The sequence below is a fragment of the Eleutherodactylus coqui genome, chromosome 10 (genome assembly GCF_035609145.1).
Source record: "Eleutherodactylus coqui strain aEleCoq1 chromosome 10, aEleCoq1.hap1, whole genome shotgun sequence".
Lineage (NCBI taxonomy): Eukaryota > Metazoa > Chordata > Amphibia > Anura > Eleutherodactylidae > Eleutherodactylus > Eleutherodactylus coqui.
The window spans coordinates 143,053,186-143,125,274 of record NC_089846.1 but is presented as its reverse complement, the minus strand read 5'-3'; the positions used below and the strand labels follow the sequence as shown (position 1 = coordinate 143,125,274).

General features: G+C 46.1%; 1 protein-coding gene across 2 annotated transcripts; it reads left to right on the top strand.

The window, feature by feature from the left end:
• Positions 1 to 33,564: 33,564 nt before the first annotated feature.
• Positions 33,565 to 63,922, top strand: LOC136581026 (olfactomedin-4-like). Of its 2 annotated transcripts, XM_066582013.1 has the most exons (6): positions 33,565 to 33,637; positions 38,525 to 38,727; positions 40,402 to 40,551; positions 53,899 to 54,111; positions 55,807 to 55,960; positions 60,993 to 63,921. In XM_066582013.1, exons 2-6 carry the CDS (start codon positions 38,671 to 38,673, stop codon positions 61,814 to 61,816), a joined length of 1,398 nt encoding a protein of 465 aa, XP_066438110.1. In that variant the 5' UTR covers positions 33,565 to 33,637; positions 38,525 to 38,670; the 3' UTR covers positions 61,817 to 63,921. The 2 variants fall into 2 exon arrangements, with proteins under 2 accessions (XP_066438110.1, XP_066438109.1); XM_066582012.1 differs by lacking the exon at positions 33,565 to 33,637 and having other exon boundaries at positions 38,476 to 38,727; positions 60,993 to 63,922.
• The last annotated feature ends 8,167 nt before the right edge of the window (positions 63,923 to 72,089 follow it).

Genomic DNA, 72,089 nt, shown 5'->3' with positions numbered 1-72,089 from the left:
TCCCATTTGTCCTCCGTACTGATATTTTTGAGGATGTTGTCCCAATAAATGTTCCCAAAAGTAATTCTGAGCTGATCAAATGTTGCTTTACTGAAGTTTAGTTTTTTGTCGCTCCCTGATGAGGCTTCTTATTGAATGACAGCTGGAAGTTGATTATATTGTGGTCACTGTTCCCCAAGTGTCCCTCAACCTGATTCTGTCTGGTTTGTTGGTTAATACTAAGTCCAGAGTGGCCCTCCCTCTAGTTGGCTCCCGTACAAGTTGGGGAAAGATAGTTATCTTTAATTATTCTTAAAAACTTAACGTCCTTATGAGATTTACAGGTTTCATGTTTTCACGTCCTGGGTGTCTGAACTTTAATCTACAGGGCCGTAAAAACACGTTGGCCCTGTAGACTAAAGCCCCGGGGTCTGTGTGTGATAGCTCCCTGCTATTGGCTGCTGGAGGTGAATAACGGCGAAGTTAAAAAAAAGTCGGATCGAATGCATGACGGGAGCTGAAAGTACAACCTAAGGCCGGTCTCACACAGATGGGTGCGATTCCACATGCAGAAGCCCACAGAGGAATTCCGCCCAGTCCCTGGCTGGCGACCACGTACATCTAGCATATCCTGTATCGCGGATGGACACAGCAAGCCGCCATCAGACATGCGCGGTACAGATTATTTTCTTAAATATTTATTTTCCCCGCGTCAATTGCAGATGGGCCATGGGTCGGTCATCTTCTATTTATTTCCCTGGGCCGGGATCCGGAGCTTATGCGCAGGGACGAAGATACGTAAACTACGTAAGTTTTTAGCGTAGCTACGCAGATTGTGTAGCCACACCATTCCTTCAACCGTCATATTAAACTTCCCCGTCGCACCATCTACACGTCAGCGCGGGAGATACCGGCGTCCCACGCTGCAAGCCTCGGACTCTGTCCCCGTGGAAGGTAAGTAACACTATAAAAAGAGATCATTGTTATGTATAGTTATGCTTGAAAAAGGCGCTTATATTAGTGCCGAAACGCGTTGCAAACATATACGGATTTTATATGTACCATTTGTACGAATAAATATATTTTGCTATACATTGTGGAGACTTGATAGTTTCCCTATCTGGACTTCAAGACCCCTAAAAGAGCACAGAAGGAGCTTTTTTGTTTTCTTTGTATTGTATTCTCCCCATTGTTTGGTTCGTTACCTCCTGGGGTCCCTTCCTACTGCTGCATCTCCTTGGACCAGGGATTTTCGGGGACCCTGCATATAACATCTATAGTTCTACAGGCTAACTGGGATCATCGGTGCAAGTGGGTTTTCCCCTACCTGTGGGGATCCCGCTTTGCACCAGGTGAGTAAAACCCCTAATCTGATACTTTTGGATCTGTGTGTGGTGGCGCGGATCTGTACCTGTTGACTATTTATTTCAATGGAAGCCGTCCTTGCGGAATCCGCACTAAAGTAAAACATGCTGCGATTTATTTTCGCGAGCATAAATTACAATCGCTGTCTGCTCACATGAGCGGACATGCGAATGTTGTATTGTTTGAATGTGTGTGGAATACCGCCGATCGTCCGTGTGGGTGATGATCGTGGATTCAGCAATTCAAACCCGGTAGTTTGGGACCGGCCTATAGTCCCCGGATTTGTCCCCGGGCGCGATCCTTATTCACTGACATTTCCCCAGCTTCTGCACATGCACCCGCCAGCAAAATGATGGACACATGCACAGGAGTACGGGAGGGTCCGGGAAATGTAAAATCTCCTTGCTCCTGGCTACCAAAGGTAGCCAAGAGCCTTGAGTAGTGACTGAAGGCCCCGTTGAGCTGTCCCTGGTCATGTGATAAAAAGGTAGCGATCTACCTTAGGCAGATGTCACATAACTGGATAGGAATTACGGATTCCACATGCGTTTGATCCACAGTAATACGCAAAACAGAAGGTAGCAGCAGCACTCACCAAATAGTGGAAATACCGTGGATGCAAGTTGAAACGAAGAGCTGGATCCTAGATCTCCAAAGGATACGGAAATGAAGGAAGGTGTCGAGCAGCATCCAAAGAGACGAGCTCAATCCATATGAGAACTGTCTTTATTGATCCCGAGACATCGGTGTACAAATAGAAAGTACAGCAGCAACGTTTCATCCCTGCTGGGATCTTTGTCAAGCTAAGTGCACACTATAGTGAACCTCATTAAGTCATCAACTCAATAAAACCGCACCTTCCTCAGTAGCCAATCCTGTATGGAGCCGCATTAAATATCACCTGTCAGAAAGGTGGGGTACTCGATCACTCACCTGGCACACTACTCGGACTCTTCAGACGTCATGATCGGGAGTCAGCCACATCCTATTGCGCATGTCTGTAAATCCGATCATGTGATGTCATGGTCACATGACTGGCGTTATGCCTCCATGCCACATTGCGTATGTACGTAAGACACGTCAGGTTATATGGTGCAACACGTCATACTGGGAGTAATACGCGGATCAGTCAAATGCATTGGATGACACGATTCCTCTCACATTAGCGGAATAGAGCCCATTGTTCTTTATGGTCGCGGATATACCCACAGCCCATATACAATTGCATTGCGTATGGACTGCCGGTACCCACGTTGTGGCTAAGAGATGGCGTGGGAAATATAAACAAAACAAGGTGTACTGCGCGTGACCGCCTGTGTGAGTACACGTGATGCACAGCACATTATGCGGCTGAATGCAGGGCCACGGCCAGGCTCATAGCTAGGAACCACAGGGCCACACCTGGCTCACAGCTGGGATCCGCAGGGCCACACCTGGCTCACAGCTGGGATCCGCAGGGCCACACCTGGCTCACAGCTGGGATCCGCAGGGCCACACCTGGCTCACAGCTGGGATCCGCAGGGCCACACCTGGCTCATAGCTGGGATCCGCTGCGGGCCTCCGCAAGCGGATTCCATATACGGAGGTGTGAGCCTGGCATTACTCAGATCGCTGCCTATAATGCCCACATAATTTACAAGAAGTCCCCAGGAACGCTCGCCTTCCTGCAGTTCCAGCAGCAGATTGTTGAACGCCTTCTGTTTGAGGCTGCCGCACCTCAGAAAGCTTAGAAAAAGCCTCTCAGAGCGCCACTTTCTACACCCCATCCCTGCCACCGAGGTCTACAAATATCTCCCAAAAAAGTGTTGGGTTTGCAGCAAGCATGGGGGGAGGAGGGGTACGGGTTTTATTTTAGGGAGTCAATTTTTTTCTGCACAAGTGTTCAATGGGGCCTGGAATTTATTCTGTTGTACCTTGAGATCCATGGCCTAGCCATGTGTCCTGTAAGTAGATTGTGCGGACTGTGTTGTCCGCAGTCATCCCTCCCCCAATGTTGGGTTGAGTTGAGCGGCTGCACATTAGTCTGCACTGAACATTAAGCTCCCTTAGGGCGAGCACCCACTAGCGTTTTTTTACCTGCGTTTTGCGTTTTGCGTTTTTCCTGCACAGGCATAGAGATAACATGTGTTCCTGTCCACTGGCGTTTTTTTTGCGTTGCGTTTGCGTTTTTAACATAGGAACTGTCAGTTGCATATGTGTCCTTATTTTTCTCCATGGAAATTAATGGAAAAGCCGCGAAAACGCCGTGAAAAACGCCTCGAAAAACGCGGGAAACGCTGCGAAAACGCTGCGTTTTTTTCCCGCGGAAAACGCAAACGCCAGTGGGTGCTCGCCCTTATATTGCAATCTGGCTTTCTGCATGCTACTAGGGCATATGGTGACTGGGGCTGCCCTGCAGTATCAGGGGATGTATATTTGGCTTCTTTGTCTATGAGTAGATTGGAGCTACAATTGGGGTATTGCTGAACACAGAACTAGTGCTATAGAATTAGGGGTGCATCTCCCCATTTTTTCCAGCCTGTAAGGCCGGCTGCACACGGCCGTGACGGGCTCCCCCTACTTACCTGCGGATCCGGCGTCTTCGTCCCGCATGGCGCTTCGGCGCGCCTGCGCGTGATATGGCACGCCCACAGCGTCACATGATGCGCCGGCCGCGTCATATGACGCAACTGGCAGTGGGCGGGGAAGCGGTTTCACGCTATCTTCCGCTGTGCTACAGCGGAAGATAGCGTGACGGACGGCTTCCATTGACTGCAATGGAAGCAGTCAGCGCATACACCCGCGGCAAATAGAGCATGCCGCGGGGGAGGACGGGTGATTTCACGGTGCGGAATTCCGCACCATGAGCATTGAGCTATTAGGTTCAATAGAACCTAATAGCTGCGGGCAGCACGGCGGATTTTCGCCGTGTATTATGCAGCGGAAATCCGCTTGTGGGAAGGAGGCCTAACAAAGGAAACTGTCATTAAAGCGACATTTCTGGAAAAAATGAAATTTTATTTATATTTCACCTCCTTTATAATAATTTTGCAAACAACTGTGGGGTCAGAATGCTCAGTACACACCTAGATAAATAGGCTAAGGGGTCTAGATTTCCAAATAGGGTCATTTCTGGGAAGCGTTCTATTGTTTTGCCAGCTTGAGGGCTCTACAAGTGAGCAATGGGGCCTGAAATTTAATCAGTTGTGCCCTGAAAGCCAAAGAGTGTTCCCTCCATTCCAGGCCGAGCCATGGGTCCAGTAAGCAGATTGGGGCTACAATGGGTAAATTTCTGAACACGGGACAAATGGGGGGATCCATTTTGGGGTGCAAATCCTCATTCATATCTGTGCTGTAAAAAATAAACTGTTTTTAAAATGACATAATTGCCAAAAAAATGAAAATCGTAATTTTTAACCTTCTGCTTCGCTTAGATTCATTCAAAAACTGTTGGTCAAAATACGCAGTACACCCCTAGACAAATTAGTTAAGGGGTCTAGTTTTCAAAATGGGGTCATTTGTGGGGTTCTCTATTGTTTTGGCCGCTCAAGGGCTCTACAAGTGGGCAATAGGGCCTAAAACACCTTCAAGCAAAATGTCTGCTCTGAAAGCCTCCGGCTGCTCCTTTTGGTTTGGGCCCCGTTGTGCATACGGACATTAGGGCCACAATGGGTATGTTTCTGAACACAGAACAAAGAGGGGGATCCATTTTGGGGTGAAAGTCCTCATTCATATGTGTGCTGAACATAAAACCCCTATTTTTAAAATGACCAATTGCTAAATAAATAAAAATCGTAAATTTTTTGCTTCTGCTTTGCTGAAATTCATTCAAAAGCTTTGGGATCAAAATCCGCAGTACACCCGTATATGAATTCATTAAGGGGTCTAGTTTTCAAAATGGGGTCATTTGTGGGGGTTCTCCATCGTTTTGGCTGCTCAAGGGCTCTACAAGTGGGCAATGGGGCCTAAATACCTTCAAGCTAAATTTCTGTTCCATTTCAATTTGGGCCCCGTTGTGCATACAAACCTAAGATAAGGGCCACAACAGGTATGTTTCTAAACACGGGACAAACAGGGGTTTCCATTTTGGGGTGAAAATCCAATTTTAATGTGCACTATAGAAGGCAAAACTGTCTTTAAAATGACATATTTGCAAAAATATGACATTTTATTTTTTCGCCTCTAAAGTGCATTAACTCCTGAAAAAAAAACGTGGGGTCAAAATACCCATGACCCCGCTCAGTAAATATACTAAGGGGTGTCATTTAAAATGGTGTCATTTGTGGGGGTAGCTATCATTCTGACACCTATGAGCCTTTGCTATCTTGGCTTTGTGCAGGAAGACAAAGTGTTCCTCAAAATGTTAATACATCATTTTACATTTGTACGTCTCCTAAATGGTTTTTAAAAACTAAAGTTTTTCAAATGTGCTTCCAGAATAAAGTAAACAGATGGACATATATATCTTATCAAAAATGTGTACAGTAGGTTTGCACATATTTGACATTTGATGGGCGTGGCCTAACCCCCGAAGAGTGAGGTCGCACGAGAAAGAGCTCTGCGGCTGCTGACACAAATAAGTGTTATTAAGGCAGCTCAGGATACTTAGAAGAGCTCACCAGACTCTGGAGTGTCATCTCCAGCTGACAAAAAGGAGTAGAGGGCCATCGCAGCTCCGTTTGGGACTCCGTGTTAGACACCGTAGCCTGAGGCCTGGTAGGTCGCCGAGTCGGGGACTCTATTCCTGACTCCCGCAGCCGCGGCAGAGGGCGACGTGCAGGGAGGCGGCTGAGACGCAGAGATGAGGTGTAAACATCCCCCTCGGACCTCCCGGTGACGGAAGATAGGCAGAGGCTGACTCTCCCTGACAGGAGAGCTTGGCAATAGAAGATTCACCGGCCGCATCACACGGAGCGCTGACAGCAGAGAGAATAGCTGTGCAGCTCTCAGGTGTCGGCAGCTGTGCACTCGGGGACTGAGACCCTCCTTACATCGGAGGCCGTAGTCCTCACCAGGGGCGTAAGAAATCCACTCTCACAGTGAGCTCCATCTCTGCCATATATCACAGAGCATAGTATTATCACTTGTACTATAATCCACCTAATAAAAGGCTTGACAAAGACCCCGGCGGGTTGGGACTTACCTTACTGAATCTACCTAGAGAACCCCCTCTCCTTGGAAGGTGGCTGGCCGCAAACCCTCTCAATCAACCTATCGCTCCTATACAAAAAACTCAACTCAAAAATAGAAGAAAGTAAAAGAGGGAGGAAGAGAAAAAGGAAGGGAAAAAAAAAAAAAAGCTGCGACGTACTGGATATAAATCTCTTCCTTAAAAGTACCCGGGATCGGGGTCTACCATGCCCTAAATCCTAATTCCATCCGGTGCCCTACTCAGCCGCGACTTCATAACTGAAGCATCACAATGATCAAGACGTGTAAGGAGAAAATTGGCCAGGCCTCTGGACAGCAGTCTGCGGGTGGATTTACAGCGACACTTAAAGAGGAGGAGCGCACATTCGCCTGCAGGGGTTTACAAATGAAGGTGACAACCCTACAGAATCTGACATAGAGAGCGATGACGAAGCTGATCAAAGCATTTCTCAGAAAACTAATATATCCACATATTTGACATTTTGTTTTCACTGACTAGACTATGCAAAATGAGATTTTATTAGAAACTGATTAAAAACACACAAAGGGCACAAAAAGCATCCAGACATGAACAACAAAAGCTGGCATCAGTTTGAAAACCACCATAAAGACAGATAAGTGGGTTTAGTAAACTTTGGTTACTGAAGAGTCAGAGTGGTTGGTTTTTCTATCCGTTATCTTTGTGTCTTGAGCCGCACCTCTGTAGGATAGATAGCAGCCGCCTGAGATTATTAGAGAGAATTAGGACTTGATATCCAGAAACGGCACCAGCAATTCTAATAGATCCCTGATGATATTTAGGACCTGGTGAACCAAGGGGGCTGACATACGGCACATACTGCTAGCAGAGACATAGACGCTAAGGCCGCATGTCCACGGGGAAAATGGGATTTAAAATCCGCAGCGTTTGTCCCGCAGCGTGATCCGCGCCCCATAGGGATGCATTGGACAAAAACCTGCGGATGTAATTTTCCTCTGAGGCGCGGATTGCGTCTGCGGTGAAACATCTGCGGCATGCTCCATTTTTAGTGCGGGTCTCCCGCGGGGACGGCTCCCACAGGCTTCTGTTGAAGCCTATGGAAGCCGTCCGGATCCGCGGAACACCCGCACCTGAATTTCTACTCTCTGGAGCAGGAGAGCAGGAGTTAAAAAAAAAAGGACTGGCCGGAGCACATCCACCGGGCCGAAGAAAGAAGATCCGGCCGCAACAGAGGGAAGATCCACAGCTTCTGGACAGGTAAGTTTAATCTTCTTTTTAGCCACATGTCTGCGGGGCAGGAGGGACCCGCTCCGGGATTCTGCATGGAGAATCCGCGGCGGGCCTGATTTTCCCCGTGGACATGAGGCCTAACAGTATTAGAGGGGGCTATAATTATCAACAAGGTCAGCAGCTGAGCATCCATTCTTGAAGAATACTACAGACCTCTAGCATATCCTCCTCGCCTTTCCTGTTCAGCCTGATGCTGGATAGTGAACGGAGGGGCAAGTAAAAGCATCCCCATCAGAAATCACTATGTTTCTGAATAGAGTCATATGCCTCACGCCTGGGTGGCGTATGTGAACACACAATGAGGTTATAGCGGTCCCTGAAGATCTATACCTCAAGTGAAACGCGTCGAGCCATTCACTATAGGACTAATTAATAGACTGCTGTTCTGGCCCATTTTATGTATTGTGACTCCCCAGTACCCACGGGGAGCAGATATATCGATGGGTTCTAAAACAATGGACCACGCCCCACAAGATATTTAGTGTCTGGTGTGGAGGAATTGACTAAACCTCAATAGTCTTCAGTAACCTGGGTCTAATAAACCCACTTATCTGTCTTTATGGTGGTTTTCTCTTCAGTTACAAACTGATGCCAGTTTTTTGTTGTTCATGTCTGCATGTTTTTTGTAGCCTATATCTGTTTTTAATCAGTTTCTAATTAAATCTAATTTTTAGATAGTCTAGTCAGTGAAAAGGGTTAAATATGTTTTCGACTACCTCTGCCTCGCTGAAAACATATTTGACATATTGCAGCTGAAAATGTGAAAAAAATGACACTTTTCAAAATGTTCCCAATTTTGGAGCTTTGAATGTATTTACCCAAATTCTATTGGTCTATTCTTACCACCTAAATGAGGTACAATATGTGGCAAAAAAACAATGGCAGAATCACTGGGATTTGCAAAACATTTACGGAGTTATTCTATGTTAGGCCACTTCCACTCGGGCGTTTTCCTCATGCGATTTAGTCGCAATGCGTCAGTGCAACATATCGCATGTATCTAGAGCTCATGCTTTCTTATGGGTTCTTCTGCACAGGTGATGCTTTGTAGCCTGCGACATTGCGAGACTACAAAATCGTGGCATGCTCTATTCAGCCGTGATTTGTGAGATTTTGTAGCCCATGTTTCCCTATGGACCCTTCCCATATGTCATATTGCATCTCATAAAAACGCAGTTTTCGTGTGATGCAATACAACTTTTACAGTAGGAAATCCTACTGTAAAATCCCTAAAATAAACTATAGCTGCAGCAAAAAAAACACATCACCTAGGAAGTGCTGTCAGCTCTGCCGCATCTTCTCCCCGGTCCCGGGCACTTGTCTTCAGGCATCTCTTCTCATCAGGGATTGGAAAATCCCCGCCTCCACGAAGTGCTGCCTCTGATTGGCTGAGCGCTGCCAGCCCTCGATAAACCAATCACAGCCATTCATGTAATTCAGGTAATGTGTACAAAAAGTTTTTAAAAAAAGATTTTTTAAATTTATAGTTCTTTATTTTTAAAATGATTATATTTATGTTTTGAAATATAATTTGTATAATCTAGAATTACAGGGCAGATATAGCGATAGCTAAGGTTGGAATAGGCCCTTGTAGCACAGCGGGGGTTAAAGAGCACTCCAAACCGTCACTTTTCGTTTCTTTAGGTTTATTTACACAGTCTTTAACAGAAACATAAATCACTGGGTCTCCAGATGAATAGTAAATGATAGCAACACAAAAGTCTCTGTTCAGGTTTAACCCTCTTCAGTCCGGAGGTGACGCAGGTAAATCCTCAGCTGAGGAAACCATACAAGTCCTTAGAGGTGCACAGACCTGTGGATGTCCAGAGCGCCGCTGGTCCTTATGCCCTCTCTCAGGCTCTAGTCCAAGGGCAGGCGTATCCCCTCCAGGGGTCCTGCTGCAACCAGGTAGCGCCTCGTCCACAGCGCCTCTCTCTGTTCACAGTGGAAGTCACAAAGTAACTGCAGCCTGTATCTCCCAGGCACACACACCTCTGCCTTCCACCTGTCTCCTTAAATGGCCTGCTGGACAGGTGCTAAGATCTGGCCTGGAGTGAAAGAGGACCGAACTACCTTACAGAGGCTAATAACCTCTGTGACACATACCTTCCACTCCAGACCATTCCTCTCACCCTGTTACACCGTATATATATATATATTTTAGAGTGGATTCACACAAATGTGTTTATGTGCGTACAAAAACACGCTCCTATTAGAAACATTGGTTCCCTATGATGTGTTCACATGTCCATGTTTTACAGGCATGCAAACGTACCTGCAAAACACAGGACATGCGTGCACCATAGGTCCATGGAGCATGTCAATATTCGCCAGCGGGGGGTCCCTTTATCACTGAACACTGTGACAGCACTGTCACAGTAATCCCTGCCAAAAGGACTCCCCGTGGAGAGTAAAGAATCCCCAGCTGTGACAGAGGATCATAGATGTTCTCCCATTGCTTTCAATGGGACTGACACTTCTGCTATCCCATTGAAAGCAATGGGCTGCCTGCCAGCCCTGCAGGGATTCTTGGGGAAGGGCTTTAAATATAAGTCCTTCCCTGAAAATTATCCATGAATGTGTTAAAAATAAAAAAAATTATACTCACCGCTCCTCAGCTGCTGGCCATTCATTAAAGTCAATGAATAGCCAAGCACTGCCTGTGATTGGATGAAAGCTGTGACCAATCACAGGCAGCACTCAGCTGTCATTCAATGAATGGCTGAGAGCTGCCTGTGATTAGCTGAGCGCTCAGCCAATCAGATACAGCCCTTTAGTAGGCGGGGATTTAAAATCCCCGTCTGCTGAAAGAGATTCAGAGCAGTGCAGGGAGAAGACGGGTAGACGCGCCTGAGCCCTAGCAGCTGAGGAGAGGTGAGTATAATTTTTTTTAACACATTCTAGGGATAATTTTGATAAAAGGGCTTATATTTAAAAGCCCTTCCCCAAAAATCCCTGCAGGGCTTGCCAGCATCCCATTGCTTTCAATGGGACTGCTGGAGTGCCGGTCCCATTGAAAGCAATGAGAGAACATCAGGATCCTCTGCCACAGCGGTCACAGCTGTGCCAGGGGATTCTTTACTCTCCGTTGGGAGTCCCCTTGCCAATGATCACTGTGACAGTGCTGTCACAGTGTTCAGTGACAAGGGGACTCCCTGTGGGGAAAATTTACATGGCAGCGGTGGAGAGGTGAGTATATATATATTTTTTTTTCTTCTATTTTTTTTTTTTTTTTACAGAAACAGGGATGATTTTCAGGGAAGGTCATAGTAAAAGGCAATGGGTACGGACTTGCATTCACGCGTGTTTGTGCACGGACATGGGTGTGCACTTTTGTTCGGCACACACACATGCTCGTGTGAATGCACGCTAAATCTGCAAATTTTTTTTTTTTACTTATTTTTTATCATCAATATTACTTGTGGGGAACATTTACACAGTTTTTAAAATTGTTTCCCACTTCTCTACTGTAACCGGAGCATTCCATGTAGTGACATTAGTCACTGTCAGAGGTGGTCAGGGGTTTGCTAAGACCCTGCAGCTCTGACATGCCAGGGGGTCGCAATTACGTCATCGCCATGCAGGAAACTGTAGTGCCGCTTCCTGCTTTCTCTACGTAGTGCTTGCTGAGTGCTATGTAGCCCGTAAAAGAAAAGACGGAAACAGTTAAAAATCACTTTTCCATTAGGTTGTGTCCTGCTCCTCCTGGATTGCAATAGCATGCTAAGAACTGGAGTTTCAGTACAACTGGAAGCAGAGGCGTAGCTTGAAGTTGGCGGGACCCAATGCAAAATCTGTAACGGCCTCCTAAGCTATAATACTTCATTCATAGCACTGGTCTCCTTCTATGCAGAAGACAGACCTTATGGGCTCCCTTAGGCTCCAGGTCCTCTGCACCCATTATAATTACACCCCTGACTGAAGGACCGCAGTTTGGAGACCAATGCTTTAGAATGTAGTAAGGAACCAAAGTACTCAATGGAAACCACACACCCTATGAAGATGACCAGTAAGCCAGTGTGTGCTTGCCTGAGTGCGAGGCCATCTAAAACACACAAAACTAAAAATATGTTAGTTTTATTCTCCCCCCTTCCAATAAGGGCAGCTTCACATAATTGTGCGTGCATCAGTACAACGTATTTGCACTACGGATGAGGCTTTTTTGTGCACGTATTGGAGTATTTTACTGTACTTTTTGCGCTTGCAGGGCGTGTTTTTTTGCGCATGTGACAATATCCGATTTAAATGTCTATTTAGCTCAATGAGTCCCAGATGTGTTATTTTTTTCATGGAATTGCGCAGTGTTTCACGCATTCCGTTGTGTATTTTGCGCACATTTGCACACCTCCCATAAACTTCTATGCATCCTTTAGTGTGCACAAATATACGGCGGGTCCTATTTTTTTTGTGTTCAAAAGAAAGAAGAAATGTGAATAAACCCAATAACAATATTAATAATAATCTTTATATAGCACCAACATATTCCGCAGCGCTTACAATACAGGGGAAATAACACAAGACAACGGTTACACGAAGTAATCAATTGGTGGAGACAGTAGGGGTGCGGGTCCTGCTCCACAGAGCTTATATACTACAAGTAATGGGGTGATACAGAGGGTAAAGGGGCTGGAGATGTGCGCGGTATGGCGAGGTGGAGAGTGAGGGATGCTATATACATAGACAATGGTCAGGCCACATAGTGGCGGAATCGGGATGACTGCAGGTTCCGGTTGATTACAGCTTGCAGGGATTGCAGTCTCTGGGACAGGGAGCATGTTATCAGGCGGAGTACCAAGGGGTTTGGTTTAGGAGACATGGTACGCCTCCCTGAAGAGGTGTGTTTTTAGAGCATGCCTGAAGTTTAGCGTGTCAGTGATTGCCCAGATATTTTTTGGTAATGTGTTCCAGAGGACCGGTGCTGCTTTTGAGAAGTCTTGGAGGCGGGAATGGGAGGTTCAAATTAAAGGGGCACTCAGCCTGATTTCATTAGCAGAGCGGAGGGCCCGGGCTGGCTGGTGGATTGAGATGAGAGAAGCAATGTAGGGCAGGGAGCGCTTTGTGGATGAGGGTGGTGAGTGTCAATTGTATTCTGTATTTGACGGGCAGCCAGTGCAGTGACTGGCACAGGGCAGAGGCATCTGAGTAGCACCTGGACGGAAAGATGAGCCTGGCTGACGCATTGGAGAGGGTAGAGCCTAGAGCAGGGGAGGCCTATCAGCAGCGAGTTGCAATAATCAAGCCGAATGTGGATGAGGGCAACAGTGAGCGTTTTAGCATGTCCACAGTGAGAAAGGGGCGTATTTCAGGGATGTTCTTGAGGTGCAGCTGACCGGTTTGGGCAAGTGCTTGGATGTAGGGGGTGAAGGAGAGATCGGAGTCGAATATGACCCCAAGGCAGCAGGCGTGCTGGGAGTTATGGTGCCACACACTGAGATGGAGATGTCAGGATGAGGTCACTTAGTAGAGGGCAGAAACACCAGTAGGTCAGATTTTGAGAGGTTCACTTTTAGGTAGAGAGAGGACATAGTGTTAGAGACAGCGGACAGACAGTCGGTGGCGTTCTGGAGGGATCTTGCTGTGATGTCCCGGGAGGAGGTGTATAACTGGGTATCATCAGCATAGAGATGGTATTGGAAACCAAATGTCCTGATGGTCTGTCCATTGGGGGCTGTGTAGATGAGAAGAGGAAGGGGCCAAGGAATGAGCCCTGGGGGACCCCAAGGGGAAGAGGAAGGGAGGTAGAGCCAGCAAAACAGACACTGAAGGAGCGGTCGGATAGGTAGGAGGAAAACCAGGAGAGAGCAGTGTCCTTTAGTCCAATGGAGCGAAGCATAGTGAAGAGAAGTTTGTGGTCGACAGTGTCGAATGCTGCAGAGAGGTCAAGGAGGATCAGTAGGGAGTAATCACCCCTCGATTTGGCAGTCAGGAGGTCATTTGACACTTTAGTCAGGGTGGTTTCTGTCGAGTGTAGGGGGTGGAAGCCGGACTGTAGGGGGTCAAAAAGACAGTGTTCTGAGAGATAACTTATAAGGCGAGAGTAAACCAGGCATTCTAGTAGTTTGGAAATAAAGGGGAGGTTTAAGATGGGTCGATAGTTGGCAGCATCAGTCTAGTCAATAGTCGGTTTCTTTAGCAGCATGTTTGAATGAGGATGGGAAAATGCCAGAGGTCAGAGAGAGGTTGAATATAGTGGTGAGGTGGGAGATGACCACCGGGGAGAGGGAATGCAGGAGGTGTGAGGGAAGAGGGTTGCTAGCGCAGGTGGTGGGGCGAGCAGAGGAGAGCAGTCTGGAGACTTCTTCCTCTGTCATTGGTCTCAGTACAGAGAGTGAACAGGAGCTAGATGTGGTACTGACGAGTCTATGGTCGGGACTAGTCTGGGATTGGGAGGTTATTTCCTGCTAGATGTCATGAATTTTTTTTTTTTTTTAAGTACACAGCCAGCTCTTCAGCACTGAGATCTGTCACCGGGGGCTGCAGTTTTGGGCTGAGAAGGCAGTGAAAAGTGTCAAAAAGTCTTTTAGGGTTATGGGATAGTGAGGAGACGAGAGAGGTGAAGTAGACTTGTTTGGCATGGTGGAGGGCAAGGTTGTATGTTCTGAGCATGAATTTTAAGTGGAGAAAGTCTGCGGGCTTTTGAGACTTTCTCCACAGCCATTCAGCACACCTAGAGCACCGCCTATTGAATTGCATTTGAGGCGTGAGCCAGGGTTGCCGCAGTCTATATCGGATGGCTTGGGTTATGGGGGGCACCGCTTCATCCAATGCATGTTTGAGAGTGGTGTTTTAGTGTGCGGCAGCCAGGTTGGGGCAGGAGAGGAGAGAGATAGGGGACAGAGAAGACTGTAGAGACTCGGCAAAATTTTTGGTGTGAATGGCCTGAAGGTTCCTGTAGGTACGGTAGGTAGGTGGGTCTGGAGAGATCTTAGGGAGCGGGACAGAGAAAAAGAGGAAGTTATGATCCGAGAGCGGGAGAGGGGAGTTAGTGAAGTTGAAAGCAGAGCAGAGACAGAAGAAGACTAGATCCAGAGTATTGCCATCCCTGTGAGTGGGAGAGGCTGTGAGAGACAGAGGGAGGAGGTGAGCGATCGAAGCTGAGAGGCAGATGGGAGATGGGGTCGTTAGTGGGGATGTTGAAGTATCCTAGGATGAGGGTTGGGATTTTGCAGGAGAGGAAGTGGGGGAGCCAGGCGACAAAGTGGTCCAGTAACAGGCGAGGAGCACCTGGGGCGTGGTAAATAACTGCTACTCACATGGACTGTGGACGAAAAAGCCATAGGGCATGTACCTCGAATGATGGGAAAGTGAGTGAGGGTACTGGGGGAATGACCTGGAAGGTGCATTGTGGGGAGAGAAGAGCACCTACTCCTCCCCCTCGCCTGTCTTCCGGTCTTGGGGTATGGGAAAACGGAATGCTGCGCAGAGAAAGACAGCGGTATGCACTTGTGAGCGGTACTGTGGGACGCAGCGGTGTGCACTAAGAGCTGATGGTCAGGGCTTCTGAGGGCAGTAGTGGGACGCAGCAATGAGCGGTGCACAGAGAGTCGGTGGTCAGAACTTCATAGCAGTGCAGTGCCATGGAGCGGTGACCGTTGCACAGAGAGCCGCCATTGGAAACTAGTAAGCGGAGCAGTCGGACGGAGTGGACAGGGGGGGAGGCGGGGGCATCCTGTTTAATGAGTGGACCTGTTTCCTGCAGCAGAGGGGCAGGGGTGCATGTGCTGGAGCAGTGAGCTGTAATGAGCAGCAGGGGGGGCGCAGCTTCAGGAGGGAGGGCAGCGCGCCACCCAAGGGGAATGCCAGGGTACCTGCAGTCACATCGGTGGAGCAGTGCGCCGGCCGCTTCAGGACTAAATTCATGGTAGTAGGACCTTCAGCTCTTGAGCTAATCGGGAGCTAGGGGTGTGACAGGGGGTGTTCCTCATGAAGTCCTGTCAAACCCCTAGCTTCCGGTGGGGTCAAGAAACTCTAATACCTGGGAGAACTGCAGGCCATTGTAAGACAGTGCAGCGAGGGAGGCCGTGTCAGACTGCTGGATCCATGTTTCCGTTAGAGCTAGCAGGTTTAGGGATTTAGCAGTCAAAAAGTCGTAGATGGTGGGAAGTTTGTTGCATGCTGGCAGTTCCAGAGCGCACATTGGAAGGAAACCGGGGAAGATATGCACGGACTAATGGTTGGACTAGAAGGATGTCTCAGTGGGGCAGGTGGGGGGTAATGGTTAGGGGCACTAGAGCTTCTATTCTCTGTGTATTGCACACACAAATATACCCATGTGACGTTGCCCTAAGTAGACCTTTTCACATCTAGTAACCTCATGTATGGTTGCTACTTTGCATATAGCAGTGATAAAAAATAGTGTTTTCCTAGTCCAGCCTATGAAACACCTGAACATGGTGGCAACGGCAAAACATCCTGGTCCTGGATTATATTGAGGAGGCATTTGGGGACAATTTGCTTTTAGTGTTGATGATTCTCCTGTAAATGAGTTGCTGGTCTGCCCTTATATAAACACTATATCAGTGGAACTATCTATAGAGCACGTATTGTTGGCCTCCTGATGTTTCTCATAACTTCCTTCTGCAGCTTTCCTTGTATTTCTGCTGTTAACGTCTGTTATTCTGAGCTTCACGATTGTCACCTGTCCTCACCTGTACACTGGAATGTCACCTATTTAACACAACCATGTCTTCTATTTGCATGTAGCGATGTTACTTTTGATTTATGAGCACAAGTTCCAGGAAACATTAACCTTTTTGTTTAGATCACTATCTTCTTGGGAAAGAATAAACCCAGGAGGTCATGTGTAGGAATATGCAGGAAGAGCTAAATGTCCGTTTCCCGCAGTCATCGAGATCATTGTCTATTAGCAAATATTAGCTGCGGAATATTGAAAATAGTAGGATCCTGCCGGCAATTCTGCATCAAAATCCGAAGTCAGCAGTGCGGAAGTCAGGGACGGCATATTCTGCCACACTGTTGCGGAATATTATCTCCTGTGTGAAAGGTCCGTCAGATATCTGCTGCATACAAGGTTCTCACGCACAGCCCACCCTTTTCTGACATGGGGATTACAATCGATGATTTCATTGAAGGCCGGGTTCACACAGCAGAATTTTGTCATGGATTCCAGCCCAAATCTAAGAGGAAATTCCCTCTATTATCCTATTGAATGCTGTGGCAATCCGCACTCTAGTTCATAGGATGCAGGTTTTCTTGCACGTGGATTTTGAAATCTATGTTGTGAAAAATATTATTTATATGTCGATTGGTGGCAGAGTTTCCACGGAAACCATGTCAGGCTACCAAGCATGGATTTGCCCCATTGACTACAGCTGAATCCAGGAGGAAATGCGTAACGGAACTCCAAAACGACGTTTCAAAGTTCTGCTGTAGATTAATGTGTCAGACCCACAACGAAAAAATCTAACGTGGACATCACTTAAAATAACTACAAAATGTGGCAAAAAAAACAATGTCAGAATGAGTTGGATATGCAAAACTGCTGCAGAGTTATTGTTAAAGTCACACATGTCAGATTTCCAAAATTTGGCCTGGTCATTAAAGGAGTTCTGTCATTGGAAAAAAAATAATCGATACTTACCTATTCCTCCACAGGCAGTCTTCTTACCGCATCTTCTCCTCACCGATCTTCTCTTATCTCCTGCAGGAGGAAGAGGTAAGTACTGATTTTTTTTTAATGACAGAACCCCTTTAAGGCGCAAGCAGGCTGGGTCACTGAGGAGTTGAGGTTTAGGACGTGGGAAGTTTGTCGGTGACTTTGAAGCCACTCATCTGCAGATATGGCCTACTTCTTATGAGATAATTCACAAACAACCTATTGGATCTAATTCATGATATGTCTAGAAGCGCCGGAATAGCAGACCGCAGGGCTATAGATGTAGGCAGCGCATGACGGGGTTAACGGGGAAGGTAGGGGTTAATAGAAGTTGAGACTGATGGGTAAGGAAAACGGGGGGAGGGGGGGGGGGAGTAAAGGGGGGAGGGAGCAGAAAGTAAGTGCGGGAACAGGAGGAGGAGGGGTCAGTGCAGCAACGGACAGTGAGGAGCTGAGAGCAGAAGCACAGGCAGAGAGGAAGGCAGAAGAAAAGAAAATAAAGAAAGAAGAAAGAAACCCGAAAGCAAGGCGCTGAGGAGAAGGAGACGCTACACAGAAAAGAAGAAGGAAGAGACAAGCCTGAAGTGCCCGAAGTGGACCGTTAGGAAGAGCCCGAAGAGGATCCACTTACCCAAGATGGACGCCGTGATGGAGAAGATGCGGGCAGCGGTGGTGGAGCGGGGCCAGGAGTGGCTTGAGAGGGTCCTGGAGGGAGCGGCGCCTGGACCGGTGAGCGGCAGTGCTGGGGTCGCGGGGTCCAGCGTAGCAGCGGGAGCAGGGCCAGCGGTGGCTGTAGACCAGGAGCCCGCAGCGTCAGCGGGAGCAGGGCCAGCGGTAGCCGAAGAACACGAGCCCGGAGCATCAGCAGGAGCAGGGACCGGGCGAGCAGGAAGCCGGCGTTCAAGGGGAGTGGCAGCAGCAGGCGGCAGAGGAGGACCGGAAGCTGCAGTGAGGGAGACCAGGCCGCGGAGGGCCCGCCCGCCGGCACGACTCAGCCCAGAACATGCCCCACAGCGCCGACGCCGCGTAGAGAGTCCCTCACGGGACCCTCCGGTCCGACTTCCCCCGACACCAGCTGCAGGGGGGGGGAGCGCAGGCCCGGGAGGAATCTCGCAGGGCGGCAAGGTGCAGCTTCCGGCTCTAGGTCCCGTGCTGCCAGGGGGGCGGGGCCTAGCACCGGACTGTCGGCAGGCCAGTATGGAGGTGCGTGGGGCTGCTCACCAAGGGAGGCAGCAGGCAGGGAGCAGCCCCACAGTAGTCGCAGCAGTACGGGAGCTGCAAGGAACATGGGCCAGGAGGCCCCTATTGCTGGACACTGCGGGGAAACAGAGGAGGGACAGCGGCCGCGGGGAGCCAGAACGATTGGCAGAAGTGCGGCTGCGAATCAGGAGGAGCGACTGCAGCCTGTCATGGATCCCGACTTCCGGCGTGGACACCCTCAGAGGAGGAATCTGATCCGTTGGAGGGAGGATCGGCGGCTGGTGGGACCACAGCCCCAACGCAGCCAGGTGAGATTAACTCCGGGGACACTACATCTGCAGTTAGTCGCGTTGCGCCAGCGACAGATAGCATGGGGGGTGGACAGGGAGCGTGAGTGCGACGGTAGGCGCAAGCGGATTAGGCAAGGATTTTGGGTCATTTTTGGGTGGATTATGGGAGATGTGGCGCAGGCAGGAAATAGGGCCGACACCGTCGCCGGTATCGGCATGGGCAATACCATCTAGCGCATCGGTTAGTCGTGATAGCACTGGGGGTGGTAGCATGGCAGCGGCGTCGGAGGGTCAGCAGACAGGGCCCGTCACCGTAGCGGTGCAGACGGAAAAAGATGGGGATGGGATTCGGCTAGACGACAGAGCAAGGGGGGAGGTATATGTCTGCTTTGAGGGGCCCTTGGGGGCTCATTTAAAGAAGGAGGTAAAAGAAAAAATATGGCGCAACGAGTACGTCAAGATTTTTTCTCTCCCTTTAGAAAAATTTAATTTGGATAAAGGGAAGAGAACAGAGTATAAAAAGGAAGAGGAGGAAAAGCGTCGGTCGGCGGTTGATCGCACAGACATTTTCCAACTGGCTTCAAGCGTTCGCTACGCTGGCCAGTGTCGTAGGTGAGAAAGCGCCGGAAAATTGTTCGGGCCTTTTCTGTTACCTCGATTCTATAGGCGAGGCGTATAGAGTGTACGGGGGACAGACATGGCTCAGGTACGACGAGCAGTTCCGGCAAAAAAAGGGACCAAAAAGATATAGGGCTTTGGCTGCGAGTGATGGCCCCAGTGAGGTATGGGCAGCCCTTTCAGGGAGGGGCTGAGACTTCGAGCTCGGCCACCGGTTCCCAGGGAAGCGGGTCGGGGGGGCAGGCAGGGGGTCACAGGCCAGGATTATGTTCGCAGTTCAACGACGGCCAATGTAAGTTCGGCAGTAACTGTAGGTTCAAACACGTCTGCTCAGTGTGTAACCCTACGTCACACGGAGCGACAAGGTGTTTTAAGAAAGGAAGAGGAAAAGGTTTCGGGGGTACTGGTAAAAGGGATGACACCGGTGAAACTGGCAAAGATGGTGCCGTTTCTAAATAGGTACCCAGATAAGGAGAAGGCGAAGTTATTGTTAGAAGGGTTTCGGGATGGTTTTAAAATTCCTGCCCCAGTTCACGAGGTTCCAGTTACAACAAAAAATGTACAGTCGGCACTTGGGCATCCGGCTGTGGTCACCGAAAAATTGTTACGGGAAGTGCAGTTAGGGCGCATGGCGGGGCCTTTTAAGTCCCCGCCAGTAGCGGATTTGGTTGTGTCCCCGCTTGGCGTGGTCCCTAAGAAGGAGCCAAATAAGTTTAGATTAATACACCACTTGTCGTACCCCAAAGGAGCATCAGTTAATGACGGGATAGACCCGGAAATCTGTTCCGTGGTTTATACTTCATTTGATGCTGCTGTTAAGTGGGTACGGAAGTATGGACAGGGGGCTAGGCTGGCGAAAGTGGACATAGAGTCAGCGTTTCGGTTACTTCCCGTATCACACGAGAGCATTAGACTGTTAGGATGTTTTTGGGTAGGGCGTTACTTTGTGGACAGGTGCCTACCCATGGGCTGCTCTATTTCGTGCGCTTATTTTGAAGCGTTCAGCTCATTTTTGGAGTGGGTGGTTAGGGACTCCACCGGGCTTAGGTCAGTCATTCACTACTTGGATGACTTCCTGTGTATAGGGCCAGCGGGGTCGCCAATTTGTGCGACATTGCTGGAATCAGTCCAATGGGTTACCCGGCATTTCGGGGTGCCTTTGGCGCCCGATAAAAGTGAAGGGCCCACAACCTGTTTAAAGTTTCTGGGCATTACCATTGACACAGAGGCGATGGAGTGCAGACTACCCGAGGACAAATTGGCGGATTTAAAGGGGGAGGTGAATAGAGCGAGGTTAGCAAACAAGGTTACTTTAAGGGACCTGCAATCTTTATTGGGCAAGCTTAATTTCGTTTGCCGAATCATGCCGATGGGGCGAATATTCTGTAGAAGGTTGGCATCGGCTACGGCTGGGGTTCGGTTACCCCACCATTTTATCCACCTAGGTGGAGGCCTCCAAAAGGATTTGGCAGTGTGGGCAGCGTTCTTAGAGAAATACAACGGGCGGTCGGTAATGTTGGAAGTGGTAGACAATTTCAACTGGGAATTGTTTACGGACGCGGCAGGAAGCACTGGTTTTGGAGCCTACTTCCAAGACCGGTGGTGCGCGAGCAGGTGGCCAAAAGATTGGTTTTCGTCGGGTTTGGTTAAAAATCTGGTGCTGCTCGAATTGATCCCTATCATAGTGGCCCTAGCGTTATGGGGAGAACATTTTAGAGAAAAAAAGGTGCGTTTCCACTGCGATAATCTGGGGGTGGTGCAGGCAATAAACAATTTGTCTGCCTCGTCTCCTCCAGTAGTGGCCTTATTGCGCCACTTGGTACTGGAGGCGCTGTCCTTGAATGCATGGATAGTGGCGGTACACGTGGCAGGGGTCAACAACTCAATCGCGGATGCTCTTTCTCGTTTTCAGTGGGAGCGATTCTGTCTGTTGGCCCCAGGAGCAGATGAGGAAGGGGTGTCTTGCCCGACACGAATCTGGAACGTGGTCGGCGAGCAGCTGAGCACTTGATAAGCGCTTCGCTGGCTCGGGGTACATGGGCATCCTATGATGCAGCATGGTTGGAATGGGAAGAGTGGCTAGGGCGGTTCGGAAATGTTAACACGGAAGAGGACACTGTAAGGGCGTTGTTAGGATGGTTGGGGGAAAGTTCGGCGAAGGGTTTGTCGGTGGTTAGGGTTAATAGGTGTATGGGGGGGTGGCGTTTGGCATGAAGCTGAGGGGTAGAATAGACATAACTAAATCTTTTTTGGTCAGGCAGGCGCTAAAAGATTTTAGAAGGGGAAGAGGGGGTCAGGACACGCGACGGCCTGTATCGTTTGAGATGTTGGAAAGAATAGGAGAGGTATTTAGGGAGGTGTGCGACGATGTTGCGGAACGTTCTTTGTTCAGATTAGCCTTTTCTTTGGCATTTTTGGGGGCTTTGCGAGTGGGCGAACTTGTTTCGTCCAGCAGGAAGATTGTGGGGGGGGGGGGGGTTGCAGGCGGAGGATCTGAAAGAAGTAAAGGGTCGACTAGAGTTTTTTATTCGTCGCTCTAAGACGGATCAAGAGGGAAAAGGCCGTTGGGTAACGTTGGGGCAGGTCCAAGGAGGCATCATGTGCCCCGTTAAGTGTTGGAGGGAATGCAGTTCATTGTTAGGAGATGGGGCAGGACCGTTATTACGGCATAGGGATGGCTCCTTTTTGTCTAGGTTTCAATTTTCGGCAATGTTCGAAAAGGCACTGGTTAAACTGGGCCTGGATAGTGCCAATTTCGTGACACATTCTTTCAGGATAGGGGCAGCGACAGAAGCAGCAAAAGGGGGTTTAGATAGCCGAGCGGTAATGAGAATTGGCCACTGGAAGTCGGGGAGGTTTAAATCTTACATTAGACCGCATTTGTTATAAGGGGAGGGGGTGGGAAGTAGTAGCGGTACAAGTCGGGTTGTTTATTTACGGTTAATTTCTTTTTGTTGCAGATCACCAAGCGGCCCTTGTATGGATAATGGGCCATTTCTACGTGTATTGGGAGGTGGGGGGGCTAGGATTAGGCCGAATGGCAGGCAGTTGAGGCTTAGCAGGGATACGGCAGTGATACGGTGGATTGGATTTAGGGGGATGGCGTGGTTTAGAGTTTTGCAGGATGTTCAGCGGTTAGTTTCTTTGGATATGGCACCTGATATTTTGGTACTGCATGTCGGGGGTAATGACTTGGGGCGGAGACCGTTCAGGGATTTATCTAGGGACATTCGGTACGACATGTTACGTCTACTGACGCAGAAGCGGGGGCTAATTTTGGTGTGGTCGGAAATAGTCCCTAGAAAAGTTTGGAGGAATGCGCGGTCGGTGCAGGGTATAGACAAGGCCAGAATCAAGCTTAATCGGGAGGTGTCTCGCTTTGTGGGGCGTAACGGGGGTGCGCCATATAGATTTAGAATCGGGAGTCGGGAATTATTGGAGAAGGGACGGGGTGCACTTTAACGAAATAGGCATGGATTTGTGGCTGGAGGGAGTGCAGAAAGGAATAGAGCGGGCTTTGGCTTTGTGGCGAGCTGCACAGCCATGAGGAGGTCATGCCTGCTGGCCGTGGCGTTTAAAGGGGGGGATCCTTGGAGTCAGCTGTAATAGGGGTGGGGTGAAGGCGGGAGCTCAGAGCTACCTCCCCCACCCCCCTCGTTCATAGAGTGTATGGTAGTCTGTCGCCTCTCAGCTCTGTCAGGCCGGAATCCCTGCAGAGACGGTGGAGCTAGCATTGGAACGGCTAGCGGGTCTCTGAGTCGGGAGGTCGGCGACTAGGGGCAACCGGGTGTTTTTTGCCTCCCGAGTCGGCGGTCTTGCGGCGGGAGGCGGTAGCGGGATAGAATTTTGGTCTCCCGAGTCGGATAGGTGGAGCGCGGTGGGAGGCAATACAAAATTCTTCCCTGTTGGTGAGGCGACAGCGGTGGTTGAGGCTCCAGGGACTTCCCCCCCCCCCTACATTTTTTCTAACAGGGTTTGGTTGGTTGGACGGGTTGTTATTTTAGGATGTCTTTCTACAAATTTTTAACGAATTTCATAATAAATGGCTGCTGTGGCCAAATTATCCAAAAATAGAAGTTGTAGCGTGTTTCTTAAGGTGGGAAAAAGGGTGGTTGGTTTTGAGGTCACAGGGCCCAGACTCCGCGTCATGTGCATACACTGCTAGGCTGTGAACGCTATGTCACTAGTGATGTAACGTACACTGACCTGCCGGAAGGAGACAACTTTATAGATAAATTAGCTGCTGCACAGGTCTGTTTTGTATATCGCCAGAGCCCAAGAAGTTTTGCGCGAACGCTACCTAAACAATTTCACGAAATATCAAAGAAGTAATTAATTTGTATATCCATTCTAAGTATTATGTACACTCAATCTGTGTGAGGTGTATTATGTCATTTATAGAACGCTTAAATGTTGATGGTGACCTGCCTACATGGAGTCTGCTCACATGGACCCCCATTTACATCTTGTGCACCCCCAATTTTTTCTTGCTGATGTGGACCCCCAGAAAGTCAAAATTGATCTCTGGGGGTCCATATAGACCACTTTAGAAACCTCTGCTATTGTTCACTAAGGGGGATGGGGAAACAGGCTGAAGTGGATGGTCAATGTCTCCCTTCACCCTAACATACTATGTTACTATGTTCTGTTCAATGCGAAGCTTTAATAACCTTTGAAGCCACCTATTCTCACAATACCATCCCTATACATCCCCTGCAAGCCCACGCTACTCCGCTCATCAACCTGGAGGTACGAAATGTAAAGAAACAGTTACAAAGAAGAAAACATCATCTTATCAAAGTAAATAAAGTCCACATTTAACATAGATATGCGAATAGAGAGATTCAAAACCCAACTAAATGGCACAGCCCACTAAGATCAGGCTGTGATTACGCAAAACCCCCAATAATACTCCTAGGCCTATTAAAACCCCCTTTCGCCTCCACTTATACTTATCATGGGTAATATTTTTACCCTATTCCCAACCTATTGTTTGTTGGGAAGTCTTCTTGCACGCTGGCCCCGGCCACCCGATGTTTAAGGAACCACAAAATAGCTCCAGTCAAGAGAATGGGACTGTGTTGTAGCACCCTTCATAGTAGATGGCTGGGGATGTCACTGTGGATGGATCTATGAACATACTAAGGATCGGACCCCTACCAATTAGGAAATGATGGCATATTCCTATCGAGGGAAAAACTCCTTTATTGTAAATGAATGTATATATTTTTTCACCCCCATTTCCTACCGTAGTATAAGGGTGATCAGCTTCCTTATGAGAGTAAAGTGGGTGACGAGGGATAGTTTAGTATTATAGAGCTATGGGGATGGGGTTTATGCCATTTTCCTACACATACATTTTGAATGTACCATGTATTTATTTGGACCCCTTTGCTGCCTGCATTTAACCCCATAGACCATCCCCAGTCCACAACGCATAATCCCACTATTGCCCAAAATAGGGAAGCTTTGTAATCAGCAGTTTGGGACCATCTGCACAGTATACAGCGGTTAATCTCTCCAGTTAGAGAGGTCATCTACATCCTATCTGTGTTGCAATGCGTTTTGCAATCAGTGTACTATAAGCTCTGAGCAGGAAGTGGCAGTGTTCATTATGTTTTGACAGGATCATCTAATCTGTGTTTGCTAACTCTAGAAGACAAACACAAGTCTCCTTAATAGCATCTCTGTACCTTGTGAAACAACTTTCAATTGTCTTGAATCTCTCTTATATTGTTTCTCATATTGACTGATTTTCTGTTTGAATAGGCTGCTTTGACATCTGCGCGGGGGATTCTGCTATCCTGCTCCATTCAGGGAGCAGGAAAGGGGAATCCCCACGGCCCAATGATTTCGTCCCCAGCAGCCCGACTTATGGACAGAAGAAAAGGTGACGCAGGTGTAAAACCACCCAAAGTGCTTCTTCAGATGACTGGGATTTTATCCTGTTTTCATCCGTGTAACACAGCCGCAGAACGGGATGAACCTAAACCACTGATTCCAATGGTTTTGCTTTCACTATTGGGATTCTTGCACGTTAATACTAGGCGCGAGAAAGGATAGGACTAGTTTTTCTATGTGCGAGAAAGATAGGGAAGGACCCATCATCTTGCTGTCTTTTTTAGGGCACCTACCCACTAGCGTTTTTTTTACTGCGAAATTCGCAGCGTTTTTTTTTTTTCTGCAGGGGTCTTTGGGCTATGGGAGTTGTAAAGCTAAAATCCCGGTTGCGCAAAATCGCGATTTTGCGGTAAACCGCGATTTTGCGCGATCGCGATTTTAACATTACAAGTCCCATAGACCCCCTGTAGAAAAATAAAACCCTGCGAATTTCACAGTGAAAAAAAACGCTAGTGGGTAGGAGCCCTTAAACTCAAAATGCTAAAAAAAAAAAAAAATCGCTCCTGCCCTCTTTTCTTGCAGAAAAACTACATGTGAGAAAGATAGGGCAAGGTCTATTTTTTCTCGTGTCTAGTAATATCACGCAAGAATCACGGACGTGAAAACAAAACTATTGAAATCAATGGTTTCATTTCATCACATTTTGCGAGCATGATTTCCACATCCGCAAAGTGTAAAGAAATCACGGTCATAAGTTTAAAGGCCCATTTAGACACAACGATTATCGCTCAAAGGATTGCTTTTGAGCGAATTTTGAGCAATATCGTTGTGTCTCAATGGGAGAGAGAGAGAGAGGAGAGAGAGAGAGATCGGCCTAACTGACAGACGCTGCAGAAATCTCAGTCTTTGGCCTGCTGATATTGTGGCTCGCTTGTACTTGCTGCCATTTGCTTCCATTGCTACACATTAACATGCTGTATAAAGCTACAATGTTCATTTACAAAAGCCTTTTCTTGCGCATTTATTCCAAAATAGAGGCCAGAGAGGAGCTGCAGCCTGTGTGATGTATGTGGCCAAAAACAGCCGACTATGCAAGAGTGCTCCAAAGGGGAAAGTGCAGGTACTCCTTAAACCATATGAAGAAACATCAGCAGGGCTGAATAGTAGATGCAAGTCCATTCCTTGTGTTCTGTACATGTTGCAATCAATGCTGTAATCAGTAAAAGACAAGTTCATTATGGGAAATACCGCTGATTTACATTGTAGCAAGATTATCTAATCTGCGTTGGGCAAACCTGTAAGGTAAACAGAGGTTTCCTAATAGGAGGTGTTCATGACCTATAAACTTCATCGACAGGAATTGTATATTGGTCAACTGTTGGCCACATGCTACTATTACTACTTATCAACTTTGGGGCTTATTCACACGAGCGTATATCGGCTGCTGTTTTCACGGCTGGCCGATATACGCTACGATCTGATGCATTGGACTCCATTGCATCAGATCACATGGCCGTATTCCGGCGGCGTAAAAGCACCCGGCCGGCAAATATAGCGCCGGGTGTTATTACACCTGACAGCAAAGATAGCCCTGGAACTATCTTTGTGCCCGGAATACATCGTCTGCTGCATAGGCTTCTATGGGAGCCAATGACAGCGGCTGAAGAAGGGGGGTGGGAGGGGGTTTAGCAGCGTGACTACTAAACTCCATCCTCCTTCTCTCCTCCTCTCTGCTCCCCTCCGGCTGTTTGCATTGGGGGGGCCACTCTGCTTAGCTCCGCCCCTGTTCCACCCACTCCCATTGCAAACAGCCGGAGGGAAGGAGAGAGGAGGTGAGCTGGTGAGCTGGTGAGGGGAGGGAAGATTTGTGCACCTGTTCACACTTGTTATTACAGCACAGGTGCACATACAAACACCTACGCTCGTGGGAAGGAGCCCTCAGAGTGGTGTTGATTGACTGTCCTGATTTCAGTGGAGTCCATTGTTTTTAATCTAGTGTGTATAGGTGGCTACCTGGTAACCTCGATGTTCTTCTTGTGAGGGACAATGAATTCAAGAGGTTTGATGTAAATGTCCATTAACTACACCGTGTCCATGGTAATGTTTGTTCAGACTGTATTTTACTCTACTTCATGAGGTTCTATCTGAGTCCCTAAAAACAGGACCCCGGGGATGGAATCATAGACTTACTTTAGTCAAACGGAGACCATTAAGATCTTTATTTGAACAGGTGTCCGTTCCTTTCCAGTATTTATGCAGGACAGAATAGCTGACTGCATTATTCTGGTTGGCACTGAAGTCTGCTTAAACTAATGTAACTTATGGTTACCTCTCATGGTTCGGTCTGAATTGTGTTTTTGGGGATTCAGATGGAACGCTGGGACTCAATCCTGAGGCATAGTGTAAAACACAGTCTGAACAGACCTTTAACCCCTTGAGTGGCGGTTTCTTCCCCCCTGTTTGACCCACCAGGGCAGGTTCCTTAACCCCTCAGTGGCAGTCACACTTTAAAAAAAAAAAAAGTAATAAAAGTTTAAATCACCTCCTTTTGCCATATCTATAATAAAAAAATCTAAATCATAAAAGAAAAATACATATTTGGTATCGCTGAGTTTGTAAAAGTCTGATCTATCAAAGTAGTGCATTATTTCCCCCGCATGGTGAACACCACAAATACACTTTTTCAGTCACTCTGTCTCCCAGAAAAAATGCAATAAAAAGCAATCAAAAAGTCGTATGTATTCCGGATTGGTACTAACGGAAACTACAGGACGTCCCGCAAAGAATGAGCTTTTGCTCAACTATGTCAACAGAAAAATAAAAAGGTTATTGCGCGCAGAAGATGGCGGCAGAAAATAATTGAAATAAATTAAATGTCTTTGAAAAAAAATACAAGTACTACAGCAAAAAAACGATACAAGTTTGATATCGTAGTAATCGCACTGACCCAGAGAATAAAGGTATCAGGTCATTTTTGTTGCAGTTTGTGCGCCGTAGAAAGAAGACGCACCGAGAGATGGCGGAATGTAATTTTTGTTTCACTTTACTCCACTTAGAATTTTGTAAAAAAATTTTTATACATTATATGGTACTTTAAATAGCACCCTTAAAAAATACAACTCATCCCGCAAAAAACAACCCGCAGACAGCGTCGGCGATGGATAACTAAAGGAGCTACGATTTTTTAAACGGGGGGGGGGGGGAGGGGGAAAAAGAAAAAAAGAAGCCGTGTCATTAAGGGGTTAAATAATGTACGAACTTCTTTCTCTGTGTCATTACGATGCAGGGATACCACATGTGTCATTTTATTTTTCATTTTTTACAAAGTAAAGGGAGACAAGTGTTTTTGTTTTTTATTTTTTTAATAATTTTTTAACTTTTTTTTTTTTTGTCCCTTTAGGGGACTTCCACAGAGATGCATCAGGACCCCTGATCACATTCCGGGGGTCCGATGGTGACAGCCCTTTACATGCTGCAGTCACATAGACTGCAGCATTTAAAGGGTTAATACAGCAGAGATCGGAGGTTTTCTCTGATCTCGGCTGTAAGAGCTGGTGCCTGGTTGTCCTCTGACAGCCAAGCACCCACTCTCCCTGCCACAGAGACCATCAGCTTGCTTCTGACAAGCCGATGGTCTCTATGGCAACTTGTAAACCAACTAGTGCAGGAGTTTGAAATTAAAAGTGGGAGATTGCTTGCAGATCGGCAGTATCTCCCTGCTTCTTATTTCAAAGTCCTGCACTGCTCTGTGTGGGTCTGTGCAGGCAGAACACAATGCCACAGCTTGTGGCACTATGCTCTGCAGCTCCCATAGTGATACATAGCCCAGAAATCTTCTGGGCTATATCATTATGAGCTGTGGCCACTCAAGAGGTTAATGAGTTCAGGTTTCTTCAGCTGTGCTGAAACTACAGCTCCCAACATGACCTGCCAGCTTATAATATTACACCAGCTGGATATCCACAGGTCAAAGACAAGGTTGGACTGGCCAACCAGAGTACCAGAGGTTGACACGCTATAGGCCCCAACTCCATTTGAAGCTGAGTTTGAAGCCACTTGGTACTAGGGTCTATTTCTAAGGGGTTGATCCACAAATCATCTATTAGGTCACTCACACCCTACTCATTTGCGGGGGTTTCGCACATAAAACTTGGTAACTAACTTTACAATACCGCCAATGGTGCCAATATAGAGTATGTGGATTTGTCGGCATGCAGCAGTATGCAGTGTACTACGTACTTCTGCATACTCCCTGCTCAGGAGATACACGCGCGGTACGGACCAGCACACGCTAGTGTGAGAGCAGCCTCAGACTGACATGGTCATGTGTGTACAATAATGCATTACAATGGGTATAAAGGTTGTCGTGCACGTGTTCTGTATAGATGGAGGCTAGCCTTTGGAAACATCTTTCCTGGTGAGTAAAGAATCCATGGTTGGAGATCACTGATATAGTAGTACAGTTATAATAACTGTAAAAGTCCAAAAAGTGTATTGACTTGAACTGTTGATGGACTTTGGACAATCCCTACAATGGTAAAAGTAACATATTTGTATATAAATGCTTAGTACACTAGTGCAGACATCCAACAATTCATAAACTGATCTTGGATAATACTGGATTTATCCGCTTCCTTAGTCATAAATCTAAATATTTCAGGAAGAATATGCATTTTTGTTTTATCTGCAACATTGTTATGGGCTTTTTGCATCAGTGGAGAATATGAGAAATCTGGAGCAGAGATAACACGCTGGCCTGGTGACCCCCTAACACCACTTTAGAGACCATACAACTTTCACATCCCTTATCAGTAGACTAATAAAGTATTTACCGCTCTGCTGATCCCGTTGTGGTATTTTTAAGTGCAAATTAATCACACCATGTCTGTGCCTTTTCATATGTATAAGTATATTGTGACAGTTTATCCTCCAGGGGAAGGGGGCAGCAACACACGGGAGTCCAAGTAGTGGGTAAAGTCACTCCAAGCTTTATTTTGTGCAGGACACTCCAAGCACACAACATGAAAAGTCCATAGAATATGCACCGCGCAGGGTGCTCAGGTTCCCACAGAGACACCAAAGGAAGCTGCACCATGCAAGGTGCTCAGCAGTTTTCTCCTCAGGCAGTCAGGTCCTGACTTCCTGGACCTACAGTCATTTATGCTCCAGTAATGAGGTCAGGGCCTACAACTGCGCTTCCAGAGAACTAGGGTGAAGTTATGGACTGGACCGCCACCCTGTCCAGACTAACAGCCTGGGAGGGAGGTATACTCCATCCAAAACTTCACATTTTAAATGCCTACAATATTATATTATATATATATATATATATATACACATACACTCTTCAGATCTACATCATTTAGCCTGAAAAGGGACCCTGAGTAGGTTTTAAAGCTCACTATAATAGAATGTTATCCGTTAAAATGTATCATATCTACAAGATGACTTGGTTTGTCTTGCTGGGAACAATCACATTTTGCTGTACTGGCGACACGGTACTAAACATTTTTTGTTTTAGTCTAAGACAATATACTCTACTCTGACTGGCCAGTGCTGCTTACATGGACAGTGCTGGCAAGTCAAAGCACTATGTAGTGACAAATGATGAATACTAATACATAGTAGTCAGAGAGGTGGTGCGGCCATCTTTGTTTCTTCAGGCCTGGAGGGTCATTTACATTTTTCAACATATTGAGAATTTGAGTACCGTATATACTGGAGTATTAGCCGACCAGAGTATAGGCCTAGTATATACTAGGCAAAAAAACCCCTCTATACTCACCTCCCAGCCAGTGTCTGTGCGACAAGCTGCTTCAATTCTCACGCTGTTATCCCCCGCCGTCCTCTCTGCTCGCCTCTGTCAGTGCTGTGTAAGTAAGCACTGTGATTGGATTGAGCGTCAGCCAATCACAGCTGGCGCTTACTTACACAGCACTGACGGCAGGGGATTTGAAAGCCGAACAGGGAGATGATAGCAGGGAGAATTCTAAAGCAGCTTGATTGGCTGTGAATGATCAAGCACCAGCTGTGATTGGCTGACGCTCGATCCAATCCCAGCTCTTACTTACAAAGCGCTGACAGCGGCGGATGACAGAGCCGAGCAAAGAGGACGGCGGAGGATGACAGCAGAGAGAATTCAAGCAGCCGGTCGCACCGCCAGCGGAGACACAGATGCCGGCTAGGAGTTGAGTATGGAGGTTTTTTTCTTTTTAAGCCTTCCCTGACTCGAGTATAAGCCGCAGAGGGCTTTTCAGCACAAAAAAAGTTCTGAAAACAAAAGCTTATACTCGAGTATATACAGTATTTAAGTCATGCTGAAAGGACAATTTCACTGACATCAGCAGAAAGAAGCGTCGGAGCTAGAGGCGTGAAGAGGAGACCATACATGACTTCACAGCCATTATCGGACAGGGGGAGCTGGTGGTTATTGGGGTTGTAGGATAGACTGGGAATATTGGTCAATATCTTGTCAATAGTGATTTCGGATAATCTTCCTTACCAATGTTGGTGTCTTACATGTAGAAGATCTCTATTTCCCTAGTGTTGAGAGTTCTTGTTGCAAATCTATGACCCCACATGGCATGAATGCATTGGTAAGACTAGGCTTACATACAGAGGTGGCCTATATTCTAATCAGATCATGGGGCATTGCGTTCAGCATTGCAATAACTAGATCACCTAGTACGTCTTCCATTGAATAAACAACTCATGGACCGTATTCATCTCCCTCCAGCTGAACAGGAGCTGTGCCTGCATTACCAACCCACGCCACTGCAATACGGACAGAGCTATCAGCCTCTGGCTCATCCAGACAGTGGGCCTGATAGCAGCTGATCCCCTGGGGTCCTGAGTGGTGGATCCTCACTGGCCAACCATTGATAATCTATATCCTGAGGATAGCTCATCAAGGGTTAAGGATTAGAGATGAGCGAGTATACTTGGTAAAGGCAAATGCTCAAGCGAGCATTGCCTTTAGCGAGTACCTGCCCGCTCGAGATAAAATGTTCGGGTACCGGCGGCGGGAAGGGAGCTGCGGGGGAGAGCGGGGCGGAACGGAGGGGAGATCTCTCCCTCCCTCTCTCCCCCCCGCTCCCTCCTGCTGACAGCCGCTACTCACCGCTCCCTCGCGCCGCCACCTGAACATTTCATCTTGAGCGGGCTGGTACTCGATAAAGGCAATGCTCGCTCATCTCTATTAAGGATGTATTTACACAGGTGCAGTCGATATCAGTACAAGAACCACAGACCCATGTCACACTCTTAAACCCACGATTTTCACTGTGACTGCAAAGTGTTTTGTGTGAAATTTGCTCTGCTGTACATGTGATTGGCACATATCTTTTTCACGTGCGTGAGAATCACATGTTATAATAGATACAAATGCAGGTGTGACGCGACTTAACTTGTCCATAACAAATAATGGGTGAGTTTTCTTTGATATCAGAAAAAAATAGGCCCATGAACATGGAAACAATGGGCTAGTACGTTACATAAGATCTGCGCGTCATGCACATGCTTTTCTCGTTCATGTAAATAAGCCCTAAGTCCCGGAGAAACCCTTTAATACCACAGGAGATAACAACTAGTGCTGCATGTTGGGCTCTACAGAAGAAGCGGCACAAGAGTAATGCCCAACCAACTCAACGGGGAATAAACCAATATGTGGTCTGTAGGGGAGCTGAGGACAGGCCATCTATAGCCTACAACGGGACAACCCCTTTAAGGGGTTAAAAAGCAGGCAAACTCATGTATTCTCATTTGGATCTGCCCCCTACAGTATAAGGGTGGCTTCACCCATGCGCTGCATGCAGGAGGTACACAATGACATTCGCCGCGCACTATCTGAGCGTGGATGCGAGTGTAATATGATCCACGGTAGAGCATTCTGCCATCTTTCTTGCGCACGTATCTCACGTAATATGTGTGAGCGGCAATATGGGAGCCTAAGGTAGATTGGTACAACATATTAGACAAGCAAAACCCAACCGCGCAATACATGGTCACCACCTGCTTGTGTAATGCAGCCCTGATAATAACGCCATTGTTAGCACAACTTCCTGTAGTATAAATGTAATGACTGTATTAATTAGCTTAATGAACATTTATTACCTTTTTATGAAGTTGGCCCTCGTTAACTTCCCTAAGATTATGTCTGTTTGTCTTAATAATGAATGTCATGAATGTGACGTCTCCAGGATCTCAGACCTGGCTTGTTTTCCCTTTCTGTGCAGGAACCTTGTATTATGTAAATACCTGGAGGCGTCAGTATATTATACTCTATATGTATCATCTCATTGTTCGAATCGGGAAACGGAAAGACACAAGGTAAACATTTCATCGCTGCATCACAAAGTACAAGTATTTAGCAGTTTGGGCTTTCTACCAATTCTCTAAACCTGTTTTATCTAACTGAGCCCCGAAGAACCCCAACAAGTCATGTTATCAAGCTCTTCTCTTCAAGGTACCCCGACAGGTCAATGAGACAGTTATTGATTTCAATAAACTAATGACATCACATCTGCAGTATTAAAGTAGTCATCTCACTATGGGACGTCCACCATGAGCCAGACTGAAGAGTCACACGGTATCAGCAGCTCCCAGCCTGGTGGACGCCTCTCATCACTGTATAATATAATTAGCCACCATGCAATTCAGCAGTTCCTCTGCAGTGGCCAATGCTGGCAAAATGTATGGCTGACCAGTTTCTCAGTAAATCCACAAAATCAGTTATTTGGCGAGCCATGTATTTCCCCTTCAGCAGCATGGGAAATTTAGTATTACAGGGCAGCCGTAGTCATAAATAGTCTTGTGTCATCCAGAACCGGACTCCCTATCTTCACATCTGCCCTAATATATGCCTCATAGCTGTCCCAGATCAAAGGGGGACAGTCCCAGATTTTAGGCACTATCCCAGGATTGTGTTCCATGTCCTGGTATCTCCATTGGCCCGCCATCAGCGCAGTACAGCTGCACAACCAACCCTGCAGTGCCTCCACCTTCTCCCGCTATCCAATCACTGAGCCCAGATATCACTGGGCAAGGCTTATCACAAGAACGTATACCGGGAGTTGTCCCTCCAGCCATTCTTTAAAAGTTGGGAGATACATCTAGGAGGAAATATTGAAGGGTGTTACCATAATGAGACGACTACTCCAATGACCTTATTAGCTCTACATAGCCTCCAATCACGAAAATAGCGGGATTTCAATCTCATGAGTAATTTCTTCTAGTTCAAGCAAGTTCCCCATGCAGGATGTGGCAGGAGTTGGAAAAGTAGGAAGTCTGTAAGGTACAGATTAGAGAGAAGGTGGCATGATTTTGGCAAGTCTCTGTGAGGATGAAGGAATCCTCTGCCATAGCTGTCACAGGTGTGGCAGAAGTCTGCGATGTACTGCCTATGTTTTCAATGGGGCTGGCGCTGCTGCCACCGACCCCATTAAAAGCAATGAACGATATTGCAGCGTTCTCTCTGCGCTGCGAGGCACTTGATCTCGCGTCGCTAGAAAAAATATCACTAGTGGATAGGGTTAGGTTTAGGATTAGTTTTAGGGTTAGGATTATTCCACACTTGCAGCTGCAAAATCTGCTGTGCTGGTCGCTGGCTATGACAAGGATGCAGCAGGAGCAGCGGCAACAGGTCCGGCGTTTACTATTTGGGCGCCGGCTTACACCTGCCGGGGGACATGGAGACACAGATCGGTCCCACCCAAGTTGATGCCGCCAGAAGACAGCAGCTCACACAATGACACAAAGAGCGGGGCCAGCTGCAGCGGCGCAATGCACACAGGTAGATATGGCAGCGCTGATCTGTGGTCGCCGGGGAGCCTGACAGTGGGCAGCAGACAGCAGTGGAGCAAGGAGGGAAGAAGGTAGAGCGCCGGGGACAGTGACAGGTAACGGGAGAGGAGCCTGGCAGTGCCCGATATATTGCAGTGCTGATGGGAGGCGGTCTGAGTCACTAAGGGGCATGGACAGTGCCAGAGTAGAGAGGGGATAAGTCCAAGCAGCAGAAACAGAGACAGAAGTGGGAAGGTGAGATGAGCAGAGGGGGAAATGACCTGGGAGTCAGAAGCGGACATAGATGGAACACCGCCGCCATGGGCACACAGACATCAGCGCTAGGAACAACTCCACTATCAGCGGAGTGTACATGGCAGAATGCTGGGTACCAGCATTGAATGACAGCTGAGCGCTGCCTCTGATTGGTCACAGTGCTCAGCCAATCAAAGGCAGCGCTCAGCCATTCATTGAATTCAATGCTGCTTCAGAAGAGTACTAGGGAGCCAGGGAGAAGACATGCCGGAGCTGGACTGCGCTGGAGACGTGATGTATATATATTTTTTTTCAAGCAGTTTGGGCTTATTTTCAGGGAAGGCTTAAATTTTAAGTCCTTCCCTGAAAATCACTGTGGGGGTGGCCTGCATCCCATTGTTTTCAATGAGTCGGCACCTGCATTGGCCCCATTGAAAGCACAGGGAGAACATCATGATTCTCTGCCACAGCCGCGGGGAGTCCCATCATCACTGAACATTATGACAGTGCTCAATCAAAAAAAGGAAAAACCAGCAGCACAGCAATATTCACCCCCCACTCCTTCAGGGAGGGCCTGTAGGGGTGCACGCTCCAATGAATCCGTGACTCCTGGGATCCAAAATAAATATCAGCAAACCATAGGTGGTAGAAGCAGCGCACCAGAGATCCTGTTCTTTAAAATCTGTGTAGCATATGCTTGAGAAAGGCCCACAGGGGGCTGAAACGTCACATTGTTTTATGTTGAGACTTAAATAAAAGAAGCCCTTTCTTGTGCTACACAAATTTTAAAGAAAAGAATCTCTGGTGTGCTGCTTCTACCACCTGTGCTTCTCTATGGCAGTGCTGTCACAGTGATTGGTGATGAAGGGACTCCCCGTGGGGATTCTTTACGTGCAGCCTGGACCTTGCCGGTGCACACAAGATTCCTGCGCCTATAAATATCGGACATGTGAACACTGCTTAGGAAACCAATGGCTCTAATAGATGCACTTATTTTGCACACATAGGCGCGCGCAAAAAATGCTGGTCTGACTTTGCCCTAAAAGACGTGAACTGTACAACTGTTTCTGTGTTATTAGATTAGGTTTGTCTGGGGCTCCTCCTAGCGATGTGTTTTCTTGCGATCCTGCAGCGAGTGAAAATGCATGATTATATAACCAATGATTTTCAATGGTTTCATATTCATTTGTGATGTTTTTACCGAAGCCTCGCAGCGCTAAGAAAAATCTGTGATATTGTCCATTGTTTTCAATGGGGCCGGGGGCAGCAGCGCCAGCCCCATTGAAAACATAGCGAGTACATCGCGCTCCCATGATACAGCTGGCCTTTGCAGTCGACTCCTGGAGGCCAGGGATTGAAAAATCCCCCTCTCCAGAAAGCACTGCCTCTGATTGGCTGAGCGCTGTGACCAATTTAGAGGCAGCGCCCAGCCATCATTGAATGACAGCTGAGTGCTGCCTGTGATTGCTCACAGCGCTCAGCCAATCACAGGCAGCGCTGAATTTACTTTTTGTACAGCACACATATCCATGAAGATTTCCACCCCAAAATGGATACCCCGTTTGTCCCGTGTTCAGAAACATACCAATTGTGGCCCTAAAATTATGTCTGTATGCACAACAGGGTCCAAACTGAAGGGGGCAGCCGGGGGCTTTCAGAGCAGACATTTTGCTTGAAGGTGATTTAGGCCCCATTGGTCACTTGGAGAGCCCTTGAGGGGCCAAAACGGTGGCTTTAGGCCTCATGTCCACGGGCAAAAGAAGAATTAAAATCCGCAGTGGATTTTAACTCTTCTCCTGCCCACGGATCCGCACCCCATAGGGATGCATTGACCACCCGCGGGTAGATAAATACCCGCAGATGGTCAATAAAAGTGATTTTAAAAAAAATGGAGCATGAAAAAATCTGGACCATGCTCCATTTTCGTGCAGAGACCTAAAATAAGAATATACTCACCTGCTCCGGATCTTCCCTTCGCCGCAGCTTCATCTTCTCTCCGTCGCGGCCGGATCTTTTTTCTTCGGGCCGGCGCATGTGCGGGGCACGCAACCGACGTGCCCTGCGCATCCGCCGAGCCGAAGAAAGAAGATCCGGCCGCGACGGAGAGAAGATCCAGAGCGTGCGAGAGGCAAGTTAATTCTTATTTTTATGCCTCATGTCCGCGGGGCAGGAGGGAGCCGCTACGGATTCTACATGGAGAATCCAGAGCGGGCCTGATTTTCCCCGTGGACATGAGGCCTTATTCTCTGGTTACATGAACCCCTCTGCTGAGGATTCCCTGATTTCATCATCTTAGGGCAGGAATATTATTTTATTAAAAACCACATAGTGAAACTTATGGACACCTCCTATTGTATATCATCCCCTCTGAGGAATCCACACCAACAAGGTTACACTACAGCAAAAAATTAATACGAAGCTCACACAAAAACCAGAGGAGCTGACACCTATTAATGGGGGATATTGGTGAACTGAGTGGTTTAAGTGATAAAATCCACAAATATGTCCCAGGTTAGACCAGCTGGAGACTAATCAGTCATACACGACATTGGTTTATCCATGGTCCACCTCAACATTATATAAACCCCCTCCTGCTGACGAGCCACATTACCAAATTATAAACCAGTTTATAAGGGAATAAATAGACTTCCTGATGAACCGCGTAACTAGCGGGGAAACGCGTTGAAGGTATATAGAAGGTATATATGAGGTTGGATACGAAATACAGAAGATATATATGAAGTGAGACTCAAAGTACAGACTGTTGTTTGGTGAGACAATCAGCTATATCAGCAGCACCCATGGGGGAATAGTGGCAGTTATCTATGAAGGGTAACATCCACTATCCCCATTCATGAAGAATTGGTATGAGTGCTGGGAGGTTACCCGATCGCTTAATAACCAGGAACCAGTAGAACTTTCCCAGAAGTGGGATGTTGGGACATAATTGATCTTGCTCCACTAATATACATCAGGGTGGCCTACTGATTAGAGGTTTTTCTCCTCATGCACAGAATGGAGGAATACCATCCCCGCATCGTCCTGGAGGGCTCCACGTGTTTGTTTGGTGCGCCCTATGGGTTGTATTTTAATGAATTACAATAAAACTTACTTTTTCTTGCAGTCATCTGATTGTCATTATGCAGATTTCATGTGATATAGAATATTTCTTCATCACAGTCAACAGGCCAATCAAATCACAGGATTGTTTATTGGATGAAGCACAAGATGATGTGATACCAAGTGGGAGGGGTGGAGGATACACATTCACCTATATATATAGAGGGTTAGCACCAGCTGATGGTACAGATGACAAGGAGGACACCATGATCACCTTCTTCATTTTGCTCCTTGGCATCGGCCATAATCATGCCGCCAGTCTGGTAAGTCAGATGCCATTACTCTCTGTGTTGTCAAAGCTTACTATCTCTTATAAACTACTATAAAAGATCATTGAAAGGGGTTTCTGGGATAAAGCCATTTAAGTATTGTAATAGGTGCCGCCGTGTGAATACAAATACATTTACCTTATAAGCTACAAGGATTACAACGTTTGCTTTCTTGCCTTTACATTTTAGCAATAGGATGAAAACGTCTGACATCACTGGAACACGTCCGAAGTCTTTGGAAAGTTGTTCCCCTTTAATATAATCCCCCTCAGTCTACAGACTCTTAACGCCTTACATTTATTAGTTCTTTTAGGACTATGTACGTTTTTCACTTATACATATGCACTGAGGAGAGATATAGGTGTGTGTTCACACGGGGGATTTTAGGGTAAAATCTCTAATCCGCATTCCTGTTACTTCTTGTGGAGACCTAACTGGTGTAGGGAGTCTTTTAGGCAATGCTCCTAGGGAAAATTATGCAAACTAGTTCCCAAGTACATGGAAGAAAATGACCTCTCCAGCGCCACCTACAGGTAGCTACCCTGTGAATCAATATCTAACCCATTAGGGTGAATTCATATGTGGCAGATTTGTTGTAGAACATTCTGCGACTATCCATTCATCTGAATGCTGCATGAAGTAATCCACATGCTTGACTCTAAAGCAATACTATTTGGATGAATGTAACTGACTTCCAGTTGCAGAAGCTTCTGGAACACATTTGTGAATTCACCCTAACATAGTCTTAACCCTTTCCAATCCACTGTCTGACGTCTGAAGACATTGTAATTGAAGGCTGTACAGCTCGATGTTGGTAGACATCCAGCAGGGTATTCTTACTGTATATTACTGGCTGCTCAAGGGGCCTCTCCAGCATATCCCATACTGTAGTACTGGCTCTAGCCAGCAGATGGTGCCATTGTATAATGGCAGAAAGAGACAGCCCCCTAGGAAACCCTGAATCCAAAATTGGATTGCAAAGGGTTAAGATACAACTACAAGCATAAGAGAAGGGCAGCGTAGTGTTCACACCATATCCTCTTTATTCTGCGACATACAGAAAACACAATGTTTCGACCCGATGTGGGTCTTTGGCAAGCTTGACACGCCTGCTGCCCTTCTCTTATGCTTGTGGATGTTTTTCGGACTATATTGGTCCATAGGACCTTCTTTGGATTTGTAGACAAACAACTCGCTCAGATTGAGCTTACAAAGGCTGTGCTGCTGGAGACCTATCTTTTCTCTATTAAGATACAACTAGGGATAACAATGTAACCAGAGGCACCCATCTGTAGACAGCCCTGCTCCATATTTTTGCTCCTGATCAGTACAGAGTAGGGTTCTTGTAGGTTGGGTAAGATGTCTTTGAAGCAGCTCTTCGAGGGTTGTGTCTTTGATTTGGCCCCAATGCAAAATCCCAGGGCTCGCCACATGTCAATTATAGTACTGGTGTCTTCATGGCCATTAGGCCACCTCGGGCCCAGGTCCTGGATGTAACACAACCCCCGCATCCACCTACAGTCATGTACCTAAGTCTACATCTTTTTTGCTTGCTCATTCATAGAGTTTTAGTCTTTATCGCCTGCATGTTACATTCATTATAATATGTTAGGTGTTATATTGACTAAAGTAGATGTTTCTTACGTAAATATGGCTCTGTCTCCACAGGTTCACAACTCCACGGGGTCGCTGGACGAGCTGGGGGTCTGTCACTGCTCTGTTGTCCTCCCAGACTCCACCTTTCCTGCAGATCGTTTTGAGATGTTGCAGATATCCAACTATAACTTGACCTTCTCTGTTGAAACGCAAATCAGTAAGGTAAAGAAACAATGCTGAAATAAGACATAATACTGACCCCCGGACATTAGACAATGTGGCCTACTTGTACATCAGGGGGACTTTACTGTGTGCTCGAACCAATCGGCAGCCATGCTTTTATTTGTCCGTCTACATCAATAAGAAGTTTCACGTTTTTGTACCCCAAGCAGTAATAGTCTCTCCGTAGTACCTCACATATTGTAATGTTACATACGTCTGCCCCATTTATGCTCCCACACTATAATAATGCCAGTTGTTTGCCCACACATAGTAATAGTAGCCACAATAGTTCTCCCTTGAAAGTAATAATGTTTCCTTTGTGCCTTTTAGAAATAGTGGCTTACTTGTTCCCATGACATTAATTCCCCCCCAATGTTGATCCAGAGGAAGGCAAAAAAAAACTAACGAAGTAGAAGCCAAGTCTGTCAATCAGCATAATCCCCGGATCACCAACCCTTCTTAAGTAATTAGTGACTATAATAAGTAGTATTGTAACACTCAAGAAAGATGCCCAGGCCCCTCCTGAACTCTTTTTCGAATTCACCATCACCACGTCCTGAGGCAGAGAGTTCCACAGTCTAACTGCTCTTACAGTAAAGAACCCCCTTCTGTTTCCGTGCAGAAACCTGCTTTCCTCTAGATTTAGCGGATGCCCCCTTGTTACAGTCACAGTCCTGGGTGTAAACAGATCTCTGTACTGTCACCTGATATATTATACATAATTATTAGGTCGCCCCTCAGTCGTGTTTTTTTCTAAATTAAATAACCCCAACTTTGATCACCTCTCTGGCTATTGTAGTCCGCCCATTCCATTTATTACTGTAGTTGCCCCCTTTGTACCCGCTCAAGCTCTGACATGTCCTTGAGTACCGCTGCCCAAAACTGTGCCCAATACTCCATGTGTGGTCTGTCCGGTGACCTGTAGACAGTTTTGGGTCATCTGCACATATTGATATTTTGCTGTGCAATCCTTCTACCAGGTCATTAATAAATGTATAATATGAACAGGTCCCAGCACCCAGCCATTTGTCCAGTTTACTATTTTTAAGGTGGCTCTGCACTTGTTCCTGGGTTAGGCTGGTTTAGTGGAGAGTTTATATTATCATTCTGCATCTCATCTGACATTTTATTTTCCTTTTCACCCTCGATCATTTTTCCTGTATTATTTATGAAAAGGCCAACATTTTCACTATTCGGTCTTTTAACTATTCAGATAGTTGAAGAACAGTTTAGTTTTTCTCTCTTTGGCAGTAAGCCTCTCTGTCTCCACTTCGCTGCTTTTATCTGCTTTTTACATCATTTATTTTTTCCTTGTAGGTTTTTAGTGTTTCTTCGCTGCCTTCTTCTTTAGTAGTTTAAACGCTTCCTTTTTGCCGTTTGTTGCCCCTTTACATCTTTATTGCCCCACATTGGTTTCCTCCCATTACTAAGTCTTTTATTCCTGTATTGTATGGACCGCTCACAGGAAGTAATTAGGATGTTTTTACACATTTCCCATTTATTGTCTGTACTCTTATTTTTGAGCACATTGTCCCAGTCAATAAGGTTCAGGGCATCTCTGAGCTGATGGAACTTGGCCTCCCTAAAGTTAAGTATTTTCATATCTACCTGATAAAACAATAAATGGTTTATTATTATGTTATGGTTGTTATTTCCCAGGTGCCCACAAAGTGCACCCCTGTTATTCTGTCAGGTATGTTGGTTAGTATTAAGTCCAAATGGCCGTCCCTCTAGTTGGCTCCTGCACAGGTATGGGGAGGTAATTATCTTTAGTTATTGACAGAAACTTGTCACCTTTATGAGATCCACAAGTTTCGGCTCCCCTGTTTATGACCGAATAGTTAGTCCCCCATAATAATGACCTCATTGTGATTTGCCGCTTCATCTATTTGCTTCAGTAATAGATTTTCAGTGGCTTCTGTTATATTTGGTGGCCTATAGCAAACCCCTATAAGGATTTTATTATTGTTTTTCCCTCCATGTTTATCTCCCTCCCATATATCATCCTGTAAGGTGGGCTTTAAACAGGATTTTACATAAAGACATTTCCCTCCCCCTTTCAGTTTTTTACGATCCCTTCTGAAAAGACTGTAACTGTGTAAGTTCTCTGCCCAGTCACATCTTTCATCCAACCAGGTCTCCGTTATTCCTGCTATATCGTAGTTTTCCTCAGACATTATTTCTTCCACTTCAGCAACTTTATTGGTCAGACTTCCAGCATTAGTCACCATACATTTTAGAAGGGTTTGGTTATGTTTTATATTATGTGTATTCCTATTAAGTGTTCTGCCAGTTCAAACTGTACTAACCCCCTCCTACCGCTCCATCCCCATTTCCATCACTTAGTCCCAGGTAACTGTCTACATTATCTTCCTCTTATCTCTCCCTCCCAGCCATCTTCTTCCCCAGCACAGCTGCACCCTCCCCATTAAGATGCAGCCCGTCCCTGCGGTAAAACCTGTAGCCAACTGCAAAGTTGGCCCAGTTGTCCAGGAACCCAAACTTCTCCTTCCTACACCAACTCTTGAGCCACTTGTTTACCTCCCTAATCTCCCGCTGCCTTTCTGGTGTGTCACATGGGATGGCTAGTATTTCAGAAGATACTACTTTGGAGGTCCTTACCCTAAGCTTCCATTCTAAGTCCCTAAAATAGTTTTTAAGGACCTTCCACCCACCTAACTCTAACTTTACCATTGGTACCAATGTGTACCATAACCACTGTATCCTCACCAGCCCCTCCCAGTGATCTGTCAACCCGATCCGCAATGTGACAAACTCAACCGACAGGAAGACAACACACAGTTTGACGATCCCAGTCTTTTTAACAGTTTTTCCTGTCTGCCCACCTAATAATTGAGTCTCCCACTACCAGGACCTGTCTAGCCTGCCCTGCACTCCTATTCCCCTTTTTATTGGAGCAGACATCCCTATGGTGGTCAGAGGGCATGTTGTGCTACAGCAGTGTTAATCCTGTAATGGCATCCCCCTCATCTGATAACTTTGCAAACTTGTTGGGGTGTGCCAGTTGAGGACCTGCCTCCCTGGGTCTCCTCCCTCTACCCCTTCTAACTGTCACCCAGCTAGCTGCCTTCTCATGCTGCACTCCCATGCTACCATTCACTCCAACATCTGCCCCAGTGAGTGCCCGCTCAGTGAGAAGCAGACTCCTTGCCATGGTGCAAATGGATGCCAGTGTTGCAAGCTGTTCATTTAGATCCAAGATCTGGGCTTCCAAATGCACAACACGCTCACATTTAGTACAGCAGTATGCGCGCTCCAACAGCTGGTCAAGGACTGCATACATGGCACAAGATGTACACTGGATGGCATTGTCAATCATGGAGCTCATTCTAAATGCTGATGGTACAGAGAGATTAGATAAAAGTGATATATGCAAAAACTCTTATAGATAAGCAGTAAATGAATACAAGGGACTCTTCTAAAGTCTCTGAATCCAAAGTCATTAATCCGAAGTCACACACTTATTAAACAGCACACTTAAGAAGACAGTACACTTGGGTCTTCTTCACCTTCACACAGGTTTTTGTGCATGCCTCTGCACAACATATTTGCACTATGAACACGGTTGATTTGCGCACATTTCTGTGCAGTTTACTGCAGTTTTTTGTGCATGCAGGACATGTTCAGATGGGTGCGGGACACACCCATGCCCTAATTCATAATGTTATTACCCAAATGACGTCTAGATGTGTTCCCATGGTTTTGCACTGTATTCCACACATTCCCTTGCGTATTGTGCACTCTTTGCGAACCCCTAAAACACTTCTATGGGGTAATTTTGTATACAAATACGCACAAATTACAGCATGTTATATTATTTGCCCACAAAAAAAGAAATGTAAATGAACCCATTGGAATCAGTAGGTTCTACACCGTGCCTATTGTGCATGCAAATACACCGATGAGAAGGAGCCCTGAGAGTCCGTTTACATCAAGCAATGTACTGTTTGAAAGAGTGAACAATGTCGCTTGTCCGCTCGGCAGCCTGTTTATACAGGCAGATACATTGTTGCCTCGTTGAACCGAGAAGTCGTTCAGTCCTTCACATTTGCTGTAATAGAGAAAGACTGAACAAACTCTGTTTAAACTGAACAATTAGTGAACGATCCAACGATGGACCTTTAGCATACAGCCACGCTCACTTATCTTAGCACTTATCTGTAGGACTCCAGCTCTTCTCTGTTTGGAAAGGACACAGCAAGTTCCACAATTTATCACACCCCAATTGGGTAACTCCACCCCTAATTAATCACCTATGCAAAGCAATGGAGAGTGAAACTCACAAGCAGAATATGTGTGCATTTAAATGTAACAAGATATAACAATCGAACCCCCAATGCATCAACTCAGCACAATATATGTATCCTCTAGGGAAAGACAATGTAGCACAAGGCATAAACTAAAAGATCATAAACACAAATAAACAAATGCAAATAAAAGAGGGAAAGAGTCAGGCAGCAATTCCACTAATCCCAATCACACACTTAGTATAGAGCACACTTAGTATAGAGCACACTTAGTATAGAGCACACTTAGTATACAGCACACTTAGTATACAGCACACTTAGTATAGAGCACACTTAGTATGCAGCACACTTAGTATGCAGCACACTTAGTATACAGCACACTTACTCAGCTCGCACGCTCACTTATGTTTGCTTTACCAGCACTTACCTGTAATACTTCTGCTCCTCCTCTGTTTGGAAAGCCTCCTTATATACTAATAATGATCCCTTTGAGCGCACCAGAGAAAAAACATTATAGTCACCTAGTCGCCGATCAGCACAACGTCTCCTTTCCTTCATGCACCGTTGCCAGCCTGGCACAGCTGGTACATAGTGATGTCATTGCACCTCCTGCGCCAACACAGTGACAGTGCATGATGGAGATGCTGCGCTGATTGGAGATTAGCGAGTATAATGTTCATTTTGTTAATTACATTCCGGGACGTTCTGGTGACAGAGAATGATAATGCAGAGAGACTATGACTCCCTGTTCTACCATAGTTATCCTGCAGACACTGATACAGTTGTGAGCAACAATCACTGAGGGATTCAGCCTAGAGGTCCGTGTCATGTGCCCCAAATCTGCAGTGCTCATGTCACCCTTCATACGGCTCTCTACCTGTGTTACACATACTGTGCGGCTCTATATCTGTACTGCATGCACTATACTGCTCTATATCTGTACTACATGCACTATACTGCTCTATATCTGTACTACATGCACTATGCTGCTCTATATCTGTACTACATGCACTGTGCGGCTCTATATCTGTACTACATGCACTATGCTGCTCTATATCTGTACTACATGCACTATGCTGCTCTATATCTGTACTACATGCACTATGCTGCTCTATATCTGTACTACATGCACTATGCTGCTCTATATCTGTACTACATGCACTATACTGCTCCATATCTGTACTACATGCACTGTGCTGCTCTATATCTGTACTACATGCACTATGCTGCTCTATATCCGTACTACATGCACTATGCTGCTCTATATCCGTACTACATGCACTATGCTGCTCCATATCTGTACTACATGCACTGTGCTGCTCTATATCTGTACTACATGCACTATGCTGCTCTATATCTGTACTACATGCACTGTGCTGCTCTATATCTGTACTACATGCACTGTGCGGCTCTATATCTGTACTACATGCACTATGCTGCTCTATATCTGTACTACATGCACTATGCTGCTCCATATCTGTACTACATGCACTGTGCTGCTCTATATCCGTACTACATGCACTGTGCTGCTCTATATCCGTACTGCATGCACTGTGCTGCTCTATATCTGTACTACATGCACTGTGCTGCTCTATATCTGTACTACATGCACTATGCTGCTCCATATCCGTACTACATGCACTGTGCTGCTCTATATCCGTACTACATGCACTGTGCTGCTCCATATCTGTACTACATGCACTGTGCGGCTCTATATCTGTACTACATGCACTGTGCTGCTCTATATCTGTACTACATGCACTATGCTGCTCTATATCTGTACTACATGCACTATGCTGCTCTATATCTGTACTACATGCACTGTGCTGCTCTATATCTGTACTACATGCACTGTGCTGCTCCATATCTGTACTACATGCACTATGCTGCTCTATATCTGTACTACATTCACTGTGCTGCTCCATATCTGTACTACATGCACTATGCTGCTCTATATCTGTACTACATGCACTATGCTGCTCTATATCGGTACTACATGCACTATGCTGCTCTATATCCGTACTACATGCACTATGCTGCTCTATATCCGTACTACATGCACTATGCTGCTCTATATCTGTACTACATGCACTATGCTGCTCTATATCTGTACTACATGCACTATGCTGCTCTATATCTGTACTACATGCACTATGCTGCTCTATATCTGTACTACATGCACTGTGCTGCTCTATATCTGTACTACATGCACTGTGCTGCTCTATATCTGTACTACATGCACTGTGCTGCTCTATATCTGTACTACATGCACTGTGTGGCTCTATATCTGTACTACATGCACTATGCTGCTCTATATCTGTACTACATGCACTATGCTGCTCTATATCTGTACTACATGCACTATGCTGCTCTATATCTGTACTACATGCACTGTGCTGCTCTATATCTGTACTACATGCACTATACTGCTCCATATCTGTACTACATGCACTGTGCTGCTCTATATCTGTACTACATGCACTATGCTGCTCTATATCCGTACTACATGCACTATGCTGCTCTATATCCGTACTACATGCACTATGCTGCTCCATATCTGTACTACATGCACTGTGCTGCTCTATATCTGTACTACATGCACTGTGCTGCTCCATATCTGTACTACATGCACTATGCTGCTCTATATCCGTACTACATGCACTGTGCTGCTCTATATCTGTACTACATGCACTATGCTGCTCTATATCTGTACTACATGCACTGTGCGGCTCTATATCTGTACTACATGCACTATGCTGCTCTATATCTGTACTACATGCACTATGCTGCTCTATATCTGTACTACATGCACTATGCTGCTCTATATCTGTACTACATGCACTATGCTGCTCTATATCCGTACTACATGCACTATGCTGCTCCATATCTGTACTACATGCACTGTGCTGCTCTATATCTGTACTACATGCACTATGCTGCTCTATATCTGTACTACATGCACTGTGCTGCTCTATATCTGTACTACATGCACTGTGCGGCTCTATATCTGTACTACATGCACTATGCTGCTCTATATCTGTACTACATGCACTATGCTGCTCCATATCTGTACTACATGCACTGTGCTGCTCTATATCCGTACTACATGCACTGTGCTGCTCTATATCCGTACTGCATGCACTATGCTGCTCTATATCCGTACTACATGCACTGTGCTGCTCCATATCTGTACTACATGCACTGTGCGGCTCTATATCTGTACTACATGCACTGTGCTGCTCTATATCTGTACTACATGCACTATGCTGCTCTATATCTGTACTACATGCACTATGCTGCTCTATATCTGTACTACATGCACTGTGCTGCTCTATATCTGTACTACATGCACTGTGCTGCTCCATATCTGTACTACATGCACTATGCTGCTCTATATCTGTACTACATTCACTGTGCTGCTCCATATCTGTACTACATGCACTATGCTGCTCTATATCTGTACTACATGCACTATGCTGCTCTATATCGGTACTACATGCACTATGCTGCTCTATATCCGTACTACATGCACTATGCTGCTCTATATCCGTACTACATGCACTATGCTGCTCTATATCTGTACTACATGCACTATGCTGCTCTATATCTGTACTACATGCACTATGCTGCTCTATATCTGTACTACATGCACTATGCTGCTCTATATCTGTACTACATGCACTGTGCTGCTCTATATCTGTACTACATGCACTGTGCTGCTCTATATCTGTACTACATGCACTGTGCTGCTCTATATCTGTACTACATGCACTGTGCGGCTCTATATCTGTACTACATGCACTATGCTGCTCTATATCTGTACTACATGCACTATGCTGCTCTATATCTGTACTACATGCACTATGCTGCTCTATATCTGTACTACATGCACTATGCTGCTCTATATCTGTACTACATGCACTATACTGCTCTATATCTGTACTACATGCACTGTGCTGCTCTATATCTGTACTACATGCACTATGCTGCTCTATATCCGTACTACATGCACTATGCTGCTCTATATCCGTACTACATGCACTATGCTGCTCCATATCTGTACTACATGCACTGTGCTGCTCTATATCTGTACTACATGCACTGTGCTGCTCCATATCTGTACTACATGCACTATGCTGCTCTATATCCGTACTACATGCACTATGCTGCTCCATATCCGTACTACATGCACTGTGCTGCTCTATATCTGTACTACATGCACTGTGCTGCTCCATATCTGTACTACATGCACTATGCTGCTCTATATCCGTACTACATGCACTATGCGGCTCTATATCTGTACTACATGCACTATGCTGCTCTATATCTGTACTACATGCACTGTGCTGCTCTATATCTGTACTACATGCACTGTGCTGCTCTATATCTGTACTACATGCACTGTGCTGCTCTATATCCGTACTACATGCACTATGCGGCTCTATATCTGTACTACATGCACTATGCTGCTCTATATCTGTACTACATGCACTGTGCTGCTCTATATCTGTACTACATGCACTGTGCTGCTCTATATCTGTACTACATGCACTATGCTGCTCTATATCTGTACTACATGCACTGTGCTGCTCTATATCTGTACTACATGCACTGTGCGGCTCTATATCTGTACTACATGCACTATGCTGCTCTATATCTGTACTACATGCACTATGCTGCTCCATATCCGTACTACATGCACTGTGCTGCTCTATATCCGTACTGCATGCACTGTGCTGCTCTATATCCGTACTACATGCACTGTGCTGCTCCATATCTGTACTACATGCACTGTGCGGCTCTATATCTGTACTACATGCACTGTGCTGCTCTATATCTGTACTACATGCACTATGCTGCTCTATATCTGTACTACATGCACTGTGCTGCTCCATATCTGTACTACATGCACTGTGCTGCTCCATATCTGTACTACATGCACTATGCTGCTCTATATCCGTACTACATGCACTATGCTGCTCTATATCCGTACTACATGCACTATGCTGCTCTATATCCGTACTACATGCACTATGCTGCTCTATATCCGTACTACATGCGCTGTGCTGCTCTATATCCGTACTACATGCACTATGCTGCTCTATATCTGTACTACATGCACTATGCTGCTCTATATCTGTACTACATGCACTATGCTGCTCTATATCTGTACTACATGCACTATGCTGCTCTATATCTGTACTACATGCACTATGCTGCTCTATATCTGTACTACATGCACTATGCTGCTCTATATCTGTACTACATGCACTATGCTGCTCTATATCTGTACTACATGCACTGTGCTGCTCTATATCTGTACTACATGCACTGTGCTGCTCTATATCTGTACTACATGCACTGTGCTGCTCTATATCTGTACTACATGCACTGTGCTGCTCTATATCTGTACTACATGCACTATGCTGCTCTATATCTGTACTACATGCACTGTGCTGCTCTATATCTGTACTACATGCACTGTGCTGCTCTATATCTGTACTACATGCACTATGCTGCTCTATATCTGTACTACATGCACTATGCTGCTCTATATCCGTACTACATGCACTATGCGGCTCTATATCTGTACTACATGCACTATACTGCTCCATATCCGTACTACATGCACTGTGCTGCTCTATATCCGTACTGCATGCACTGTGCTGCTCTATATCCGTACTACATGCACTGTGCTGCTCCATATCTGTACTACATGCACTGTGCGGCTCTATATCTGTACTACATGCACTGTGCTGCTCTATATCTGTACTACATGCACTATGCTGCTCTATATCTGTACTACATGCACTATGCTGCTCTATATCTGTACTACATGCACTGTGCTGCTCCATATCTGTACTACATGCACTGTGCTGCTCCATATCTGTACTACATGCACTATGCTGCTCTATATCCGTACTACATGCACTATGCTGCTCTATATCCGTACTACATGCACTATGCTGCTCTATATCCGTACTACATGCACTATGCTGCTCTATATCCGTACTACATGCACTATGCTGCTCTATATCCGTACTACATGCGCTGTGCTGCTCTATATCCGTACTACATGCACTATGCTGCTCTATATCTGTACTACATGCACTGTGCTGCTCTATATCTGTACTACATGCACTATGCTGCTCTATATCTGTACTACATGCACTATGCTGCTCTATATCTGTACTACATGCACTGTGCTGCTCTATATCTGTACTACATGCACTATGCTGCTCTATATCTGTACTACATGCACTATGCTGCTCTATATCTGTACTACATGCACTATGCTGCTCTATATCTGTACTACATGCACTGTGCTGCTCTATATCTGTACTACATGCACTGTGCTGCTCTATATCTGTACTACATGCACTATGCTGCTCTATATCTGTACTACATGCACTATGCTGCTCTATATCTGTACTACATGCACTGTGCTGCTCTATATCTGTACTACATGCACTGTGCTGCTCTATATCTGTACTACATGCACTATGCTGCTCTATATCTGTACTACATGCACTATGCTGCTCTATATCTGTACTACATGCACTGTGCTGCTCTATATCTGTACTACATGCACTGTGCTGCTCTATATCTGTACTACATGCACTATGCTGCTCTATATCTGTACTACATGCACTATGCTGCTCTATATCCGTACTACATGCACTGTGCGGCTCTATATCTGTACTACATGCACTATGCTGCTCTATATCTGTACTACATGCACTATGCTGCTCTATATCCGTACTACATGCACTGTGCGGCTCTATATCTGTACTACATGCACTATGCTGCTCTATATCTGTACTACATGCGCTATGCTGCTCTATATCCGTACTACATGCACTATACTGCTCTATATCTGTACTACATGCACTGTGCTGCTCTATATCTGTACTACATGCACTATGCTGCTCTCTAGCTGTACTGCATGCACTATGCTGCTCTATATCTGTACTACATGCACTATGCTGCTCTATATCTGTACTACATGCACTATGCTGCTCTATATCTGTACTACATGCACTATGCTGCTCTATATCTGTACTACATGCACTATGCTGCTCTATATCTGTACTACATGCACTGTGCTGCTCTATATCTGTACTACATGCACTGTGCTGCTCTATATCTGTACTACATGCACTATGCTGCTCTATATCTGTACTACATGCACTGTGCGGCTCTATATCTGTACTACATGCACTATGCTGCTCTATATCTGTACTACATGCACTATGCTGCTCTATATCCGTACTACATGCACTGTGCGGCTCTATATCTGTACTACATGCACTATGCTGCTCTATATCTGTACTACATGCGCTATGCTGCTCTATATCCGTACTACATGCACTATGCTGCTCTATATCCGTACTACATGCACTATGCTGCTCTATATCCGTACTACATGCACTATACTGCTCTATATCTGTACTACATGCACTATGCTGCTCTATATCTGTACTACATGCACTATGCTGCTCTATATCTGTACTACATGCACTGTGCTGCTCTATATCTGTACTACATGCACTATGCTGCTCTATATCTGTACTACATGCACTATGCTGCTCCATATCTGTACTACATGCACTGTGCTGCTCTATATCTGTACTACATGCACTATGCTGCTCTATATCTGTACTACATGCACTGTGCTGCTCTATATCTGTACTACATGCACTGTGCTGCTCTATATCTGTACTACATGCACTGTGCTGCTCTATATCTGTACTACATGCACTATGCTGCTCTATATCTGTACTACATGCACTGTGCTGCTCTATATCTGTACTACATGCACTATGCTGCTCTATATCTGTACTACATGCACTGTACTGCTCTATATCTGTACTACATGCACTATGCTGCTCTATATCTGTACTACATGCACTGTGCTGCTCCATATCTGTACTACATGCACTATGCTGCTCCATATCTGTACTACATGCACTGTGCTGCTCTATATCTGTACTACATGCACTGTGCTGCTCCATATCTGTACTACATGCACTGTGCGGCTCTATATCTATGCTGCTCTCTAGCTGTACATACACTTTTACAATATTTCTTATGCAAAGGTTCAGTACTGACATCACCAAGGGTTATACATGAATCACATTCACCTGACCTAGGAATATACTCACATCACAATCACCTCATCTGTCTTGAAACATCGACTGCAGGAGGAGGCAGCGAAAGACAGAGAACCAATCCAATCTGTAGGAGCCTGTAGGAGCATCATCTGTCTGGACGTCCACTGGAGAAGGGGGCAGCGGAAAACAGAGCACACCATGAGAAGGCGCTCCCTACTCATGGGTCCACGGCCTCTGTCCCCCGTGCATCATCTCCAATCTTCTATACATTATAAACCAGCTTAGTCATCTACTATGTCCTAAGCTGCATCTTCACAAAGGACAAAGGTTTGTTTCCCTGAAGGTATCAGACATGCAAAGTGGCCACATTTAGAGTACAATAAAGTTCGGTCAAACAAGGCCTTACTCAGACAATGGGGATGTTAGCACTGGATTAACTGGGCTCAACAGGTCTGTTACTGAGAGGTTTATAGTCCATGTGATGATACACTCATAGAAAACCAAATTATACAATCATCATAGCTTATATTAACCCCTTAGTGGCCAAGCCTGTTTGCACCTTAATGGCCACATCAAATTTTGGAAATCTGCCATGTGTCACTTTGAGGGCTTAGTCACACGGGAGCATCTTCAGTGTTCACCTGCTGGCTGCTGGGAAGGCTTGCAGACCATGTTGAGTTGCCTACAGTGTCTGACAGACAGTCACTGACTACATTGTGCAGGTGATGATCTAATAATGATTCACTCATCCTGATTGCCGCAGCAGCGCACTAAATCTCAGGATGGACTCTCAGAAATTTACTTTCTTAAAGGGGGAAGTTATAATTCTTGCTCTGGAGCCCCATAATGCCGATGTACGCCAATATGCTCTACTATACATGCAACCTCTGAAGTTATGTGTCCTCTATTTCTGGCCTTTAGTTCGTATTTGGCTGACACTAAACAGACCTGTCCTAATGTCATAGATCCAGCATTATGAGAGTACACTGATCATTTACATGGAGCGGCTGGTGAACCTGACCAAACGTGTGGAGGTGATGGAGATGGGAGGCATCTCATACACCGAGTTGGACTTCGAGCTGGTGAAGTTGGAGATTAGACAAATTGAGGCTCTGGTACTGCAGATGAAAACTTCAATGAATGGCACCAACGTTCTGGTTGAAGCTCTGTATGTGGAGGTGAGACGATACCTGTCACTTATTACTATACTGTGGGTCCTACTGAACCACATCATGGTCACCGTATGACTATAAACATCCTGCGGTCCTGAAGTGTGTATGGAGCGGTTATTGACAGCCGTCGGTAACTGCAGCGATCAGATCATGGCAGTTAACTGTTTAGGTGCGATGATCAAAGCTGACCGCACATCTAAACAGTCAGTGGGACCGGAGGGTGGCGATGGGCTAGTATGACAGCTGGAAACCTACTGAAGACTCCCAAGGCTACCATACCTATCAAGCCCTGCCTCAGGCAAGACTTGTAAGACAGCATCAAAAACGGCTATATGCTGCAATACTGAAGTATTGCAGTATATATTACAAGCAATCACATGATCACAAATTCAAGTTCTCTCTGGGAACTAAATAAAAGTGTTGAAAAATATTTTATAAAGTTTAACAGTTAAAAAAAATTACAATTTCACTCCCCCTTTTCCCATTTTTGCCAGAAAAAAAAATAAACAATTTACAAAAACACATTTGATATTGCTGTGTATGTAAGGGCCCAAACCTTTAAAACATCACAATATTTATCCTTTGCGGTGAAGGCCGAGAAAAAAAGGATGGAATGGCAGATGGAATTTTTTTTAAATCCCAGCTCCCCCAAAAATTTAGTAAAAGGTCAGAAAAAAGATATATGCACCCCGAAATGGTAATAATAAAACTACAGCTCACCCTGCAAGACTTGAGCCGTGACACATTGCAGGTCTCAGAATATGGCGCCAGAAGCTAATTGTTTAAGAAAAAATGTTATTTACTAAAAATCCAACAACATTATAGAATAGATCTAACCTTGGCATCACCATAATCGTACTGACCCATGGAACAAAGGGCTAGTGGCATTTTTACTGCACTGGAAACACTGTAAATACTAAACCAGCTAAAATGGCGCAATTGCATTTTTTTCCATTTTGCCCACTTAAACGTTTCTCCGTACATTAAATAATACCATTAAAAAAACAACTCATCCCACATAACAACGAGCCCTCATACGGCTGTGTCAATGGAAATAGTAAAAAGTAATGGCTCTTGTAATGTGGGGACGAAAAGACAAAAATAAAAAAAAGTGATAAATCTCTGGTCCTAAAGTGGTTAAAGATCATGGGCGATTCTAAGCATTTTTGCAATCGGTTTTATTAGTCTGTTCTGTACATTTTCCTTACAAAAGCCCTATTCTTCTATGCAGCAAAGTAAAGATGGGGCTGAAAAATCCATCAGCATCTAGCTGCATAACAATAAAGGGGGCTCCACATGTGTCTGCCCCTCTTCTCTATAGAACAGCTGCAGACACACCTGTTCTGTTCCCATATCACAGTCATTAGTAAGTCTGCCCCCCCCCCCCCCATGTGTTTTACTGCTCTCCCATCCCACTCATATGCCGCTGTGCCTGGGAGCTGTGAAGGAGAAGCTGCTCGTTTTTGCAGACAGCTTCTCCCCTCACAGCTCTCGGCCCATGCCAGACCCAATTGCACTTGCAGAAAACGTGTTTTGTAAAAAAATGTACAAAATAAGCTGATAAAACCTATTCCAAATATGCTTAGAATCACCTATTCTGTACTTTAAAAACAGTGTAGGTAAATATGCTTTCTATCCTTTTCTTTCTGTTTCTCTCCCATTGCTATAGACTATGTCACCGTGTTCTCTATTCCGCAATAGATCCACAACCTCTCTATAACGGTGAGCCAGCTGGAGGTCTACGACAAGAACAATGTTTTGGTCATCAGAAGAGAAATTGCAGCTCTGAAGAAACGATTTGAAGATTGTGAAAAGAACCAGACAAACCCAAAGCCGGACCCTCCAGCGGACAGCGGTACGTAAAGCAGTAGGTGCTTGTTGGTATGTCATGTTTATATGGAGTCATTCACCAGGACAGACCCCAATCACGTACAGCAACCCTCCCCAAAAAGATGGCTTCCAAACAAAAACAAGCTGAGAAGAGAAGACTAGTGTGCAAATAGCCCAATGCCGTATACCAAACACAAAAACAAACCTCACATTATAAATGACATCTTTACATAAATTACAAAAAACACTTAATATGAATATAGTCAACAACTAGAAACTGCTAGAACATAAGTCAGAATCAGCAGATGTAGATCCACTCTGCCTCATACTAGTTTAACGTATGGCCAAGTCTGGAGGCAACGCCTGAGGAACCCTGGTCTTCACCTTCTGACCCCACCAGTCAGGATCTGGGCTTCACTGCCGGGTCCTCAGGCCATTAAATTAAAAGTAGTCCCAGTTTATGTGGCTGCTGACACAACTAGAGATCAAGGCACGGTACCTGAGAGTGTAAACAGAGGCATAGTCAAAGGAGTAGGGATCGAGGCAGGCAGTCTGTACTAAAACACGAGAGACAGTCTAGAGGTCAGGGCAGGGCACTACAAGCAGGGCAGGAGTCAGGGCAGGGCACTACAAGCAGGGCAGGAGTCAGGGCAGGGCACTCCAAGCAGGGCAGGAGTCAGGGCAGGGCACTCCAAACAGGGCAGGAGTCAGGGCAGGAGTCAGGGCCGGGCACTCCAAGCAGGGCAGGAGTCAGGGCAGGGCACTCCAAGCAGGGCAGGAGTCAGGGCAGGGCACTCCAAGCAGGGCAGGAGTCAGGGCAGGGCACTCCAAGCAGGGCAGGAGTCAGGGCAGGGCACTCCAAGCAGGGCAGGAGTCAGGGCAGGGCACTCCAAGCAGGGCAGGAGTCAGGGCAGGCAGCAGTAAGAAGAATGGTCAGTAAAGTAAGCACAAATGAGAAGCACCTTCAGCTGGACAGAGACCAAACCTTAGGCACATTACTTATGGCGGATGGTGTTTGATATAACCAGAGATGCTCACAGATTGGAGGGGAACAGACATACAGGATTCACACCGGCCCTTTAAGACTGTTGGCATACGCGCATCATTGGGCAGCAAAGATAGACTGATAGAAGGCAAAGCCATGCACCCCACAGGTGACAGCAGGGACCGATGAGGGAAGGTGATAGGGGTGACCACAACTTCCAACAAACTACAAGTTACTTCCACCTTAATATTCTATCCTGAAAGATAATAATCAGCCTATGATAACAGAACAGACAAACCAGAGCCAATAGGAAGTCAGTAGACCAGAGCAAATACAAGTCTGTATAGGGAAAGTATGTGTACCCTTAATACTAAACGGGTAGGTAGTAGAGAGGAGGGGGAGGAGCCATGTTGATGTCTTCCTGGGCATTCTGGTTATGTGATAATTGTACCATATTTATAGGTAGGGCAAATGAATTACAAGGTCGGCACACCTCAGGATTTCAGTCATAGATACAGTGTACAGTGTCACATGCAAATACCGCTGTCCAAGCAATAAATTAGGGGATGTAGCTTGTTATGGGCGCTCGTAGAGCTCCTCTTACGTTCACTGCATGGTCCAAATTGTTATTGAGAGGTTTTGTGCACAGAAGGTAACAGATGGCCACAACGCTCGGTATCAGGCCGGACGCTTCTGATTGATTCAAAGGAATACAATCGCTTTACGGACAAGCGTTACATCACAAACTAGGAGTTATTGTGCTGATCCAGGATTGGTCAGTCCCAGGATATGATAATTCACACGTTAGTAAAGTATCAGAAGTGAAAGAATTCGCAGAAAGCATATAGCGTTATCAGTAGAGATGAGCGAACCTACTCGTTTCGAGTAATTACTCAATCGAGCACTGCGATTTTCAAGTACTTCCGTACTCGGGTGAAAAGATTCGGGGGGCGCCGGGGGGCGGGGGGAGGCATGGCGGAGCGGGGGGGGTAGCAGCGGGGAACAGGGGGGAGCCCTCTCTCTCCCTCTCCCCCCCACTCCCCGCTGCAACCCCCCACTCACAGACGGCCCCCCCCGAATCTTTTCGCCCGAGTACGGAAGTACTCGAAAACCGCGACGCTCGGGCGAAAAAGGGACGTGGCCGAGTAGGTTCACTCATCTCTAGTTATCAGTAAATGAGACGCTTATCCAATCAGAATGTACAACTGCTCTGTGAGAAACATGAGGGGGAGGAAGATGCACGGGCCGAAGACATTCTGGACAAGTTTGTATATGAACATGTTTAACCGTTTAACTCAGGGGTCCCCAATTCCAGTCCTCAGTGGCCCCAACAGGTGATGTTTTCAGGATATCCTATGGTAAGAACACTTGTGGCAATGTATGAGGCCCCGACAATAATTACATCACCTGTGCAACACTGAGGAAATCCTGAAAACATGACCTGTTGGCGGTCCAACTCCTCTCTGCAACCGCCCACTCACCCCCAGCACCCCCCGAATCTTTTCGGCCAAGTAGTCAGTTACTTGAAAAAAGCGATGCTCGATTGCGAAATCGCCCTGAACGAGTACGTTCGCTCATCTCTATACAGGATTTATATTTATTATTTTAGATGATCGGCGGGTACCCGCTGCTTGGATCCCCGCTCATCAGCTTATTCCTGCTACTTTTTCCATTCAGCGGTTAAACACCTCAACTGGACTCAATGGATCCCACTGTAAATCAGTTGGGGTGATTGGGTGCCTTTGGTATCCGTGGCATGATGGATCTGCCACTCCATTGTGGACTCCATTATAAATGAAAACCATGACACAGATGTGAACAGAGCCTACTAGACCACCATAATTAATGTCACTGGTAGTTACTTTGTGCAGCAGCATGGTGTAGCCATGATATAGTATATAAGGAGTTAATATGGTGCCTGGCCATTGCCTCAACTGGAAGAGCAGGCACTGAAGACCAGGAGATAGAAGATAACAGAAAATGGATGTAAATATGGGGCTCTAGTACTGTTGCAACATCTCCCCCTAAATGCAGTTTCTAGGTGAAGTCCTAAAGAGCAGCCAAGCTGTCAAGCTGCAGTATGGTGGAAGTGGCGAATAGCACATCTAATCCGGGCTGCAGAGAAGGGACCCCCATGTGCCCCACTGTCTTATTTTATAGTTGCCCTTGTTGACCTGGGACTACATACTTTATATTGTGTTCCAGTATGAAGTGCATTGGTTGCTTGATATCACTGTCCAAATTAAAGGGGTTGCCCAGGATTAGGAAAAACATCACTTTCCTAGAAAAGTGTCCCTCATCTGTAGTCTGTGTGTGGTACTGCAGCTAAGACCCTTCTAAGGGCTTAGTCACACGGGCGCATCGGCGCCCGTGTTACTGCAGGTAGCAGACGGCCGTACCTCAAGACAGACGTCTCTCTGCAGCGCCGGAGGAAAGAACATGTGACCAGCTTCATTGCCGGGCATGTGTTCTTTCATCAGCGCTGCAGAGAGACGTCCGTCTTGAGGTACGGCCGTCTTCTTCCTGCAGTAACGGCTCAGTCACCCGGGCGCATCGGCTGACTGAGCCCGTGTGACTGAGCCCTAAGTACCTAATACTGAACACTCCTTTAATAATATATGTCTCGCCCTTATCACTGACGCTCTCCAAGGACAACATATAATAAATACAAGAGCCTACTGTTTCTTAAAACTTCTGACACATCATAGAAGTAAATCAGAAGTTCCCATCAGTGGTGGCCTGAGCGGAGCACTAGAATGAATGAGCTGTGCTCTGCTGAGAAGTTTGTCTCTTCGGCTCCTGATGGCCTCTCTCGGCTGCTGGGCCATCGCAGTCTCCATCTTTGTCTCAGCAGAACACTGCGACCCATTGATTAATTTGGCGTAACATAATTTCATGGCTGGCTGAACGGTTGGTGCCAATGTTAATGTTGTTTCAGAGTCCAAGATGTTCAAGAGATTCCTGCAAGAGTTCTTATTCCAGAGAACTCTATAGTTCCTTGTGCAGCAACCCATAGGGAGACCACGGACATCCAACATATGTGAAGAGCTGGGAGGGTTAAGTGTTGGCTTGTCACGGCGGCACTTACTGGCTCCTTCCCAGAGGAATAACACGCAGCCAAGGCCAGAGTATCACTGCAGGCCACAGGGACACCCCTAGGATAGGGAGATGCCCAACACACAGGATAACAGGGGTTGTAGTTGTCAAGGGTGACACCACCATTCCTCTACTCACTGGAATGACCCGTGGCGGGGAATAAATGTAGCCACAGTCAGATTTTAGTACCATGGGTCTCTAGGAATGGTTAGAGCCCGGCATAAACTTTACTTGAAAACTTGCAAACAGACAACACAAGGCAGTAAAATTAAGGACTTTACAGTGCAGGCAAATGACTTCAGAATGTAGTACCTCCACACAGCTCTCATAAACTCAAAGAGGCACATGTGTGAACAAAGACTCTTATCTTGCAGTACCTCCATCCCGACTTGAAGACATGTGGATGTGACAATTAAAGGGTGTACCTCTACACAGTGATCCTGACTCCAGACGGCCGTGTAGGAAAATTAGAATATTAGTTAGTACCTCTGCACTGGCCTTGAGAAGAAGTAGTTACTCACAAATGCTGTTTCACTTTTGGGGGCTCACTCCACTTACATCCAGAACACAAGCAGCACGAGAAATCTCTCCTCCTCCTCCAGCTTTACCACAGGGAGGCTGAAGCTGCCTTCATGTGGCTCTGTGTTAGACTTTCTCAATTCCAAAAGATGGAACCGCTTTCCCACTGTCAATCACTCCTATTTATACCCTACTCTCATACCACATGACATGACAGACTTGATACATTTACATGCAGGCTTGGATTTTAATAAGCATTTAACCCCTGTAGCGCTGCAGCTGTGCAACACACATACTGGAAATACCAAGACAGCTTTGCACAGTGCATCAACATAGGACAAACATGACATTTACGGAGGGGACCAGGATGATGTATTGGCCCACTACACTGGTTTCTTAGGTGTTGCTTACATGTTATGTGAGGCCAACTTTATGCATTGATTGTTTTATTGTGCAGGTACCTGCCAACATGGATTCATTACGAACATCAGCAAACCATTTGTAGTACAATTGAACTATTACGGATTCGGCTACAAATCTGGAGGATGGGGATCAGATTCATTGGCTGGAGCTGACCAGAACATACAGTGGGTGGCTCCTCTGTATACAGATGCAAGGACTATGAATTACTTACGTGTCTACCCTAAATACAATGATCTTCTCATCTATCAACACAACATTGACCGAGACATCGGTGGTTATTACGACGGACAAGGAGGTGGAATGATCATGTTTAATAAAACAATGTACTATAATTGCTACAACAATGGAAACTTATGCAAATACAATCCACAGCTCAATACAATGGAACTAAGTGTTAATCTCCCTAATGCTGTTTACAACAACCGCTTCAGCTATTCGTCTTCAATTTACCAAGACATTGACATGGCCAGTGATGAAGAAGGCCTTTGGGCAATTTATTCTACTGAAGGAAATGCTGGCAACATTGTCATCAGTAAAATAGATCCCGTAACTCTTGCAGTACAGCAGACCTGGAACACTACCCAATACAAGCCTGCAGCCAGCAACGCATTCATGGCATGTGGTGTCTTGTATGTCACTAGGGCCCTCAGTACAAAAAAAGAAGAGATATTTTACATGTATGATACCAAGACTAATAAGGAAGGGTGGCCGAGAGTTCCCCTGGAAAAACCAAAGGAGAACGTGCAGAGTCTGTCTTACAATCCCAACGACCGTAAGCTGTACATGTACAATGATGGCTACTTGGTCAACTACGACCTCTATTTTACATCTGCCCAAGAAGATAAATCTCAAATATAATCATATAAGTCCACATGTCCATAGAGTGTTCATGACAATGTAGGTCTTCCATATTTCCCACTAGGACAATGAATGATGACACGATCTGGTCAAAACCGGACAACTATGAAACCATCATGGGCCCAATGAAAGGCGAGATACTAGTCAATTCTGGGCCAACTATAAAAGCAACTAATTCTTTATATTAGAATTTACGCACCATAAATGTGTTTCCATGGTAACAGACAACAAACAAACCCTGTGTGGTCTGATCCTGTAGTTATACTTCTTGCTATCTGTCTCCTACTTCTTCCTAATCTACCAAATGTATGTTAGAATTACGTTAGATACAGATAGAAGGGAGAATGACTGCAGGAAAAGCTTAAGCAGGGTTTGTTTGCAGTATGTTATCATGGAGATATATGGGTCTACACAGGAGCTGTAGACACAAAACGGAGGAGTATTTTAATGAAAAGTCTTTGCAAAGTTCCTTCATTTTTTTTCTATTTTGATGCATTGAAGAAAAAAGTGTCTTGGCCGATTGTCATAGATTGTCCAAGGAGAAATAGGAGCTCTACCTGGATGAACACTGAGTTTATATATTCTTATATATATTATGTTAATCAAAGCAGGATATTTAAAGCGACCCTCCGGGCCTGGAGAAACAAAGATGGCCGCACCAGCTTCTCTGACCATCTGACGCACACTGTACATTAGTATAAGGCACTACGCCTGCTTTCATTAACCAGTGCTGTCCACATGAGCGGTGCTGACCGGTCATATCAGCATGTAGTGTCTTAGATTAACAATGCGCACTATGCATTGTGTGCGTCAGGTAGACGGAGAAGCTGTTCGGCCATCTTTGTTTCTCCAGGCCCGAAGGGTCACTTTATTTTCTAGATATATTAGTTGAAAGTGCTTAATGCGAAGCAGACACTTCCCAGAATGCAAATCACCAGTCCAAGCTCCTTGTGGCTTCTAAAGCGCATAAACCTGTAAGTGCAGCTTTGGACTATAAGGCCTCCTGTCCATAGGCGATTATCCGGCCGCGGGAAATGCACTGAACGCTTTCCATAGACAGCTATGTAAAGCGCAGCCCTGCTGTCCAGGAGCGGAGGATCATAGCGATTCTCCACTCGCAGGACTTAAATCGCAGCATGTTGTGATTAGCCGTGATTCTCCGCGGTGAGCCTATCTGTCAGATAGCTCTCCCCTGCTCCCCGACGGCGGCTCCTGCGGCGGCGATCTGCCGCGGGATATTGCTACGCTCGTGGGCAGGAGCCCTAATGCAATGTATTACAGGAGCTCAGCTGACTGATAACAATGTATCTTTCAATAAGGTTTTTGATTTGTTTCCGAGTGAACCAGCAGAATTGTGAATGCAGCTCTGGGCATCTCTACAACGCAGGATCAATAGAGGCTAATACCGCAGGGGCAGATGCAGGATTCTTAAAGGGAGTCTTCCAGGTCAGCTGGCACCACCACGGATGGGACACAATTCTCCCCTTCATATCCACTTTATCAGCTTCCCTGGAGGCAGGAAGAAGGTTCGCGTTTAGCTGGATGTTTTCTTCCGAACGGACAGAAAGAAGGAAACTAAAGGTCCTTTTAAATAGGCCGGTTTATCGTTAGACCGGGCCGGTGACATCATCGCTAGCTCATCTGCGCTCATGCAGCCTGTTTATACAGACAGATACATCGTTGGCTCGTTCAATGAAAAATCATTCAGCCGTTCACATTGGCTGTATAAGTGACAGAAGGACTGAATGAGGCCGATTAAACCGAATGATAAGTGAATGAAGCCGATGGTGATTTTTATGCCTGCATAAGATGGCCGAGTGATAAGCGATCGATCTTTCGCCATTCGCCCACGTTTAGCCTGAATGAGCCCCGTTCACTTCAGCTTGAATGATTTTGTGACCCATAATGGTCTAAACGCACGGTGAGCGCACCTCTGTGGTGGGATGTATTTACACGCACCTAATCTTACATGTATGTTATATCTCTGTATGTAAACTGTATCACATGTGGACGGACTTATTATGGAGGAAACGTTTTCTCTCTCCTATTAACTGAATAAAGCAGAGGCCATCAGATGCGGCGTGCTGCTGTCCGTTCATTAGCGTCTCGTACTTCGCCGTATGTGTCAGCTATAAGACTATGGCAACATTAGACCGACAACTGGCTCAATCTACGGGGTTAATCAGAGAAGCAGACATGGGGAATTAATTACACACCGACTACAAAAGACGGCGACACAATCCGCTCATCACCGGGAGGAAGGGTCAGAGAGTCTTATGCCGCACCAGTAGGTTCCCTTTTCTGTCACATCGCAGCGCCGTTTCCTGTTCACAGCTTATAGGAAAATGGCGACTCCACAGGAGAAATCCTTTTGTGTTCCTGAGTTCGCAGTGTGAATCCATTGTTTATTAGAGATGATCGAGTATACTCGCTAAAGGCAACTACTCGAGCGAGCATTGCCTTTAGCGAGTATCTCCCCCGCTCGAGACCGAAGGTTCGGGTGCCGGCGCGGGGTAGCGGTGAGTAGCGGCTGTCAGCAAGGGGGAGCGGGGGGGAAAAGAGGGAGAGAGAGATCTCCCCTCCGTTCCGCCCTGCTCTCCCCCGCAGCTCCGTGCCCGCTGCCGGCACCCGAACCTGCAGGGGAGATACTCGCTAAAGGCAATGCTCGCTCATCTATATTGTTTATCCAAAAACAGCCGCCTCGTCGCTGGAAAATTTCCGAGAAGCACAGAAAATTTGCTGAACTTGGTTGCTTATGCATGCGGACCATAAAACTAAAGGGGACACCGGCTACACGATGTGCAGAATATGGGACCTACTGCTACGGCATAAGACACTCTGACCCTTCCTCCCGGTGAGGAGCGGATCGTGTCGCCCCATGTCTGCTGCTTCTCTTTGCACAACCCTGAATGTTGGCCTCATGTATGAGAGTTTATGCTCCAGGTCAGGAGTATACAGGGAATGATTGCATTGCAGTTATTCATCCTATCGCCCCAGTCAGCAGAAACCCAAATACACCTGGAGCCTTTCTTGTAGATTACTATCCAATAGACAAGTAACACTCGTTCAGGTCAGTCATCACTAATGTATTTAGGAGCTGCCACTTGGGTTCTATAATGACATCATTAATGGAATCGTGGGAAATGTATCCCATCTACTCATGAAAGTAAATGACAGCGCAGCAAAACCTGCAGTAACTGTAAATAATAGCAAAGAGGACATAACTTAACCCCTTAGTGACCAGGCCTGTTTGCGTCTTAATGACCAGGACAAATTTTGGAAATCTGACAAGTGTCACTTTAGCATAGAATAACTCAGTAAAGGTTTTGCATATCCAAGTGATTTTGTCATTGTTTTTCTGCAACATATTGTACTTCATTAGGGCTCAGTCACACGAGCGGTGATCCGCGCAGAAAAACACCCGCACAGCAGGGGCGATGAAAATCCGCCCCTGCCAGGGAAGGACATATGGCTGGCAATGGACCTGGTCATGTGGATTTTCGTTTGTACCGCGTACAGGAGTATGCGCGGATCGCCGCTCATGTGACTGAGCCCTTAGGTGGTAAAAAAAGACCGATAGAATTTATGTATATTTATTAAAAGCACCTAAATTTGGAAAGTTGCCATTTTTTCACATTTTCAACTTCAATATCTCAAATATGTGCAAACATACTGTGCAATTTTTTGATGCGATATATATTTCCATCTGTTTACTTTATTCTGGAAGCACATTGGAAAAAAATTTAGTTTTTTTGTAACCATTTAGGAGACATACAAATTTAATATTACTTATTAACATTTTGTGGAACACTTTGTTTTCCTACATGAAGCCAAGATTGTAAAGGCTCATAAGTGTCAGAATGATAGAGACCCCCACAAATGACACTATTTTAAAAACCACACCCCTTAATGTACTTACTGAGGGGGTCAGGAGGATTTTTACCCCACCGTTTCTTTTCAGGAGTTAATGCAACTTAGAGGAGAAAAAATAAAATTTCATATTTTTGCAAATACGTCATTTTAAAGGCAGGATTTATTAGTATAGAGCACATGAAAACGAGGATTTACACCCCAAAATGGATCCCCCTGTTTGTCCCGTGTTCAGAAACATACCAATTGTGGCCCTCATCTTCTGTCTGTATGCAGAACGGGGCCCAAACCGAAAGGAGCAGTCGGTGGCTTTCAGAACAGACATTTTGCTTGAAGGTGATTAAAGGGGTTGTCCCGCGGCAGCAAGTGGGGTTAAGTACTTCTGTATGGCCATATTAATGCACTTTGTAATATACATCGTGCATTAAATATGAGCCATACAGAAGTTATTTACTTACCTGCTCCGTTGCTGGCATCCCCGTCTCCATGGCTCCGTCTAATTTCGCTGGCTTCTGGAGGCTGGAATCGGCACATGTGACGGGGGCGGAGCTACGCGATGACGCCTACAAGGGGCGGAGCCAAAACTCAGCTGCTGCCAAGCCGAAGGGAGAAGACCCATCTGCGCAAGCACGTCTAAAAAAGCAAGAAGACACCGAAATTAGATGGAGCCATGGAGACGGGGACGCCAGCAACGGAGCAGGTAAGTGAATAACTTCTGTATGGCTCATATTTAATGCACGATGTATATTACAAAGTGCATTAATATGGCCATACAGAAGTACTTAACCCCACTTGCTTTCGCGAGACAACCCCTTTAAGGGTGACTTCACACGACCGTGGTTTTGTGCGTACATAGGTGCAAACCCAGTGCAAAAACACACGTGAATGTGAAAACAATGGTCTGCCGGTACCCCTGCACTGTTTTTCAGGGAAGGGATTTACATATAAGCCCTTCCCTGAAAAACAAAAATTTTTGTGTAAAAAAAAATTAATAAAAAATATACTTACCTCTCCGCCGCTGCCGTGACCCCCGCGGGGATGCAGAATACATCTGCCACATGCGGGATATGTTTCCTTCATCCCCACTAGTAAAAAGAATTCCCTGCTGCTACATCTGCAACATCTGTGACAGATGCAGCAGAGGAATTCTTCAACTTTCTACCGCAGAGGATTCTGCTGCCGGCAATTGATTTCAGGGAAGGGCTTTAAATATAAGCCCTTCCCTGAAAATCCAGTAAAAAGGGTTTTAAAAGCCAAAAAAAATAGATACTCACCTCCCTTCTGCTGCTGCCGGGGCTCAGCTGCTTCTTCTCCTGCTGTCCCATGAACTGTGGTGCTGATCTATCAGCAAGCGGGGTTTAAAATAGCTCTTTGCTGAATGTGATTGGCTGAGGCGCTCACAGCGGCGGACAGGTAATTTTATTTTTTATTTATTTTTTTTTTTTACACTAAAATTGTTGTTTTTCAGGGAAGGGCTTATATGTAAAAGAATGCAGGAGTGCCCTCAGAGCATTGTCTTCAATGGAGCACGCATGTCCTATCTTTGCAGGCACACGACTGTAAAGCATGGACATGTGCACACACCATAGAGAATGCATTGGGGCTAGTAGATGCATACGTATGCACACACACAATACACGCTCGCCTGAAGCCACCCTTAGGCCCCATTGCTCACCTGTAGAGCCCTTGAGCGACCAAAACCATAAAGAAACCCCACAAATGACTCCATTTTAAAAACTAAACCCCTTAATAAATTCCTCTGGGGGTGTACTGCGGATTTTAACCAAACAGTTTTTAAGTGAATCTAAGCAAAGCAGAAGAAAAAAATTACGATTTTCTTTTTTTTTTGGCAATTCTGTCAATTTAAAAACAGGTTTTTTGTACAGCGTACAGAGGAATGAAGACTTTCTCCAAAAATGGATCCCCCTGTTTGTCCCTTGTTCAGAAATATACCCATTGAAGCCCCCATCTGCTTACAGGACACACGGCTCAGCGTCTAATGCAGGAACACCCGCTGGATTTCAGGGCACCACTGGATAAATTCCAGGCCCCGCTGCTCACTTGTGCAGAAAAAAAATGCTGCGTTCTGTTTTTTTACGTAATTCTGACCCACCAAGGTGAGCGGCATTGTGTAATCCAATGCATCTGATTGAGCCGCGTATTACTGCAGATCAAACGCATGTGGAATCCGCAATTTCTAGCTGGTCATGTGAGACCAGCCTAAGGTAGATCGCTATATTTTTATCATGTGACCGTGGACCGCTCCGCTCAACAGGCCACCGGTCACTGCTCCACGCTCTTCGCTACAGTTGGCATCCAGGAACAAGGAGATATTAAATTTCCCGGGCACTCCCCGGCTCCTGCGCATGTGTCCAGCATTTTGCTAGTGGACGCATGTGCAGAATTTTGTGAAAGGTCCACAGAAGGTCCGGGGAAGAGGATCACGTCAAGATTAAACATTATCCATTGGATAACAGCGATCACATGACCGGGGAACGCGCACCGCGGCCCTTGGTCACTGCTCCAGGCTCTCAACTCCCTTTAGTATCCAGGAGCAAGGAGATTTTTAATTTCCCGGGGTCTCTCCGGCTTCAGCGCTTGCATACGCCACTTTGCCGATGGGCGCAGGTGCTGAAGCTGGGGAAAGGTCCATGGATTAAAATCCAGTTGGAAGCCATTGCCAGAGTCCTTTGGCAAGTAATTTCACCTTTCCTCATGGATCCGATCCATGACGGGAGGTGAAACTTTAACTTTTTTTTTCCTTTTACATGATTTCCGTGACCAGGGACCAAATACTATCCGGACTCTTGGCTATGTTCGGTAGCCAGGAGCAGGGAGATATTAAATTACCGCGGCTTTTGCACGTGTCCACCATTTTGATGATGGGCGTGCGCACAGAACCGGGGGTTAAGGTCCACAGCCTTAGGTATGTAATTTCAGCTCCCCTTACAGATATGATCTTTTTAAACTTTTTTTTTTTACACTTCTATTTACTTTACATGATCACCTTTATCCATTGGATAACGGCGATCATGTGACCGAGAAATACCCCTGTTCTCGGCTACTCATACTAGCCGAGCAGGGAGATATTAGATTTCCTGGGCCCCTCGACCTTCTGCGCATGCGCCCGACACTTGACGTCTGGCACGCATGTGCCAAAGATAGCGCAAGGTCCTAGAAGGAGCAGACCACCGCTGGTTATCGCAGAGGACAGGGGTGAGTACTTTCAGCTTTCCTCACAGATTCAATTTGTGAGAAGAGCTGAAACTTTAACTGTATTTTGCATTGTTTTTTACACTTTTAATGCGGTCGCCGTTATCCATTGAATAACGGTGATCGCGTGACTGGGGATCGCTCACCGCAACCTCCTATGACAGCTCCAGGCTGTTGGCTACCGCCGGGACCCGATAGCAGGGAGCGGTCGCCCGCACAGACCCCGGGGCTTTATTTAACAGTGAGGCCATCAATGGATGGCCGTGCAGAATAGGGCCCACTTAGTAAGGCCGTCAAAAGGAGTATCGGCACTCACTAAGGGGTTAAAAGAAAGAAGAAAAACAAAAGAACCTGAAAGGGACCCTCCAATTCTGAGCAAAGATGGCGGCACCACTTCTCTGACTGCCTGGAGCACACTGTGTATTAGTACGCATCAATAGTCTAGGGCACTAGGTTCTGCTCTGACTGGCCGGCGCTGCTTACAGGTGGAGTGTCAGATTAATGATGAATACTCATACATAGCGTGCATCACCTAGTCAGAGAAGTGCGGCGGCCATCTTTGTTTGTCCAAGACCAGGGGTTATTGTACATTTTCCAACATTTTGAGAGTTTAATTAAATAATTATTTAAATCATGCTAAGGCTTCATTCACATGTGCAGATATACAACATACGGCGCGTTTTTACGGCATTTGTTCACACGGTCGAATATAAAGCATGTAAAATGTCAGACCGTAAAAAAATGGAACAACACAAGTGAAATACGGGCCCAGCAATTATATGGTGAGTGGAAAGATAGGTCTGGAACTATCATTTGCCCAATATACGGCGGCGGCTCCCATAGACTCCAATGGGAGCTGGACAAGGGAAGGGAGGGGGAGGCATTTTAGCAGCGTCCAATACTGTGGAAAGCTTACAGGTGCCTCTCTGTAGGCATTGGACGGCGTCCCGAGGAGGTTTGCAGAGTAAGGGATTTCTGAGGTGCAACATATTTTTACACTAAAAACGTCGCTCATGGTCGTGTGAATGGGCAAGAAAACGCTGGCCGTAATCGCGGAAAAATGTCCATTCATGGGAATATACGGCGTGGATGAGAAAGCGTAAAAACGCATACAGCCGTGTGAAAGAGCCCGCAAGAAGAAATTCACTGACATCAGCAGAAAGAAGCGTCGGAGCTAGAGGCGTGAAGAGGAGACCATACATGGCTTCACAGCCATTATCGGACAGGGGGAGCTGGTGGTTATTGGGGTTGTAGGATAGACTGGGAATATTGGCCAATATCTTGTCAATAGTGATTTCGGATAATCTTCCTTACCAATGTTGGTGTCTTACATGTAGAAGATCTCTTCTTCCCTAGTGTTGAGAGTTCTTGTTGTAAATCTATGACCCCACATGGCATGAATGCATTGGTAAGACTAGGCTTATATACAGAGGTGGCCTATATTATAATCGGATCATGGGGCATTGCCTTCAGCATTGCAATAACTAGATCACCTAGTACGTCTTCCATTGAATAAACAACCCATGGACTGTATTCATCTCCCTCCAGCTCAACGGGAGCTGTGCCTGCATTACCCACCCACGCCACTGCAATACGGACAGAGCTATCAGCCTCTGGCTCATCCAGACAGTGGGCCTGATAGCAGCTGATCCCCTGGGGTCCTGAGTGGTGGATCACCAATGGTCAACTATTGATGATCTATATCCTCAGCATAGGTCATCAAGGGTTAAGGATGTATTTACACAGGTAAGCTTGGTATCGGTACAAGACCACAGACCCATATCACACTCTTAAACCCACGATTTTCACTGCGACTGCAAAGTGTTTTGTGTGAAATTTGCTCTGCTGTACATGTGATTGTCACATATCTTTTTCACGTGTTGTTATAATAGATACATATGTACATGTAGAACCAAGTTTCCAGCAGGTGTGACGCGACTTAACTTGTCCATAACAAATAATTACTGAGTTTTCTTTGATATCAGAAAAAAATAGGCCCATGAACATGGAAACAATGGGCTATTACGTTACACAAGATCTGCGAGTCAGGCAAACGCTTTTCTCGTCCTTGTAAATAAGCCCTAAGTCCCAGAGAAACCCTTTAATACCACAGGAGATAACTAGTGCTGCATGTTGGGCTCTACAGAAGAAGCCGGCACAAGAGTAATGCCCAACCAACTCAACGGGGAATAAACCAATATGTGGTCTGTAGGGGAGCTGAGGACAGGCCATCTATAGCCCACAACGGGACAACCCCTTTAAGGGGTTAAAAGCAGGCAAACTCATGTATTCTCATACAGATTTGCCCTCTACACTATTAGGACGGCTTCACAAGAGCGTAAATCGCTGCGTGCCACCAATCATCATGCACTTGTCATAATATAGAACATGCTGCCATCTTTCTGTGCACGTATTCCGCATATGTGTGAGCGGCAGCAAAGCCTGCCAGTGTAATACTCTGCCACCATCAGGGCTCGTGTGAAGGAGCCCTGATAATAACGCCATTGTTAGCACAACTTCCTGTAGTATAAATGTAATGGCTGTATTAATTAGCTTAATGAACATTTATTACCTTTTTATGAAGTTGGCCCTCGTTAACTTCCCTAAGATTATGTCTGTTTGTCTTAATAATGAATGTCATGAATGTGACGTCTCCAGGATCTCAGACCTGGCTTGTTTTCCCTTTCTGTGCAGGAACCTTGTATTATGTAAATACCTGAAGACGTCAGTATATTATACTCTATATGTATCATCTCATTGTTCGAATCTGGAAACGGAAAGACACAAGGTAAACATTTCATCGCTGCATCACAAAGTACAAGTATTTAGCAGTTTGGGCTTTCTACCAATTCTCTAAACCTGATTTTTCTGAGTCCTGAGGAACCCCAACAAGTCATGTTATCAAGCTCTTCTCTTCAAGGTACCCCAACGGGTCAATGAGCCAATTATTGATTTCAATGAACTAATGACATCACATCTGCAGTATTAAAGTAGTCATCTCACTATGGGACGTCCACCATGAGCCAGACTGAAGAGTCACACGGTATCAGCAGCTCCCAGCCTGGTGGACGCCTCTCATCACTGTATAATATAATTAGCCACCATGCAATTCAGCAGTTCCTCTGCAGTGGCCAATGCTGGCAAAATGTATGGCTGACCAGTTTCTCAGTAAATCCACAAAATCAGTTAT

Coding starts and splice junctions, on each gene's coding strand:
- LOC136581026 (XM_066582012.1), top strand. CDS start 38,485: ATGCAGATTTCATGTGATATAGAATATTTCTTCATCACAGTCAACAGG. Junction 38,728..40,401: donor ATAATCATGCCGCCAGTCTG/GTAAGTCAGATG, acceptor CTGTCTCCACAG/GTTCACAACTCCACGGGGTC. Junction 55,961..60,992: donor GGACCCTCCAGCGGACAGCG/GTACGTAAAGCA, acceptor TTTATTGTGCAG/GTACCTGCCAACATGGATTC.